At 33.2% G+C, this 60,948-nt stretch overlaps 5 protein-coding genes and 1 pseudogene across 6 annotated transcripts; 1 reads left to right on the top strand and 5 right to left on the bottom strand.

The window, feature by feature from the left end:
* Nucleotides 1-23,974: 23,974 nt before the first annotated feature.
* Nucleotides 23,975-28,543, top strand: LOC137823637 (VIN3-like protein 2). Its single transcript, XM_068628849.1, has 4 exons — nucleotides 23,975-24,318; nucleotides 25,633-26,278; nucleotides 26,540-26,859; nucleotides 27,459-28,543. The coding sequence occupies exons 1-4, from the start codon at nucleotides 24,261-24,263 to the stop codon at nucleotides 28,295-28,297; spliced, it is 1,863 nt and encodes a 620-aa protein (XP_068484950.1). The 5' UTR covers nucleotides 23,975-24,260; the 3' UTR covers nucleotides 28,298-28,543.
* Nucleotides 28,544-29,617: 1,074 nt separating this feature from the next.
* Nucleotides 29,618-36,844, bottom strand: SIC (hydroxyproline-rich glycoprotein family protein). Of its 2 annotated transcripts, XM_068628851.2 has the most exons (4): nucleotides 36,706-36,803; nucleotides 32,035-32,073; nucleotides 31,560-31,874; nucleotides 29,618-30,865 (listed from the first exon to the last, which is right to left on the bottom strand). In XM_068628851.2, exons 3-4 carry the CDS (start codon nucleotides 31,867-31,869, stop codon nucleotides 29,982-29,984), a joined length of 1,194 nt encoding a protein of 397 aa, XP_068484952.1. In that variant the 5' UTR covers nucleotides 31,870-31,874; nucleotides 32,035-32,073; nucleotides 36,706-36,803; the 3' UTR covers nucleotides 29,618-29,981. The 2 variants fall into 2 exon arrangements, with proteins under 2 accessions (XP_068484952.1, XP_068484951.1); XM_068628850.2 differs by lacking the exon at nucleotides 32,035-32,073 and having other exon boundaries at nucleotides 36,706-36,844.
* LOC137825326 (Restriction endonuclease, type II-like superfamily protein) lies at nucleotides 34,389-36,842 on the bottom strand. Its single transcript, XM_090294396.1, has 2 exons — nucleotides 36,706-36,842; nucleotides 34,389-35,397 (listed from the first exon to the last, which is right to left on the bottom strand). The coding sequence occupies exon 2, from the start codon at nucleotides 35,238-35,240 to the stop codon at nucleotides 34,446-34,448; it is 795 nt and encodes a 264-aa protein (XP_090150522.1). The 5' UTR covers nucleotides 35,241-35,397; nucleotides 36,706-36,842; the 3' UTR covers nucleotides 34,389-34,445.
* A 6,776-nt stretch (nucleotides 36,845-43,620) lies between the features above and the next one.
* On the bottom strand, nucleotides 43,621-44,667 carry LOC137825691 (uncharacterized). Its single transcript, XM_090294492.1, has one exon. The coding sequence runs from the start codon at nucleotides 44,596-44,598 to the stop codon at nucleotides 43,936-43,938; it is 663 nt and encodes a 220-aa protein (XP_090150618.1). The 5' UTR covers nucleotides 44,599-44,667; the 3' UTR covers nucleotides 43,621-43,935.
* Nucleotides 44,668-56,599: 11,932 nt separating this feature from the next.
* LOC137826166 (uncharacterized) lies at nucleotides 56,600-57,662 on the bottom strand (annotated as a pseudogene).
* Nucleotides 57,663-57,776: 114 nt separating this feature from the next.
* On the bottom strand, nucleotides 57,777-59,945 carry LOC150025641 (uncharacterized). Its single transcript, XM_090294326.1, has 2 exons — nucleotides 57,978-59,945; nucleotides 57,777-57,897 (listed from the first exon to the last, which is right to left on the bottom strand). The coding sequence occupies exon 1, from the start codon at nucleotides 59,943-59,945 to the stop codon at nucleotides 58,398-58,400; it is 1,548 nt and encodes a 515-aa protein (XP_090150452.1). The 3' UTR covers nucleotides 57,777-57,897; nucleotides 57,978-58,397.
* Between the last annotated feature and the right edge of the window lie 1,003 nt (nucleotides 59,946-60,948).

The raw sequence follows: 60,948 nt of genomic DNA on the forward strand, positions 1-60,948 counted from the left end.
GTTAATTTTGTGTCTCAATTTTCATCAATTAAAAATTAAATAATAAAATAAGAAAATTTTGCAATAAAAAAAGCAAATTATATTCACTAAATATTGTTGGGTCTATTAGTGTCTAAGTTCAAGAGTGGAGAGCTGAATTAAAGTTATAAAATTTTCGCAAACACAAACTGGTTTACAGTATACAAAAGAAAAAGAAAAGATTGATTTTAAAATGAACAGATTGATTCTTCAAAACACTTAAACACAATCATAACTAATTCAAATTAAGATTGAGAACAAACAAAGAAAACTTAATAAAACAAGATTGGTTGATATTCAAACAGCTTGAAGAACCCAATTTATACCAAGAGATCAACTAAGTTCTTACACCACAAATCTTCAAAGAAAATAAATCTTTAACCGAGATTTAATGAAGAAATTGTTTGTTCTTAAACCAATTAAAAACTCAGATTCAAAAGGCTTTGTTTATGATTAAAGAGATTTTCCAGATCGAGAAGAACAGTTTGAGTAAACCCAGAAATAACAGGTTCAATTTTAAATGAACAGATTTCTTTCTTGACAGATTATTCGAAATATCATAAATGAGTGCAGAGATGAAAAGAATAAGGCAAACACACTTTATATTGGTTAACTCATAATGAGCTACATCCAGTTTCACCTTACTCCAAGGTGGAATTCACTAAAACCCAGTTGCAATCAATTGCAACACACAACAGTTCTTGAACTCTACAAGAACATTACAACCAAAGCTGAAACACCATATTTCAGCACACCTTGCACTCCAAGAAACCCTATCAAGGAGTGACTAACACAACGACCCTTACAAACAAGAATTAAAGGAATGACAACACCTAAAAGAAGATGCAAGAACAAAAACCAGTTTTCCCAATTTCAGCAGAACAACACCAACACCTTCACCAAAATCAAGGTTCTCCTAGAACAAGCACACTTGAAGAACTCTTTGAAAAACCTTTCAAAAGCTCATTTCAATCCTTCTTCTCACACAGAAAACGTTTAATCTCTGTTAAAACCGTGATTGCTCAAAAACATTTCATGTGAGAAAAACCTTTCATTATATAGAAATCAGTTTCTAACAACTTTTTAAAACAGTTAAAAAGTTGTTATAAAAATAAGAAATTGGGTTTTAAAACTAACAGATTATTTTTCAGGAAAAACTGTCAGCTCAGCTTAACTGAAAAAACTGACTGAACTGCACTTTTGGTGCCCTAACAGAATTTCGAAAATCCTTTCAGCATAACAAAAATAAACCTATTATTTTTCAAACAAACAAATTTATTTTGGTGCAGTATCCTGATTCTTGAGAAAACTCTAAAAAGCTTTTTTGAAAAACATTTAATCACTTCAAGTGCTTGATCTTACTGTTGAACCAAGTGGTGTTCAAGCTTTGAAGAATCCAAATCCTTTGAAGGATGTTGAACCCTTGGTTGTGCTTGGTGTTGCTGTGCTGGTTTAGTATAGTTCTGGGGTAGTTTGAGTTTTGTAATCCACCCTTTGATTAAATCTAAAGCATAAGCATCTCAATCTTTGTGAAAGTAAAATGTTTTTAAACTAAGTTAAAACAACCGATTGTTTTGTCGAAACAACCGATTGTTTATACTTAGGTGTTTTGAGAAAAAGATTGAAAACTGTTTTTCAAATGGTTGAACTGTTAAGAACCAAAACAACCGGTTGATTCGAGGAAACAACCGATTGTTTGTTTTGGGACCATAACAGAAAAACTGTTTTATCTTTGATTGAGCTTTAAATGATTTAACTGCTTACGCTCCAGTCATTAAATGCTTTGACCAATCTTTTAATGCAATTTAAGAGTTTGTTAAGATTTGGTAACAAACTACATCTTTGAATAAATTCAGAATAACAGATTTGAGAATCAATCTTTGACAAGTTTTTACTAAGAGTTTTTGAGTTTTTCAAAGAGCTGAGATTGCTAAGAGTTTGTGATTGATCAAAGTTTTGTGGAATAGGATTCTGCTTGTATTGATTTCAGATTATCTTCTGTAACAAGTGTAATCCCTGTACTCTGTGAAACAAGTTTAGTTTCTGTGTTTGCTAAGATTGGTTGTGTGTTCTTGAGGGGATCAAGATCATCAATCTTGGAGTTGGTGTGTTGGCCAAGGAGAGTGTGTTTCTTGAGGTGTTCAAGGTCATTCTCTTGGTTGTTGTGTAAGTGATCAAGGTGTGATTGCTTAGTGGTTTTCCTCAGGGTTTCTGAGAAGACTGGATGTAGCTCTGGTTTGGAGTGAACCAGCATAAACATTTGTGTACAATCTCTCTATCCCTATCTCTATAAATTCAGTTTTGTTATTTGATAACTGGTATAAACAATCGATTGTTTCTGCGAAACAACCGATTGTTTTCCCAGTGCTGTGCTTTTGGCTTTGTGTTTTGAAAAACTGATTTCTAAATCAAGATATTTGTGAAGTATTTTCATTCAAAGCTCAATAGATTGCGAAAACTCTCTTTAAACAATTCACCCCCCTCTAGTTTAAAGCCATATATTCTAACAATTGGCATCAAGAGCTTGGTTCTTGAAAGTTATTCAAGTTGATCCAAAAATCTTTTTCTATGGCTGGAAAACTGTCTTTTGAGGAAGGTGCTCAATCTACAAACCTCCTTTATTCAGTGGATTGAATTACAAATATTGGGAAGCAAGAATGAAAATCTTTCTGGATTTTATTGATCAAGGAATTTGGAATTCAATTGAGAATGGTCCTTACATTCCAAAGTTTAAAAAGAATGGTTCTTTCATTACAAAACCTTGGTCTCAATGGACCAATGATGAATGTAAGTTGGCCAAGCTTGATTGTACTGCTCAAAACATAATAGCTTCTGCACTAGAAACTAATGAGTTTTTCAGGATATCACAATGCAAAACTGCTAAGGATATGTGGGACACACTCAAGGCTGCTCATGAACCAAAGGAAGCAATGACAAAGAATCAAGCAAGAAAGAAAAGAAGGCAAAATAAGAAAAGCCTCAATCTTTGCTTCATGGCCAGAAAGGAGGATGACTCAAGTAGTGTAAGTTCATCAAACTCCTCAAACTCTGAAAATTATGGTCAATTGCTTCAAGCCTTTCAAGAAACACATGAAGAAGCCAACTGATTGGCTCTTTTGAACAATCGGTTAAAAGAAAACTGGATTGCTTAGTGGTTTTCCTCAGGGTTTCTGAGAAGACTGGATGTAGCTCTGGGTTTGGAGTGAACCAGTATAAACATCTGTGTACAATCTCTCTATCCCTATCTCTTTAAATTCAGTTTTGTTATTTGATAACTGGTATAAACAACCGATTGTTTCTGCGAAACAACCGATTGTTTTCCCAGTGCTGTGCTTTTGGCTTTGTGTTTTGAAAAACTGATTTCTAAATCAAGGTATTTGTGAAGTATTTTCATTCAAGGCTCAATAGATTGCGAAAACTCTCTTTAAACAATTCGCTCCCCCTCTAGTTTAAAGCCATATATTCTAACACTTACCACCTTGATTAGGCATCTAGGATAGGTCATGTAGCAAAAGAAAACCTTAAACTCACACTAGCCTAAATACAAGTCATCTAAAAACACATTACAATATTCAAAGCAAACTAGCTAATTTCTACATCAAACACACATTAAGACTACGTAGAGAAGAAGCTTCATCCATCTTCAACAAATATAACATTTGAGTTTATCTTTTTTTTTATTAACAAAGAATGAATTAAATTAAAAGGGAGCACTTGATGGTGTTTCAACCCGTTTACAAACATTAAGGATCTTAACAAAACCTACAAACTAAACCTAGATTCCAAAAAGGATAAAACAGTTGTGGATAGTAAAATGAGTCCATTGATGACTACCAAGAACTTCTTCTAGTTGTTAACCAAAATAGAAATACACCAAAATTGAACCTATGTGACCGTGTATTGCCAAATAAGTACTGTAGAAATGTGTCTTGCACCTTTGCCCTCCATGGTTCTTGTTTGCTTAACTTGGCCCCCCTCATAAAATGTTCCCGCAAAAGGATGTGCTTTGATAGATAACCTCGACACATGTTACTACTTTCCACTGCCATTGATACACATAACCTCCAAACATACTCGGACTTGAAAACTGCAAGGTCATTTCTGTTGGTTACAACTTGCTTGCCTTCTTGCTCTTTGCACCAAATTCTGCACACACAAAAAAACATCACCCTTTCCCATCTTTGATCAAGTTATCAATGATATAAGAGTTTGAAAATTAAAACCAAGCACTAATTAAGAGAACATAGAACATTGTGGGGGTACCTTCCAAAAAAAGTAAAACATAAAACACCTGATATAAGGAACAATATGACAAGCTTAACAACCTAAAGAAAATTCCTAATTGATTAATCTAAGACACTATAATACATAGGGACCAATCTGAATAGGAAAAGGTAACATCTGCCACTTTGTTTTTCATCCAAAGTCATGCTTTCAATTGAACCAAGTTGAATAGTTCTTCCTCATCTACCCTTCCATCTCTAAACATAACATTATTTCACAGTAAATTCCACTACCTTCCAACATTTGACCAAAGACCTACTTCCCCCACTCTTTTCCTTTGATTCAAAGAAATGGAATACAACTTGGAAACCTAATTTTAATTGTCTTACCCAACCACTTATGTTAACTAAAATGGATGAATTTGATGTGATCAAAGTTCAACCTTGAAGTCTGCAAAGTGTTGGATGTGTGTGTGTCTAGGTAGATTTTGTTGTATTTCTTTCACTAAATATTATGATTCAAGACATCTTCAAGAAAACATTTTAAAAACTTGTTATGTTTTTAAATAAGTTGAAATGAAGCCTTGTTTCTTTAGTAAAGTATTTTAACAGGTTGATTTATCGTATACACTGACCGAAAATACTAAAGTCTTTTTTTAGTGTTGACCTTGAGACTTTAATATTAAATGTTTTTGTCTTTTCTATTTAATAAAATTAAACAATTATTTTGATAAATAAACTGAGTGTTTTAAGTTGATTTCTTTTGTTAAATGGAAATAGCCAGTTATTTCAGAGAATCAATTAAATATTTTTAACAAATTTCTGTTATGTTTTCCACACTATTTACTCAACTATTTTTATTAATTTGAAAAAATATTTTTGCAAACATTTGAAGCCCATGTAAAAGTGTTTATTTTAACTTTTAAAGGTAACAAATTTCTTAAAAGAAAACATATTGCAAAAGAGTATTTTAGTTCTTGGAGATTATTTTATCTTGGATCATTCTACTAAGTGAAGAACTTTTTCCTGAGTTTGTAATTTTCTTTTTTCATACTCTTAATAGACTCAAGTGCTTTCATATCATTTTTACTTGTATTATGTTCTTAGGTAGATCCATATGGAGTTTATGGTTTTTCTATTGTGTCTGTGAAAGTTTGTTTTCCTTGAAGAGTTCAAGGAACAAAGCTCTTGTGTGTAGTTGTTGTGTAATATTTGATTCTGTGTTTAATGAATTCTCAGTGATGTGCTAGGGACTAGATGTAGCTCTTGGTTAATAGTGAACCAGTATAAATTCTCTGTGTGATTCTCTCTATCTCTATCCTTTTATTGTACTGTTGTTTCTGGTTTCTGGATAGTAATTCAATCGGTTAAATAAATATAACAACTGGTTTATATTTTGTTTTTATGTTTGCTTCTCTTTTTTCAATCGATTGAACAGTGATTTCAGTTAGTTGATTTTTATAAAATTTTCAATTTGACTTAAACAATTTTGAAAATTGCGAAAATCTCTTGAAAACAATTCACCCCTCTCTTGTTTTTAAGCCACATATTCTAACAATTGATATTAGAGATAAGTACTTGTATTTTATTCAAGGTACGATCCTAAAAACTCTTTTTGAATACGGCTGAAAAACTACCTTTTGGGAAAGGTGCCTCCATAAACAAACCAACACTATTCTACGGAGTGAATTATCAATTTTGGAAAGTCATAATGGAATTTTTTGTTAAATCAATTGATAGAGGAATCTAGGATGCGGTTGTAAATGGACCTTTCATTCATAAATATGAAGTTGAAAAGTTAATTATTGAAAAACCTTAGGTTCAATGGACTCAATCAGAGGGGGAAAAAGGTCAATATGATTGCGTTTCTAAAATATTATAACCTCTGCTTTAAGTTCTAATGAGTTTTTCAGAGTATCTCAATGTTCTTCAACAAAGGAGATGTGGGACTTTTTAGAGGTGACTCATGAGGGAACATCCAAGAATATGAGTTGTTCAGGATGCTTAAATGTGATACCATTGCAAAAGTACAAAAAATATTTACTCACATAGTAAATCACCTTATTGGTCTTGGAAAAACCATTGATAAAGAGGAATTCATCATCAAGATTGGGAAATGCCTTTACAAAACATGGCAGCTAAAGTCATATGAGTTGAATTGACACAAGACAAGATACAACACAATAAGGAGGCTTAAGGACAGTTCAATGGAGGACATTACCTTCCAAATGAAGAGTCAAACTCATAAGAATCATGAGTGCCATATCCTTATACACAAATATACGGCGGAAATGGAAAGGAAAGCAAGATCAACACATGAACACAAGTAGAAACACAATTATAGCATAGAAATAGACTATACACACTTAAAACAAACATAATTGAACAAGGATTACAATCTACCAAATGTAATCACCAATGGAACAAATTGAACCAATTAGAATCGAAGAACAAAGCATAGGAAACAAAGCTACCGATTGAAAATTGCTAAAACATGGAAATGGAGATGAAAGGAAGAAGAAACTTAATTGGATGAAGATTTCAATGAGATGGAGTTGGAGAGGAACACGCCACTTGGTGGTAAAAGCTCCAAGATGAGTGTGTGATTGCCGCCACTTGTAGCCCTCCAAGGCACACAAGATAAGACTAGGAAGGAGATCAAATCTCACAAAGCTCTCTCTCAATTTGAGTAGAGTTTCTTTACTTAAAATTCAAATTTCAACTTATGTTTACAATGACCAAGCACCTCTATTTATAGCTTTAGAGGGCTGAAATGAAAATGAAAGAAATTTAGAATTCCCTCCCAAATGTAATTCAAATTTGGAGCCAATTTTGAGTCACATGGGAGGTGTGACCTTTTTCTACTTTGGTACCTCCTAAAAACTACACCTACACCTACTTTTTATGTCACATGGAAGGTGTGACATTGTTTTGTAAATTAGCACCCCTTATTTAATATCTACACCTTCCTTTTAAAGTTCTACTAAAAACTACACAAAAGGAAATTACAAATAGAGACATCCAATGATGCTCATTTATTTAATGCTTGGCCTTTCCCCTCATGGGATGGACTTGAACTTCTTGGGCTTGGCCTTCTTGGGTTTGGGCTTTGGGCTTGGGCCTCTATATTAATAATATTAATAAGAAGAACTTCAAGTATTTTGGTCCTTGACCATTTCTCCTATTAATAGCATCTTTTTTATTCTCATCATAAAGGTTACAACAATCTCTGAGTCAAAGGATCTAAACATTGCTTCATTGTTTGGCAAACTCAGAGAACATGAGATAGAAATGAATCGATTGAATAAACAAGAAATTGGAGAAAAATAAATCAAAGGGATAACTCTAAAGTCTTCAATTCAGAAAACTGAGTCAAGTGATTGCAGTGATACTAAGACACTGAATCTATTGACAAGGAAATTTTGTAGGTTCTTGAAAATGAAAGTCAAGGACAAGGCTCAATCATCAAAAAGGTATAACTCCAAGAAATCAACTAATTCTAATACTTCTAACTATACCTGTTTTGGATGTGGAAAGTAAGGACATATCAAGATTGAATGTCCCAATGCTACAAACAAAAAGTGCAAGGTTGTGATAGGAAATCTGATATTGGAGGAAAAGGAAGAAGAGACTATATAGCTTGACAAGATAATAATGTATCTTCCTCTAGCTCAACATCAAGAGTTGATGATGAAGAAAATTGTGTCTCCTGGCCAAGGACACTTCTGATGCAAGTAGTGAATCTTTGACAGCCAAGAAACATCTCTGGCATTTGGATAGTGGCTTCTCAAAGCATATGACAGGAGACAAAAACAAATTTGTAAAGTTTGATCTCAAGCATGAAGGTCATGTTACATATGGTGACAATAACAGAGGAAGAATTCTAGGGAAAAGCACTGTAGGTGATAAAACTACATTTCTAATTAATGAAGTGTTTTTTGTAGAAGGATTAAAGCACAACCTCCTAAGTATAAGTCAGTTGTGTGACAGGGGTTATCAAAACATCTTCAAACACAATACATATGAAATCAGCTTGCTTAACACACAAGGAGTATTGTTGATTAGTAAAAAAAATAAAAAATGCTTACTTGCTTGACATTTCTTTTTCTACATCTGATATAGATTGTCTCTTAACCAAACATGAAGAAATTATGATTATGGCATAGGAGGATAACTCACATACAAATGCATCATTTAAAAAAGTTAATTTCAAAGGAACTAGTTGATGGTCTGCCTAAACTCAAGTTTGAGAAAGACCATATATGTGAAGCATTTCAAAAGGAAAAACAAGTTAAAAATTCTTTTAAACAAAAAATATTGTTTCAACAACTAGACCCCTTGAGCTGCTTCACATGGATTTATTTGGTCCTTCAAAAACCATGAGTCTTGGTGAAAATTACTATGCTCTTGTAATTGTTGATGATTTCTCAATGTTTGCATGAACTTTATTTCTCGAATCCAAGAGTGATACATTCTCTACATTAAAAAAGTTTGCCAAGATGTTACAAAATAAAAGTTGCAGACATATGTTCCATCCACAATGACCATGGTGGAGAATTTCAAAATGAAAAGTTTAGTTGTTTTTGTGAAAAACTAGGTATTCTTCACAAACTCCTCAACAAAATGGGGTAGTTGAAAGGAAAAACATATCTCTTGAGGAACTTGCTAGAACTATTTTAAGTGAATCTTCATTACCAAAGTAGTTTTGGGCTGATGTTGTTAGCACAACTTGTTATGTAATGAATAGAGCCCTCATTAGACCTATTTTGAAGAAAACCCCTTATGAATTATACAATGGAAGAAAACCCAACATTGATCACTTAAGGGTGTTTGACTGCAAATGTTTTGTTTTAAATAATGGAAAGGAAAACCTTGGTAAGTTAGATGAAAAAGCTGGCAATGGTATCTTTCTTGATTATTCTTTAAGTAGTCATGCATATAGAGTCTATAATTAAAAGATCAATGACTGTTGAAGAATATGTTTATGTTTTATTTTATGAGATTAACCATACAGAACAGGATTCTTTAAAGAAATCTGCATAAGAAAATTATCAAAACATCATTATACAAAAACTAAATCTCAGTCCAAAAAAATAACTGGATGAATCTCTGGATCCACCAACTGAAGTTGAGAGCCAGTCTGAACTTCCACAGAATAGAGAACACCAAAAGGCCTCTCTCTGAACAACATCATTGGGCAAATAGACAAGGGAGTCTCTACTCGAAATTCTCTTAATATTTTCTGTAAACACATGGATTTTGTTTCTCAAATAGAACCTAAAACCATATATAAAGCTCTTAATGATGTAAACTGGTTTGTTGCCATGCATGATGAATTAAATCATTTTACTCGTAATGACGTGACATTTCTTGTACCTAAATCTAACAATATGAATGTGATTGGAACAAAATGGGTGTTTAAAAATAAATTATATGAATATGGTATGATTACTATAAACAAAGTTAAACTATTTGCTAAGGGCTATAATAAAAAAGAAGGCATAGATTATGATGAAACTTGTGCACTTATTTCTAGACTAGAAGTTGTAAGATTATTGTTTGTCTTTGCTTGTATGAGTGGCTTCAAACTCTTTCAGATGGATATGAAAATTGCATTTCTCAATGGATTTATAAATGAAGAAGTCTACGTTTCTCAACCTCCTGACTTTGAAGATCACAAATATCTTGAACATGTTTTCAAGTTGAAAAGACTCTATGGATTGAAGCAGGCTCATTGACAATGGTATGAAAGGCTTAGCAATTTTCTCTTATCTCATGACTATGAGATAGGAAAATTGATAAGATTCTTTTTATTAAAAAGTCTAAATCTAGTATCATTTTAGTTCAAATCTATGTTGATGATATTATATTTGGAGCTACTAATGACAGTCTTTGTGAAGATTTTGTAGCAACTATGCAGGGAAAAATTGAGATGTTTATGATGGGAGAATTATCCTTCTTCCTTGGAATGCAAGTTAAGCAATTAAAGAATGGTTTTTTTCTAATTCAAACTAAATACTGCAAGGAGATTCTAAAAAAGTTTGATATGGAGAACTGCAAAGAAGCTTCCATTCATATGTCAAAAAGTTGTTACATGGATGCTGACTTAGTTGGAAAATCAGTTAATTAAACCAAATTCATAGGGTTAATTGGATCTCTGCTTTACCTCACTGCAAGAAGACCTGATATCATGTTTATGCTTGTGTGCAAGATTTCAGTCCAATCCCAAAGAATCACATTTTACAGCTGCTAAGAGAAATTTGAAATATCTCAAAGGAACAACCTATGTTGGTCTATGGTATCCCTCTAACTCTCATATAAATATCATTGGATATTCTGATTCAGATTTTGTAGGATGCAAACTAGATAGGAAGAGTACAAGTGATACATATCATTTTCTCGGTTTCAACCTTATATCTTGGCATGGCAAGAAAGAGGCATGTATAGCTCTTTCCATTGTAGAGGCTAAGTATATTATTGTTGGCAGCTGTTGTGCTAAAATTTTATGGATTAAACAACAACTTGAAGACTTTGGATTAAAGCTAAGTAATATGCCTTTATTATGTGACAATACCAATGCAATTAATCTTACTAAGAATCAAATACAACTCTTAAGGAAAAAACACATTGATATCAGACATCATTTCATTCGGGATCATGTAACTAATGGTGATTGTGAAATTTAGTTTGTTGAAACAGAAAAAAATAATGGCTGATATTTTTACAAAAACTTTGTCCAGAGACAGATTTAATCTCTTACGAAATGAATTGGGTATACTTGATTATAGAAATTTATCTTAAAATTGAAAATTCACTCTATTTCTTACTACTGTCTTTTTTAATTTGTTAAAAATCTATTTCAATGAGTTGTTTTCACTAAAGTTTCAACTCTTGTGTAATTGTCATCTATGATTACGTGTCTAAATGATTATCTGCTTTGAATTGCTTTATCTGGTCAAACAGGAAATATCTGTGGCAATAAATATGTTGTTTTCCAATAAACACTTATTGATTTTTACAAAAATTGTGTTGAATACCTTTAATTGCAAAAAAAGGTCAGTCAAATCAGTTTTAAATTTTAAAACTGACATTTAAAAATTCCTAAAACTATTGCACGTTGGACTCTGATGAAATTGCTCACCTAACTCTCGTTATTGTCCCTGAATTGTGCATATATTGTGTTTGTTTCCAATAAATCAAACATAGTGATGATTATTTTACGGCAAGTGCACCGTGTCAGAAGTAATAAATATGTCTCTAAGGACGGATATCGAACCCACAAGGAACAGTTAAATTCTTAAGTATAATATTCACTAAATAGAAAACAATGTGTAAAAGTTTGTTAGAAAAGGTTGTTGTGATTCAATTAGAAAAATTGGGATTGGGGTTCATCCTTCTCACTCGTCTATATTTTTACAAAAGATTATAATAATGTATGGGATGATCATTTGTCTATAATTTAGCAGTTTAGAGAAGTTGTCCAACACACCCCTATCTACCCCTATAACCACTACAAGAAAATTTGGTATTACATATAGCACAAATTCGTATGTAAGACAATAAATTTGTATGTAAAACATAGTTACATACAAATTACATACAGACAAAAATTCATATGTAAAACTGTCGTAAGTAACTGTTACATACAGATTTGGGATTCGTAGGTACGGATATATCTGTATGTAACTGTGTGTAGGTTTACATACGGATATATTCGTATATAACTATAATTCTCTTTTTTATATTTAAAAGCACTGAAAGTTGGTCCTTCAAGTGATACATGTGCAGACAAATACTATATAAGCATGATAACACAAAAACCAATCCCTACCTATCAATATATGTCATATATATGAAATTTTATGTACTCAAGAAAAACAAAGGAAAAGGTAGTAGATATACAAAAATTCTATGTGACCAAAACATGAAAATACAGCAACATAAAAATCCATGCCAAAATGTGTCTTCCTTTTAAAAGGACAATGACAACACAAATGTCTCGGTTACATCATGAAATACAAACAAATCACCAAATATCGAATCACATATACTTGTCATTCTTGGTGACTCCATATATCTAATTATTACAAAAGTAGAAGTGGAACAAGCCAAACCCAAACCAGAGCCCAGTTTAATTCATTATCCACCATAACATGTGTTCAAAATATATAATAATCAAAATCTTATTGTGATAGCTCTTTAAAGAGAAATGATATTTTCCTTAACAACTTAAATTCGACTCAGTTAATAATATCTACAATATATATAGTATATTAAAAACATTTTAATTGATTCTCCTATCATATATTTATTATTAAAGATATCAAATTTATTGTATTGATTTCATATTCTCAATATAAAAAAAGAATTTGTGTTTTGCAAAAACAAAGTTTCATTTCAATAACTTTGTCTTCCCTATAGTTTAACCATGTCTATTTAAAAATTAGAAATAAAACATACAAAACAGAAAAATCAAGAAAGCATGTAATAGAAATTGTTACAAATATGAAAAGTTTTAGTTACTAAGAACCTGCGTTGAAAGAAATTTATAAAAACTAATTGATCCATGATTCTTAAAAAGATAAAATTCTTGAAACTTTCACTTGACCAGAACTCTTGGATCTTCCACAGCCTATAGGCTATAACCCATTTCAAATTCGTACTCACTATTCAGCCATCATTTCCAATGACATTCTAATTGAAGTAAGCAGGAAAAATCAGGAATACAAGTCCAGTCTAAATAAATAAATAAAAAACCTTTTAAGAATTCATTCGTACCCAAAAAGAGTATGTATAAATATAACCATTTTTCTGACTTTAATTTGTTGACTGATAAGTGCCCAATTTCAGCAATATTTCATATTAAAATATAGGCACTTATGAGTATTAATAGCTAAAATAAGTATAACATAAACCCTAATTATGAATTTATACCTTTTTACATATTTTATTATTTTAATTTGAATAGGAACAATTTATTCCCGAAATTGTGTTAATTTCAAGATTCTAAGGAAGAATGGAGATAATTGGGAAAATGAAAAATATATAAAGCTAAAAAGAGAAAGTTGGAATGCTTCAACACTCACCAAAGCTGCCCAAATTCACAAAAAGCCAAGATGCCACTAATGGATCTCGCTCAAACGAGTAGAATCTCGCCCAAGTGAGTAGAATCTCGCTTGAGCGAGATAACGCTAGTAACGTTGGGCCTTTTTACGTCTTACTCACCCAAGCAAGCCCATTAGCGTCCAAGTGAGAAGTCAATTAAGCCCAAGCAAAATAGGTTAAATAGGAGGCTTGAGACAGAACCCTAGTGTGCATGATTGAGGGGAAACCACCATTGCATGACTTATAACCCAGTTGGGGGAATAGGAGGTGTGAGAAACATTAGAGGATGAAGTCATCAAGGAGAAACATCTTGGATCTTCTTTTCACGCTTTCCTTGTGTGTAATAGTCATCATAAGTGGCTAATTCTACCCTTTGGGATTGAGAGTAATTTGTTCAAACTCTTATGTATTAAGGTGATATCTGAATATAATATTTTGTTCTTGATTATTATTGGTATTATTGTTTTGCTTCTAATTCTTGATCTAAAATCTTAAATTTGACTGGAAAGTAGTTTTAGGGTTCTTACCTAATCAATAATGCTTAACATATTTGAGTGTTAGGAATAGACTTGAAATGTTAATTGTCATCCACGTCTGATTTTAATAATAAGTTGTTTTTATAAATATGCAAGAAATCGATATTTATGAAGCATCTTAATAATTCCATACAAGTGGAAGCATTCATTGGTCTATTAACCATATAAGTACAACCATTAGAGAAAATGATGTCTTATTTCAATATGCTTGGTTCTTGAATGCATAATGGGATTTTTTGTCACGTTGATGGCACTAGTATTGTCACACAAAATAGGTATTTTATTTAACAAGATACCAAAATCATTTAGCTGTTACCTTAACCATAAAGTTTGAGCACAACAACTCACCGCTGCAATATATTCTGCTTCAGCAGTAGAGAGAGCAACACATGCTTGCTTTTTGCATTGACAAGGGATTAAGCTTGATCCAAGGAAGTGGCAAGTGTCGCTAGTACTTTTTCTATCAATCTTGCAGCCTGTAAAATCTGAATCAGAGTAACTAGTTAGACTTAGTGAAACATTACCTGGATACCATAAGCCAACATCTTTGGTTCCTTGTAGATATTTCAGAATTCTTTTGGTTGCATTGAAGTGTGATTCTTTTGGGGCAGATTGAAAGCGAGCATACATGCACATAGCAAACATTATGTCAGGTTTACTTGCATTAAGATACAATAAAGAACCAATTAGCCATTTGTACTTAGTCTCATCAACAGGATTTCCAGCAACATCATGATCAAGATGGCAGCTAGTTGAGAATGGTGTGCTGATAAATTTGCACTTGTCCATTCCAAATTTTCTTCGCAAGTCCTTGCGATACTTGGCCTGGTTTAAGAATATACCATCTTTGAGTTGTTTGACCTGCAGACCTAGAAAGTAATTCAGTTCACCCATCATAGACATTTCGAACTCACTCTTCATAATTTCCACAAATGTCTCACACAGTCTTCATTGGTTGATCCGAATATAATTTCATCCACATATACTTGAACCAGAATTATGTCTTCTTCTTTTATCTTGATGAACAATGTCTTGTCAGATGTGCTTCTGTCATATCCTTGTGAGGTCAAAAAAACACTCAACCTTTCATACCATTGTCTAGGGGCTTGCTTAAGTCCATAGAGTGCTTTCTTAAACTTGAATACATGTTCTGGATGTTGATGGTCTTCAAATCCTGGGGGTTGTGAAACAAACACTTCTGCATTGATATATCCATTTAAGAAGGCACTTTTCACATCCATTTGGAATAGTTTGAATCCTTTTATACATGAGAAAGCTAGGAGAAGTCTAACAGCCTCTAGTCTTGCCACCAGTGCATAAGTTTCATCATAATTTATTCCTTCTTCTTGGTTATATCCCTTAGCTACAAGTCTAGCTTTGTTCCTGGTGATCACTCCCTGCTCATCCATCTTATTTTTGTACACCCACTTTGTTCCAATTATGTTCATTTCAGGTGTTCTTGGAACAAGTGACCATACTTCATTCAGGGCAAACTGATTCAGCTCTTCCTGCATAGCCAATATCCAGTTGTTGTCTCGTAAAGCTTCTTCCAGATTTTTAGGCTCCACTTGTGAAACAAAAGCCATTGTCTCACATAAATTATTTAGAGACTTCCTAGTTGAAAGTCCTTTTTCAATATTTCCAATGACATTGTCAAGTGTGAGATCTCTTTGGAGTCTTCTGTTCTTTTGGTAAATCTGCAAAAACAACAGATTCTTTGACAGCGTGTGAATCATTTGCATCTATATCAATCAAATCATTTTTAAGCAGAACAGTTCTTAAATCATCACATTCCAATTCATTTGAAACTGGTTTTGGCATGTAATTATCAAATTCATCAAACACTACATGCATCGATTCTTCCACAGTTAGCAACCTTTTATCGAAAACCCAATAAGCATGTCCATTCAAAGCATAGCCAATATGAATTCCTTCATCAGATTTTGCATCAAACTTACCCAAATTATCTTTTCCATTATTCAAAATAAAACCCTTACATCCAAACACTCTAAGATGACTTACATGAGGTTTTCTTCCCTTATACAACTCATATGGTGTTTTCTTAAGGATAGGCCTAATTAATGTTCTATTTAGCACATACGCAGCAGTATAAACTGCATCTGTCCAGAAGTATTTAGGTAACTTAGATTCATTCAACATAGTCCTAGCAAGTTCTTCTAGTGATCTATTTTTCCTCTTAACTACACCATTTTGTTGGGGAGTCCTAGGGGCTGAAAAACTAAGTGATATCCCATGTTTTTCACAAAACCTATCAAACTTGGCATTTTGAAACTCTCCCCCATGATCACTATGAATAGATTTTACACTACATCCATTTTCATTTTGCAGAACTTTTGCCAATTTCTTAAAAGTCTTAAAAGCATCATTTTTGTAAGCAAGAAAGAGAGTCCATGTATATCTAGAATAATCATCAACAATAACCAATGCATAGAAATTTCCTACCAGACTAGCAATTCTATAAGGTCCAAACAGATCCATATGCAGCACATCCAAGTGTTTCTTAATAGAAATCATGTCCTTTGATTTAAAAGATGTTCTTGTTTGTTTACCTTTTACACATGCATCACATAGTCTATTATCCTGAATTATATTAGCCAAATTGGAAACAAGATCCTTGGATTTCAATTTATTCAAATGATTTGTATGAATGTGAGCTAACCTTCTATGCCACCACCAAGACTCATCACTTTTTGACAAAAGGCATTCATTTTCATAATCATTTTCCAAGATATCCAAGAGATATATATTGTTTACTCGTTTACCTGTAAACAATACCTTACCAAAAGAGTCATGTGATATTGTGCACCCATTTGCTTTGAAATTTACCTTGTACCCTTTCTCACATAATTGGCTGATACTTAGGAGGTTGTGTCTTAGTCCTTCCACATATAAAACATTTTCAATTGTGGTTGAACTTCCAATTCCAACATTTCCTCTCCCTAGGATTCTTCCACGGTTATTATCTCCATAAGTGACATGCCCCTCTGCCTTGAGTTTTAAACTAGTAAACTGAGTTAGGTCTCCATTCATATGCTTTGAGCATCCACTGTCCAAATACCACAGGTTTTTCTTGCTGTTTTTCTACAAAACAAAAAAAATAATACACATGGTACCCTTCTTAGTCTAGGGTCCAGCAGCGATTAATACCTTTCCTTTGGAAGCCATTTAGCCATGCTTTTATGAACAAGGTATTTTCTAGCAATGCATGTTCTAGAATTATGTCTAGATTTCATACAATAAAAACAAGAAACGGGATGTACCTTCTTAACACTGTTGAAAGAGAAAAGAACTTGTTTTTTTATGGAACAAAGAAAACTGGACAGCTTTTTAACATTGTTTTTCTTTCCATGATTATAACCAATTTCATTTTTGTTAAAAACAACATTTTGTGACCCTAAAAGAGTCTCAAGATTATCCTTCCCTTAGTGAAATTAGATAGAGTTTTCAACAAATACTCAACTTGTTTTTTCAGCTTTTTACAGTTTTCACAAGTCTTTATAGAAGCATGCAAACATGTCAATTCAAGACTTACAAGATCAGTTTTAATTTTATGCAATTCTTCCTCAAGATTTTACCTTAGGTGCAAGAATATTATTTACATTTTTACAGTTTACTACATATAACAACAAGCCTGTTTGCCTCATCATGTGTTTCTTTGAAAGCAATTAACAATTGATCATAATTGTCAGACTCCATAGACAAATCACTAACCGAATCAGATATTGATCCTTCATCTTTCATCATGAAACACAAGTTTGTTTCTTCATTTTCTGTTGAGGAGCTTCTTGTTGAAGAAACTTTATTCTCTTCCCAAGAGATATAGGCTCTTTTACGCTTACTCCTTCCAACCTTCTTGCTGGTTGGTTTTTCTTTTGTTTGATTGTTTGGACAATCAATCTTTATGTGACCTATTCTACCACAACCAAAACAAGTGTAGTTAGAGGAATTAGATTCATTTGGTTTAGGATACCTCTTCTTTTGTTGAGTCCTATCTCTGCCTTTCTTCTTCAGAAATTTGCTGAACTTTCTTGTGAGTAGACTCAATGTTTCATCATGTTCAGCATTATTTGCTTCCTCATTATTATCATTATGTACACTTGTTTTCAAGGCAAGTCCTTTAGTTTTCCTTTCCATTGTCTCTTGCTCTTTCCGTCTTTTGAGCTCTAGCTCATGCTGCATTAATTTTTCAAACAGTGCAGCAGTTGACAACTTAGATAGATCTCTGCTTTCTAAAATTGCAGTAACTTTGGGTTGCCAACTCCTATCAAGGCACTTCAGCACTTTTATAGAGTTCTTATTTGTCAAAAACCTTTCCAAGTCTAATAAGATGGTTTACAATGTGGGTAAACCGCTTATGTACATCAACAATATTTTCTTCAGGTTGCATTATGAAAAGCTCATATTCTTGGATGAGTGAATATTTCCTTGCTCTCTTCACATCATTCGTGCCTTCGCGTGTTACTTCCAAAACTTCCCACATTTCCTTAGCTGATTGCACTGAGATATTCTGAAGACTTCATCCATTGTCAATGCAGAAGTTATGATGTTCTTAGCTGCTGAGTCATATTTAGCCTTTATTCTTTCACTTTCACTCCATTCAGACCATGGTTTCCTCATTGTTTCTTCTTTGACAACCTGCATAAGCACAAAAGGTTCATGGACCACAACATCCCAAATACCAAAGTCAATAGATTCCATGAAAATTTTCATTCTTATTTTCCAGAATGCATAATTTATTCCACTAAACATAGGGGGTCTATTAATAAACGAACCCTCAGCAAAAAGCACTTTAAACTCAGACATATTGCACACAAACTTGAGTAAAATACAAGTCCTAGCTCTGATACCAATTGTTGGGTTTATTAGTGTCTAAGTTCAAGAGGGGGTGAATTGAGCTTATAAAATTTTCAAACAGATTCGGGTTTTTAACAATACAAAGCAAAAGAATCGATTTATTTGGGAAAGAACAGATTTATTTTTCTGCTTAGTTTATCAAGACAGTGTTTCAGTTATATGCCTTCCAGATATTAAGAGAATTAAGCAGCAAGCAATGTATCACATTAATATCCAAAGATGAAAACTAAGAGTTGAATAAAGAAACAATCTTTGAATATTAAACCACATACTTGAATAGAATGTGGCACTTGATTGACTTTGTTTTAACAGAGATATTTACTTCTAATACAACCAAATCAGACACTCAATTAACTACAAGTTATTTAGATGAGTTTTTCAGAATATAAAGAATAGTATGAGCAGACCCAGAAAGAACAAATTTAATTTTAATTGAACAGGTTTATTTTCTGGCAAATCAACACAAGAAACCGTAAATGAGTGCAAAGATTAAGAGAGATTGAACACCACCGTTTATACTGGTTCACTCAAATGAGCTACATCTAGTCTCACCTTACCCAAGGTGAAATCCACTAAAAAAAAGTACAAATCGATTACACAACCTTAAGTTCTTGAACCCTATAAGAACAAGGCATACCTAGCTGAAAAATACTATTTCAGCACTACCAACACTTCAAGAAACACTATCAAGAAGTGTCTTACAATCACTATTACAAATCCAAGAATGATGAAATTCAATACACCTGGAAAGAGAATGCATAATTCTGAAAAGACCAGTAGAACAGATTGCAATACTCATGTGACAGCACCTCCTACCAAGCTTAGGACACACAAGAACAAGCATAGCTTTATTTCTTTTGAAAACTCTTTCAAGAACACGTGCAAATCCTTTTCAACTCACTGAAAACTTTTAATATTTGTTTAAAACTTGATTTCTCTACAAATTTTCAAGTGAGATATGTCTCTCTTTATATAAGAAATGATTTATTATAGACTTTCAAAAAATAGTTTAAAAAGTTGTTATAAAATGAACAGATTTATTTTCACAAAAGGCAAAGAGAGATTTCCAACTGTTGTAGCTCAGTATTTTTATAGCATAAGAGATTGAGTTAAGCTTCTTGGTGCAAAAACAAAGTTATTAAAAAAACTATAAAAACAAGGCACCAGTTTAAAAAAAAAATCTATTCTTTTAAGGAAAACCAGATTCATTTTTTGTGCAGTAAAGCACATTTTGAGAAAAAACATGAGAAAAACATTAAGAAAACATTGTGTTTGATCTTATCACCTTGATTAAGGTTATGAGGTGGGTCACGATGTAAAAAGCTACCTAAACACACTCTAACCTATATACCAGACCATCCAAATACAATTTTACAAGCTTCAAAGCAAGGCACACACTTTGCCACATCAAACACATATATTGTCTTCAAGGAGCATCATCCATCTTCAACAAGAGGTACTCCAACATGCCTCCTAATAGACTCAGCCGCAACACTTAAAGCAGAAAAATACACCATATATGGTAGCTAAAAACCCAACAGAAAACCAGTAACAACATTATAAACAGAGAAAATGAGATCGGGACTACACCTTCACATGACCAATTTTGCATCCGTAGTCAAAAAACCTATACCCTTTATGTTGTCAATTGCATTCTCCTCACCGTGTTGTCTCAAATATAACCACATTTTTATATAAAACCAGAATTCATTTGGGACAAAATAAGTACAAAAAATGAGAACATAACTAAATACATCCTTTAACAAAAGTCAATCATATAAAAGGGAATAGTACAAAGACCTTGTCCCAATATAAATCATAGACAGTACCAACCAAGTCCCAAGCAAAATAAAACACCCACATGAATTAAAAGAAAGAATGCAGGTGCAGAACAAAACCTACAACAAAAATTAGGTGCAGTTATGTGATTATACCTTGTCTCCCCTTCACTACCTCATGCCACGACCAAGCCCTTGCAAGATTCCAAACTCTGTGCACAACAAGAAATTGGTGAAAGGAGAAATTTACCGTAAATGCTAGAAGGAAACAAGAAATACAACAACAAACCAACCATAGAAGAAGAACTTGAACCCACGAGAAAAAGAAGGAAAAACAACCTACGAATTTGAAAGCATATGAAGACACCAACATAAAAGAAGAGCTACCGAATTTAAAGAAAGGGAAATGGAAATGAAGCAAAATCTTACCGAACTCAAACTGCAACACGCCTCATCTTAAGCAACCTAGGTTTTCAAAAGAATGAAGGGAATGCACTAAGAATTATGAGCGCACATACAAAACCACACATCAGATTTTAAAAATAAATTATGTTTTTTAATACTTTACAAACTAAAACAAATTGTGCCTAGCGCTCCACTCTTACATACGAATTTTTTATATGATTTTTTTACAAAAATTATATATTGTTATATAAAAAAAAAATCCTATGTAACAGAAATTTACATATAAATATAATTCTATGTAAAGTATTTATTGTATTACATATATATTTATATCTAGATTTATATTCGTATGTAATTATTGAACAAATTTATTGTAATAAACACCTATCATTAATTTATGAAAGTTGACTCTTATCCTTATACTACCTCAAACCATCTAAAAATACCTTTCAAAGTAAAAACACTAGCTTCACATACAAATAACGTACCAAACTATAGAATATTTACTATCTAAACTAACCCATCCTCCAATAGAATATTAATTCTATAAGAACAATGTTGTAAAGGGTTTAGAATAATTTTATTTATTTTAATGTAACGTGGAATAATTAATATACTATCATAAAAACTTTACGAATATTTGTCCACCTTATATTAAAATACCATTACAAAAGTTTAATATATAATTTGGAAAGAAAAAACAGATAGAAATATGTTAATTAAAGAAAAAAAAATGGTGCGAAAATAAACACAAAATTGATAATGGAGATATCGAAGAAGATTTTGCAAAGCCTAAACCCTAAAAAGAAATGAGTTGCAGAAGACTTCCTTTTGAGGGAAACAAGAAGAATGAATCTGTGAGAAAGAAGCATGGAAATGAGTTTTTGTGTGTAAGTTGTCTCATGCGTTAGGTGTGGAAACTACTCACAATAAATAAAGAATGTCACATTTTCCATTAATATGCCAAACTCTACTTGCATGTTAAACCTAATCACACTTCTTTTGTTATTCTTCTTCTTTGATGACCTTCACCATGCTAGCAACTTATTAGTCACACTTCAAATATTACATTAAGTTCAACTTTTTAAAAACTTTCAATCAATTAAATACCACTTAGATTTTAGAATATACTTTTAAAATATCTATAGATATCAACAATATTATCTTATATAAGAATTTTTAACTTAGGCAATAATATTAATGAATTTTTTTAAGTCACAGCATTTTTTTGTTGAAGGATAAAATTATAAATGTTAAAAGGAGGAGTTAACATATATGTTAATCTTTATTTTACTTTGCCTAAAAAATTATTAGGGTAATTTATTTGAATTTGTTTTGATAAAGATATGATAACACATAAAATAAAATTAGATTAATCCAAGTTTTTCTTTAGGTAGGAAAATGTAAAAAAAAAGTAGAAATTAATTATACGTATATAATGTTGCAAAAAATAAAAATAAAATGTTTTTTCATTATCATAATTTATATACGTGATTGTTAATCAATTCATAATCCATACGTAATTATGAGTGACTGTAATTTTTTTTTTTTTTGTATTATTGTTACCTAATAAATCTTTTTTCTTATTTTTTAATAAAAAATAATACTTTTTATTTCTTTTTATCTTTTCCTTTCTTCTTCTAGTTGCTATTTACTAAAGTATTTAACATAAATATATATCCAAAACTAATACTCAATATATTTAATTAAGTCAAAAAAAATTAAGAAATTATGATTACAATTTTAATAAATATATTTATTATATAATATCAATGTAAATTTAATAATTTTACAGATTTGGATGATATGATAGAAAGTAAAGAAGTGAAAATAAAAAATATATCTAATGAAAAAGATTGTTTGAATTGAGAAAAATAAATAGAGTTAAATAATTTTATTTATTATAATAAAAAATTGGGAAAAAAAACATCCAATAGTAGGTGTATATAACATTTCAAAACAACTTTCTTTTAATAATACAATCAATTTATATATATATATACACTAAGAGGAACACAAATTTACAAATACTAATAGAACACACAAGCGTATGAGTCCACCTTTTTTAAATATTTCTAAAATTTTGTTTACTATTTTTTTGAATATTTTAAAAATTTGTTGTATTCTCATTATTATAAATATTAAGTTATAAATTTATAATAATTATATATAACATAAATTTACAAATATCACTATAAATTTTATTATATATAAAATAGAGTCTCATATTTGAAAAAAAAATATTATTAGAATAATTATTGAAATAAAGATATTATTAAATTATAACAATATTTTTATTAAAAATAATTATTTTTTTATTTTGTAGTATGTAATTTTTTTATTGTGTATTTTATTGGGAAAAATTATTTATATTTAAAAAATTAATTATTTAAAGAGTAAAATAGTAGGAAATGAGGTTTTTTTTCAAAATTTAAACTTTCTAAATTTTTAATTTAAAATAAATAATTATTATATTTATTATATTTTAGTATTATAAAGGATAAAATTGGAAACGAGAGAAAGCCTAAAGAAAAATGAAAGAAGAAAATCCCTTATATATGGTTATAGATATATAAGTCTTCCTTTTTTTACAATCTCTCATTGTCATAAATTAAGAGGTTTTCTTCTTTTTTTTCTTTTCATTATATCATTTATATTTATTCCCTCCTTTTCGTCTTAAAAAACAATTCTATATTGTGGAAAGTAAATAAAGGTTTAGAATAAAAATTGATTAACACTAACCTAAGTGTGAAATATGAAAAACATAACTTAGACCCATTATTAATATATTATATCATTTTTTAATTTTAATTCAATTTTATCACTAAGTTAGAAAATGAAAATGACCTATGATATGACAAATTTACGAATAACGTACGTTACATGAGATTTAATGTACAGGTTTAAACGGTAAATCATTCAATCTAAAAATTTGCTGAATTTATTAAGAAAATGTGAATATCAAATGAGATTTTAGTGATATGATATAGACAATGAAAGCTTGGTATAAAAATCATGTGTTAATTAATTAGTTGTAAGAACCCTAATCCACGAAAAACCCTTTTATTATTTCAATTTTTGGCACTTGTGTTTCCGAGTTTCCCTTTTCGGGAATTACGTTATACCAAATCACTCGTCACAGCATAAATTTTGTATCCTAGCATTGAATGCACAATTACATGCCACTCCTTCTATCTTTTTCTCTCACTCTCTTTCTCTCTCACTCTCACTCTCTTTCTCTCTCACACCAATACCAATAGATCACCAATGCCGCTACACAGTCTCAGATAAAACTGCAAATTCTTGTGTGAGTGAGAATCATGAGCGGAGAAGAGAGCAAGGGTTCTGCTTTTCTGGGAACCAACACCCCTTATTCAGGTTACTTTTCGCTCATCACTTTCTCTCTCCTGGTGTTTCACTATCTGGGGTTTTACGTTTTTTAGTATGTAAAAAAAAACCATGAACTTTAACGTTTTTTTACTTTGTTTTCTGTTGTATTTCCATTAAATAAATCGTGGGTGTTCTTCAGTTCACAATGTAGGTTATAAAAGTTTCATTTTTGGTCATTTGCATTATTGCTTTGGTGGTTTGTGTAGCTGGGTGCTTTTACAAACCTGTTTTCATCAAACAACTGTTGGAAAAATGGGAAATTTGTAAAGCTAAATGGTTTTTCTTTGAAGCCACACTTGGCTAGTTATATAAAAATTAAATTTTTTTTCTACTTTCCTCATTTTTTTTCTACTTTCCTCATTTTTTTTAATGTTTTCCCTAAAAGCAGTTCTGGGCTATGTGGATAAATCCCTTAAATCCCGTAGGTGGTTGTACAAGTGTATCATACAGATTTTCTCCCTAGGTTGAGACATCTCTTTTCATTATGTATATATGCATGTCCCAGGTTGTGCCTCTAGTGAATCTCTCTGATCACGGATTACCAATTTCTCCACTGAATAGTTCGGTTGCTAGCTCCAAGTTTTACTGATATTATCTGACGATTTTGTAACTTTAATTTCAATCGTTGAATTGTTAATGCAGTTGATAGTTGTCCTGAGTCGTTTCAATCTTTTATCTTCGACAAGCTTTTCTTTTTATCAAAGGTAGACCATAGAAATATGGTTAATTGATTTGTGACTGTTGTTATTCCGAAGGCAAAATGTTGTTCGTTTTTATGCCTGCCACTTGTGTTGGCGCCCCGCTCATTACATTGACAAATTAGGAATGGGAAATGGAAGTGTGTTTAGCTGGGTGTGCTGTCCAATTCATAATAATGATAATAATAATAATGCAGCTGGAATTGAAGTGTACGAACTGTATTAGAGGTTAATGCAGATGAGAATTCAGTTTTTTAATATTCAGGATGCATGTTGATGGATCAATTACTACCAGGTTGTTGTTATTGTTGCATTATTTTGAGTTAATGTTTGGTTTGTAAAACTATATGTTAAACACACTATAATGGTTTATTTCTCTTCTGGCTTGCACCTTCTGCATATATTATTGTAGTCTTTTCTTTTTGTAAACGTATTAGATATTTTTGGCAGGTGATAAATATAGTGTTTAATTCACAAGAGGACAGTCATGCATATTGCAAATTTGTTAAATATATTTCCATACAAATCGTGTTGAACTTCATTTATCGGCAGAACTTTAGACACATAATGAAGTTCAAGCTAACAATGTTGTATTTCTCCACAGGTTTTCTTCTTGACCCTGCAAAATGGGGTGTGCTGAGTTTGCCTGAAAAACAAAGACTAGTCCATGAGATTGCTCGACAGTCAAAAGATGCCTCTAATTTGCTTCAGACATTTACACGCAGGGAACTTCTAGAAATAATCTGTGCTGAATTAGGCAAAGAGAGGAAGTACACAGGCTATACCAAGAGTCAAATGATAGAACATCTTCTGAAGATAATTTCTAAGAACTCTAACTTGCATGTCATCGGAAATATGCCTGCTCCTACCAGAAGTTGCATTGGATCTAAAAGGAAAAAGAAACCTGCATCTGAGGATTTACAACAAGCTCCTCTAGAGAACATTAAAGAGGAAATAGTAAAAACCTTTTTGTGTCAAAATGTTGCATGCAAAGCTACATTGAATCCAGAAGATTCTTTTTGCAAGAGATGTTCTTGTTGCATATGTCATTGCTATGATGATAACAAGGATCCTAGTTTGTGGTTGACCTGCAGCTCCGATCTTCCCAATGAAGAGTCATGTGGAATGTCCTGTCATTTGCAATGTGCTTTGAGTAATCAAATGTCTGGCATTTTGAAGGGTAGTTGTGGTATTAAGTTAGATGGAGCCTTCTGTTGTGTTTCTTGTGGAAAAAGTAATGAACTGATGAAGTAAGTTGGTTATATACATTTGTTATTCCCGCATTCAAAAGTACAATATGCATTAGATAATTATATGCATTCATTATTCGAATTTTTATCACTCACTCATAAACCCTATTAATAACTTGTCATCTGTTCACGTTATTGGGAAAACTGATTAACAAAAGAAATGTTATCACAAAGTTTCATATTAGTTGTCTGCTGCAGTGTAAGGTGGCTCTTGTAAGATACAGTTTTGATTTTTTTTTAATGGATGTTTGGATTTTACAGGACATGGAGAAAGCAATTATTGGTTGCCAGAGAAGCGAGAAGAATGGATATACTGTCTTTGCGAATATCCCTGGCTCACAGAATTCTTGTAGGAACAGAAATGTACAAGGAACTGCAAAAGATTGTAGAATCTGCTCTCAAATTACTGGAGAATGAAGTGGGATCACTTGATCATGTATATGCGAGGATGACACGGGGAATTGTAAGCAGGCTTTCGTGTGGTGCTGAGGTTCAGAGATTGTGCTCTACTGCAATTGAATGTTTTGATTCAAATTTTTCTGACCTTCTCTCTGTTTGTGTGGAAAAGAAAGATGCACCAAGTAAGCTTTTTATTGTATTTTTAATGGTCATTTTATTGAAAATGCCAGGCAGAACCAGAATCTTGATTTTCATGATAAAATACAGTAATCTTGAAATTTTGGTTCCAGAATAATATGACGACTCTCTCAATATGGAGGAATAAAGGGAAGAACTAAATAATTTTACATTTTCAGTTTCTCTTCAATATGGAGATTTCAGTGCTTTACACATTGGCAAGTCTCATTCCATGGTAGACAATGATTGAGATGAATGAGAATATGAAGTTGCATTTCTTCCATATGATCATATGTATATGACAGCATGAGAGATGATAAAATAAATCAATTGAACCATTAAACAATGTTGTTTTGGCTGATGCTTATTTCCGTTTCACCTTATTTTTCTGTAGAAAAAAAGAGGATACAATGAAAAGAATACTCTCCGGAGTGATTATTATATAGTCCTGTTTTTCATATGGCCCATAAACATTCCTCTGCATGCATTTTATAGGCGGGAGTATCATTACCTGAAAGCAGCACTGGCTTTTTTTCCTGCATTACTAAATTTTGCTTTAAGTTACCCACGCTGAATTGACTTTTCTTGTGACTTTATTGGGCAGCATGTTCAATTCGTTTTGAAGAGTGTCTTCCTACTTCAGTGGTTATCGTGCTCGAGTACAATGACAAACTTTTAAAGAACTTTCTAGGCTGCAGGCTTTGGCACCGAGTATCAACAACAGACTACCCTGAACAACCCACCTTCATTTTCTTGAGGCCAGAGAAAAGATTCAAGCTAGAAAACCTCCATCCTTCAACTGAGTACTTTTGCAAGGCTTCTCTGTTCAGCAGCACAGGGATTTTGGGTGCTGCAGAAGCTAAATGGGTGACCCAGTGTGAGCCCACCAATTCTGCAAAAGCTATAGCTTGTGGCGGAAATCGATTTCGATGGTCACCGCAGAGATCCTCAGGTACAGGAGTGGAAATGTGTGCACAGGACCATATAACCACAGAGTCTGCCAATTCTGACATGAAGTTATCATCTCGACAACATCCTGGGAAACCCATCATTTTGAATATCAGGGGCAGGTTTGAAGAGTTCCTCTCCAAGCCTCAGTCGCTAGAGCCTTTTTCATATAAAAATCTTGCTGCAGTTTCACCTTCCACACCTTCTAAATCTTATGAAATGAGGCAAATTCCTGGTTTGAATTCTAGAAAGCGGTCGAAGGAAAATGACTACGAGTATTCTGTGAGGGTGGTGAAATGGTTGGAGCATCTAGGCCACATAGATGAAATCTTCAGAGTAAGATTTCTGACTTGGTTCAGCCTTAAGGCTACTCAACAGGAGAGAAGGGTGGTTAGTGCTTTTGTTGATGCATTGATTGACGACCCAGCAAGCTTAGCAGACCAGCTCATACACACTTTCAGTGATGAAATATGTTGCGAGCAAAAACCCTTGTGAGGATGTGTTCTACACTAAATACTTCTGAGCACTGAAAGATTGGAAAGAAAGTTTGTTATGCTTTGTGGGAGTTATAGGGACAGTCCATGGATGAGGTTTTTTCAAGTCTTCATTTCTTCTTCCTGCAGGAAGTAGTTTAAGGTCTTTATACCATTTAGTTTCCATTACGTACTACTGCTCACTGGACTCATTGTTGGATTATATCACATATCCCCACAAAAGCGCTCTACCTTAAATTTCTCCTCACATTCTATTACTTATCTAACAATGGATATGACTTAGGGTGTGCTTGTTTTTCATTTTAGTCACATTCTAACTTACTTTCCAACACAAACCGTAAAAGGAACATAGACGATGGATTGGTGTTTAGTTGGAAGCAACTACAGAAGAAATACTCTAAAAAGAAAGTAGTAAGATCGTCAATAGTGAAATTGAGTGCGGTTTTAAATTATTATAACAAAATTTATACTAAATATAAAAATACTGGGAAAACAACGAAAAATCCAAAATTAAAGCAACTCGTAAATGTCAAGGTTTACCTACGCAATCCCTATTAATCTAAAGAAAAAAGACTTGTTAATGTAATAATAAGTAAAAAATTACGAAAATATGAGTAAAGGGAACATAAATTTGATAAGAAATTGGAGAGGTAAACCACTAAATCCAACAGAGTGGAACATTAAATTTTGACCAATACTGCATCCGTTAATAACGCTCCGCTATTTGGAAACCTTACTGCCCAAGCCATCTCGCCATGGCACACCTATTAACCTGTATGATTGTGTTTGATTAAAATTAAAATTCATTTACGATAACATGAACTTGGAACTACAGTGTTTTTATTTTTGTTTGCTATTCTCCGAATTCGTTCACTCACAGTTAAGTCATTACAAATGATTTTGCCTTATTTTTTTTCCGATATTGAAGGGTGGAAAAAATTGTATTCCCAAAAAAGATAACGTAAGAAATATTTTTTTCAACCACTTAAATTCTACTTTAACTCTTATTTTTCATTCTAATTATTTTAAATTTTATAAACATTCTTTAAAATGATAAAATATATGCTAACAATTTTTAAGAATACTCCCGAAAATAATATTCCTAATAATGATATCATTAAAAATGTAATTTATAAGGATTTCATCTTCTCTAAATATCAATACCTTGTAGTAGTAATACAAACAAGATTAACATGGGTAAAAAATTGTGAAAGACGCAAATGTGATGTTTGTGATGGTGAAAGTCTAATTTGAAAAACATTTCCATAATACCCTTAGCGGCCCATTAGATGCTCACTGCATCACAATATAGACAGGAATATAGCACTTGAGTAAAAGCATTTGATTGTAATTTCAACACGTATCAGCGCTCCACATGTGATTATAATTTTGCAGTTTCTACTTTCTAGCCAAATGATGCATGGATTTTTTTTATCTGCACCAGTACATTTTTAGATAGTACAAAATCAATTGGACGTCAACTGATCAAACCGTGCCATGTACCAAATACATCCCTAAAACTTTCTCACGTTTGTGTATTAGTTAGTACAAACAGTACCGCCAAATAGCTGACCTCCTTGACATTAATCTATGAAGTGACTTCAGATGATTTATTTAGTTTTTTCACTGGCTGGAAATTCATTTCTCTGTAACATCATGATGGGCCCTTCATGAATCAGCTGTCATCATACATTTTCTGCATCATTGGCAGCTTCATTGAATGCAGCAGCCAAGTACTCAGCAAGGCTTGGTTCAGAACTGGACTTGACAGAAGCAGCAGATGATCCCTCTCCTATTGTACTCTTTGATTTTGAAATCCAGGGTTTTACTTTCTCAGGTATATGTGAAGTATGTAAAGAACCAGTAATTGCCTCCCATATTTTAGGCTCTAAACGGTTCCACGGATCTTCAACCATGGAGCTCTTGTAAAATCGATTGGGACCAGGACCTGCGTTTTCATTGGACCAACGACCATGAAAATTTGGTCCTCGTCCACTACCCTGTTCTGAAACAGAGCTGCGAGGGTTGTGCCATATACCCCTGCCTCGCGCTTGACCAGGGCTAGGACTGTAACAAGGTCTAGGACTGCTCCTGTATCCAGGAGAAGGATTGGAACTGTAACTGGGCCTAGGACTGTTCCTGTATCCTGGAGAAGGATTGGGACCGTAACTGGGCCTAGGACTGTTCCTGTATCCTGGAGAAGGATTGGGACTGTAACTGGGCCTAGGACTGTCCCAATCTCCTGCGGAAGGATTCGGACTGTAACTGGGCCTAGGACTGTTCCAGTCTCCCGGAGAAGGATTCGGACTGTAACTGGGCCTAGGACTGTTCCTGTATCCTGGAGAAGGATTAATACTGTAACTGGGCTGGTGAGCTATACCCTGCAGTGCAGAGTTATATAATGGACCACCTGATGGTTCGAATCTAGGATTTGGATATCTACCACCACTTGGTGGATGGAATAGGAAGTTATCGTGAGCAGGACCTCTAGGTCCACTCAAATCCAGGTTTCTATATGCTGCTGCTGATACTTGAAAGGGAGGCAGAGTCATCTGTGGATTTGTTGATTCTGTTATATCAATCAATGAATAACAATTGTCATTGAGGAAAAGACAAGGTAAATCTAGATAGTAGAGTACACGAGAAATTCGAGGTAGTTAAAACTAAAGAACATATAAAACTAACTAAAAAGCAATGCTGCATACCTTCAGTCAACCATTATTAAATAAAAATGGACCAGAGAAACTTCTCATAGGTTAAAGAGTAGCATGAAGTTTTGGTCCTTGAAAGATTGGGACTGCGTCATTTGAATCATCCAAAAATATTTAAATTACCATATAAATTGGTACCTTTAAAAAATCCAAATTGGACTCCACCAAATCCTTTAGGCTACATTGATATTACATAATCTTCGGAAGACTAGATTTCCTACTTGATTGAGTCAAATTTCAAAACGGTGTAGATTGTTGTCAATTGATGCAAATAATCTTCTGAAAACTTTTTCAATGTAAAAAATCAACATTTGAAGGGTAAACAACATATCAGGCTACTTGCTAAATAGGTGTCAAAGGGGAAGGGTGTTGAGGGATTGTAAAGTCCTCATTTCATTATGCATGGACGTAGTATAAGTAATATTCACCATAAATCAGGCTTATTATCTTAGTGCTACATGAATCTACAAGACTGAGTGGATAGCTACTTATACAAATCAAATTAAAGGATACCAACGTCAGTTAAACAGTAACTGATAAACATATCAGTACCTGGATGTGGTGATGAATATTGTGCCATAAGAGAACCACCAACATTTGGAGGGAAACTATCTGGTGCAGCCTGGATACTGGTATTGTTCCTTTTGTTAGAAGAGAAGGCACTCATCGGATCTGTATAAAAGTCAAACCTTGGAGCAGCATATGATTTATCCCCTGATGGCATAGATAAAGGAGTTTCAATCAGGGGATTTGAGAGAGAACCGGGCATCGCAAAACCTTCCACACCACCAGAAACTTCAGCATGATCAGCTTGTGTGCGCATTTCTCTCAGCCTTTTCTTCCTCTGCTCTGAATCCTCCATGTAACCTGAGAATCCAAAGGGTAATTACAGCCACAATATGAATAGGCAATAATAGCCGCCATAAAATTTGTCACAAACACAAACTAAAATCACTGCTCGAAACAGCAAAATCAATAAGCAAAACAAACAACTCAAAAAACTGTTAATTTTGTAGGTAAATAGTACCTTGTCATATCCCAAATTTTTATTTAAAGCACCCTTTACCTATTTCAGAAAATGCATCAGACAGCACTGGTCAAAATTTGAACCATTTCACTCCAAACACTGGATAGTAAATCACAACATAGATTAACAAACACATGCAAGACTACCTTCAAGAACTACAAATATTTCTGCACAGTGGGAAATATCTTGTAAAGGAGAACAATCATTAAGCCAGTTAACTGCAAACTAATGAGTATGAAATTGCCAAAAGTCAAACTTTAACGAGCTAACAAACGTTGAGTCAAAACTCAAACTCAAACCAAATTCTGATAAGCCTGTTCACGGATCAGGTCCAGCATAAAAACTGAACCAAACTGCTTATTCTTGAAGAATAAAATCAAACTGAGTTCTTGATTCAGTAAATCATTTTTAATTCATAAAGTGGATCTTGTTCTATAAACCTGTTTAAAACCACTGAACCGGTTTTAGCATTGTGAACTGGTTCTGACTAGTTCCCAAACCACTTCAAAAATATATTTCTCCCAGTGTAAAAACAGTTCAAGAATCCTTTTTTTTTATGAACAGTTCAAGAATTGCTCTTTTGCCTATATCCACAGTTCAAAAGAACCTTTACCCAACATACAGAAGAATATTGTAAAAATAGTGTAATAATAATCAAACGGCCAAGGACAAGACTGCTGAACATGATGGTAAACTTTATTCTGCCTTCATTATTAATAACAAAGGTAACATGCGCACCATTCACATTATAAAACATTTATGCCAGGAAAAGATACCATAGTTATCAATCCTCAAAAGTGAAGTAGAATGTTAGGCCCAAATCACTTTAGTGGGATGACCACTATTTTGAGGATGATAGATACAAGATAAGTAATTTATTGTATACATTATAAACGGAAAAATTAAAAAAGAGAACTTGTAAATGTAAGGGGTTGAAACCTATAAACATAGGAATGTTGTATAGTTAAAAGAAGCAATCAAGACTGAAGAAGTGAGTAACAGAGCAACTAAAAAGAGAGTATGAAGAGTTAATCTAACAGGAAACGAAGTTCCTAACTTTTACAAACAGAACATTTTAAAGAAGTTGAATTTAGACTGTGTGCAAAATAAAAATATACTCAGTTGCAATATATTTATTCTCGATTATAAAAACAACTTATGAATCTTACTTTTGCAAATAACCAATGTTATCAAGACCATATTAAGCATAACTGGAGGTCTACCCGTCTCACACCATGCCATGAATCAACTCTTCCCAAAAGTTTGAGCATTTGGGCAAAGGAAAATGAATGGTTATACATAAGCACGGCAAAAGAGGGAAAATATTTACTAGTTCACTTTCGGTCTATGAGGCTCGGACATACCTCTTAAATGGCGTATCCGTGTCGGACACTCGTAAAACACTTGTAGGACACATATCCATGAAGTGTATAATTCAAAAAATATTTGTTAGATTTCTAACAATTCTAGAACGGTTATAACGCAATTTTAAAAAGGAGAAATAAAAATCTTTTTGAATCAGACATAAGAAACAACTTTCTACTACAAAAGAATACTGAACATAGTTCTGCACAAATCTTTATTATCAATTTATATAATTCATAATTATAATATATATATATATAAGTGTGTCCCTATATCCTACATTTTATTGATTATACGTATCTCCGTGTTCATGTCCATGTCGTATCAATGTCCGTGTCAGTGTTTGTGCTACATAGCTTTCAATATAAAAGAGACTATGTACCTTTCAAAAGATTAATAGATAACATCCTGTAAAAATTGCAATAAGAACAACTAAATTAACAATCAATTGATCAAAATTACAATTGAAACTTCAATTCAAGTTCATTAGAACTAAAAATCACCTTGCTGGAACCTACAGAACTAGGTCACGCTGACTATGAGAAGAAGAGTCTTAATATCAGGTAAAATCAAATAGAGGGTAAAAGTAACAATAACTGCAACCTCAAACTGAATTTTATAGCAAGTAACTCCTTATATCCTATAGCAAGCATTTAACTCAAAATAGCATGTGATTTTTTGTTATTAGAAAAGTGATCCAACAGATCTAATACACCGATGAATATAGGAAGACAAGGTGCAAGAGCAAACACATAAAACATTTGAAGAGAAATGTAGCCAATCTTGCAGTCAAGCTCAAGCCTTACTCTATCACATTTCTCAATTTTGTATAGTTCTATAACCTTATATGTCTGTCTCTACCCACTCTCCAACTTCAAATAATCCCATCTAACAATCAATAGGACAAATTCATAATGTCATTCTTATTCGATAACATCAATTTATTCATTAACTATATTGATTCACACTCACCACTTAAATATTGTGTAGTCTATAATAAAGAATTTGCTATTACTCTGATGATTCTCCTCTACCAACTGGAGGCATCAATTTATCAATTTCCCATGTATCTCCCGCATCAACAACTTAGAATTAGCAACAATGTGTTTGCTTTTATAAACAATATCTCTACATAATTCATGTCTAGGAGTTGGCCTCACTGTTCTTAATTGAAAAAGGGGATTTCTTACAACATTACTACTATACAACTCTCTGGCTGGATGGACATGCTTCCACCAGAAATCATACAGTGCTATTTTCATTACATCCCAATACTCTGCATCACGATGTAACCTGAATAGACTACTACCATTAGGAGTCCAAACATAAAAATCCATCCAATCCCTTCCTAGAATCTCCATTAAACCCTGAGCTTGAGGGATATAATGAATTGGAATTCGAGACCAAGGGAAAGCTTTACTTATGTCCCCATCGAAATATGGACACTTTATCTCCAGTATTCCACGAGAAGGCAATCCATGCACTAGACTGTCAATTACACCATCTGGTGAAGCAGCAAGCCAGCTGTCTTCTGGGTGTGAATCATAGACTTGAAATTCAGGAAACAACACTGTATTTCCAGTTATCAGTTTGTATCTTTCAAGTGCTTCCTCCTCTTTGATATTGCTCCAACAGGTGGCAAGATTTCCAGAGAAAGGTTCAATAGCACCAATCTTCTCTAACCACAGCTGGACCCTTTGCCGACGCCAAAACCCAATAGCAGCAGCAAAAGTGCTAGCTGTCAATTTGTTTCTCCTAAGTGCTTGCCAGTTTTTAAACCAATGTTGAAGGCAGCTAGCTTGAAGGACTGAATAAGTTTCAACAGATGTGTATTTTAACATGCTACCAAGTGAGTGCAATTTTCTAAAAGGTTTTTTGAAGCTCAGGTATTGGTATTAGTTTCTCTAATAACCAACCAGCACAGAAGCGTTACTACTAAAGTTTCTCTTATTACTTAGACATGCAACAAGTGCATCCACATAACAGCAACTTTGGTGCCTGAAACATTGCAGCCAAACATGAGAGAATGAAGAAGCAATTTTACCATCGTTAAAGAAGAGATAAACTGTCACTTGAACTTTAGATGTAAGCTAGGCAACAATGGAATAGGTAAATGGTATTTAAGAGAACAACAATGTATATGGCAATGGTAAGTTTTCTACAAACATTTAACACATATATGGTTTCATTCCCAGCTAGCAAAGAACCAGTAGTAGAAAGCTCAACCATTGAAACTTAAAATCAAAACAGCTTCCCACATTAAAGTTCAGAGGAATTCTAAAGTATGTGATGATTGTGGCATTTCATTAAACATAATGACACAGGGATTCACAAACCCACAGAAACAGAACAGACCTAAACCATAAAGAACATTGAAGAGGAGTTGATGTGAGAAAGAAGGAGGTGCAACATAGGTTTTACCAAAAGTGATGAAGTTGACAGTGGATGTGATGTCTTGGATGAATTATGATGGTGATGGACACGGAGAAAGAGAGAACTGGGGAAACGTCCTAGTGTTAAATAACAGTCAGATAGATGACGTACAAATTAATTATTTGTTTTACTGTTGAGAGGTTTTTTTTTTAATATTTTGAGGTAGGAATAAATTTATTTGATTTCAAAACTAAATGGACTGCATTCTCACCTTAAGAAAAATTGAGCCAATATTCAGCTACATACAACTAACAGAGATCAGAGTGGGAGTCTCTAAAAAAAAACTAAATATTCCACTGTTACAGTTAGTCTGTATGAGAAAAATGGACCAACAGAAACAACGTAAACCGAATAGGTTTTCAAAAAGGCCATTAACTGGAGTTCAAGCCGGTAACAATTAGTGTGTTTGAACAACACACAAGAATTGATTCTACCTTACGAAATCATTGTGAAACCATGAAAAAGTAGAAGCAACTATTTGTTGCTTCACCTTGACCATGAAGAATCTATTCCAAAACAACACAAAATCGAGTGCAACCCAGTTTTAGTAAATAATATCCCCAACTAACTTCAATTACTCAGAGGAAATCATTGAACTCCAATCTCTTAGACACAATCTCTTCAAACTAAAATGCTTGAAGTTTTAACATATTTTAAGTACGTGCAGAGGTAAACACTCAGCGAAAGAGCTGACAAAGAGTCAAATCAAACATCACACAATCAGCACAACAACGATGGAAAATTTCCAAAGAGAACAAACATCCCCTTCATGGGTATTTTTCTTCCTAACCTAAAATCACACAATTCAGAAAAACCATAAATGCGCGACAAAGATTTTGATGTAACAAAAAAACGTTTAAAAGCAAAACTCACAGTGATTCGGTCTTCGATCCTCAAATCCTTCAGCTGAAAGCTTGGGAGAAAGCCGAGAATAGAGTTATGAGAAAAGCGGGAAAAAGATTGAGATTAGGTTATGGCAAAATAAAAGAGTGTGAGAAAGAGAAACGTAGAATTACAATAGTAACCCTCTGAATCGCGTTAGAGACGAATTGAAACGCGATTCACTGACACGGTAGCGTCGATGAAGTTGAGGCCCACGTTATCATTTCCCATTAAAAATAACTAGTATTTAGACACTATAAATGTATATTTATATAATTAAAAATAATATTTCGAAGTATATAAATTATACTGTTACAATTAATTTTAATTGAAACTATTTTTTTAGACCACTTGTTCAATAAATTAAATTTAAAAGAAAATTAAGTAAACAATTTAATATATGAACTATGACGCAAAAGTATATCTTTTTGACAAAAATAATCACTTAGACAACTCACTTTTTAAGAATAAAATGGTCACTAAAAAAATAAACTTTTGTATTTATAAAAAAATAAAAATATAAGACAAGTGCAAAAAATTTATTAGGTCTCAAAATATTTTGGTTCAAAAAAGATTTTAGAAAAAATCATATAATGAAATTATCAAGAAATCAAATTAAGTAAATTGCTGTAAACTTTATTATATGTTTTCAATTTCTAAAAAAAATTAAGAAACTCTTTATTTATATAAACAGTGGTGAAAAGTAATGATAGAAAAACTATAATGAAAAGTTACATAAGAGATTTAATATTAAGAGTTAATATTAAGAGTTAATATTAAGAGTTAATATTAAGAGTTACACTAGATTTAGTTTTAAGTAAAGTCTTATATTTAAAATTTGTTAATAAAAAATAATACAAAATTGATATTTCAATAAGATAAAAAAAAATAGTCATTTTTGTTAAAATATTTTATAGTAAAAATTTGATAAAATATTATGATACATTTACATACATATTAGATAGAAAATAGGTGTAAAATAAAATTTTAATTATTTTTAATCTAACCTTCTAACAATTTTCGTACTTGAATTCTTTTATATTTTTATCTTAATTGAAATAGGGATGAAATTTTAATTTTTCAACAACAAAAATAGATTTTTTTATAATTAATGAAATTTTAATTTAAAAAATATTACACATACTACCTCTTATGCAGAACAAACCAGTAAAATAAGCTTGCATTCCTTATGTGGAACAAACCTAAATAGGACGAACCTATGCAAGATGGATCAATCTACATTGTCTCCCCTGTTAGCTTCGGCTTCATGTAGACGCATTGTCTCCCCTGTTAGCTTCAACTTCATGTAGGATTGTCTCCCCCATTAGCTTCAACTTCATGTAGGTTCATTCGAAAGCTCTAATGCCAAAGATCATCCATTAAAATTGTGTTTGATTAAAACAAAATCATTTTAGTATTTTGGGTATGTTCTTGATAAGGAGATGGGACCTAGAGAACTGTTGACTGTCTTCGTTTCCCTCCTTCTTGTCGGGCAGTCAACTCGAACTTTAGCTTGCTCCTTTTCACCTTAGCGCTACTCCTTCAGGTCTCGGCCGCTCTATTCCATGTGAATGCCGAATGGGGGGATACTTGCAGAAGGCACTCCAAGGCTCAAGTCAGCAAAGAGTGCCGAGATACTGTGCTACCTCTTTGTTGTTTGCTCTGAGATCCGAGCATTCTCTCGCCCTCCTGTTGTATTCTCAGTTTTCGGCTTTTCTTTAAGGTTAGTGATGTCTTCCTTGTCTCGGCCAAATTCTTCTTCTTCTGCTCCCTTTTCTCCCCCTTCTTGTGTGTTCTTCTTCCTTTTCTTCGTCCTTTGGGTCCTTTACAACCAACTCCTTGTAAGGGGGATGATCCGGCTATAGTCATTGACTGGTCGGACTTCCCCCAGCAAGCTATTTCTCGGGGCAGGTTTTAGTTGAGTTAATCCTAAGGTTATGGAATCTCATATACCTTTTCGATCGAGGCTTCTCGATTTTAAAGGAGGGCGGGCATTCCAGTTTCTTTAGTGTTGAGCCTTGCCTACCGACCGAGAGTGTCTGTATTGGGAGACCAGGTACCAGTCCTCCCTTTTTCTACATGTACTCCTGCCTTTTTTCGGACTTGCATGTCTCTCTCCCCTTTGACAGCTTCACAATGGGCGTCCTTCAGACGCTTAATGTGGCGCCTACCCAGCTTCACCCAAACACCTGGGCGTCCATTCAGGCCTTTCGCCTGTTATGTGACGTCTTGCGTTTTCACCCCTCTCCTTCTTCTTTTGTAAGTTATTACACGTCTCATCCGACCAATCATGTTTTGTAGCCTTCATTAATCGGTCGGTCGGGGTGTGCTCTCTTTAACTCCTTTGCCACCTCTTACAAAAAGTTTAAAAAAAGGTTTGTCAAAGTCTGTGTTCGGCCAAAGGCGACGACCTATTTCTTCGATGAGACCGATCGGTCGAGGTTTCCCCTCTACTGAACCAACCAGCCCCGCAATTTTAAGGAGTGGCTCGACCAGGTGGGGGTGACGAGTGTTAGAATATATGACCTTAAACAAGAGGGGGATGAATTGTTTATGAAAGATTTTCGCAAACTTTGAAGGTATAATGAAGTTCAAAGCAGAATCACAGATATAGAAATTCATAAAGCAATCAATTAAAACTATTTAAGTTGATTAACAAAAAATCAACTGATTGTTTTTGCAATTCAACCAGTTGTTTATAACAACAAAATTGAAAACAACTTAAAAACATAAATTAAATGAGTTAAAGGTAAGAGAAAAACACACAAGCAATTTATATTAGGTCACTCTTATCCCAAGAGCTACATCCAGTCCCCAGAAACCACTTGGTATCTACTATGCAATCAAAATCCAAATTACAAACATACCACCAAAGAAATGACCTTGAACACCTCAAGACACACTTCCTTTGGCACACAAACACCACAGAAATCAGAACAACCTCTGATTCTGCACTTACACACCAGTATTTAGAAAATACAATAAATTCATAAAGGATTACACCTAATGAAGATCAAATCAAAAGATTACAACAATCCTATTTCACTTCTTTGAGAAAACCCAAAAATTTGAATGCAAATCTTGAAAACTCAAATTTGTTTTCACACTTTCACAAAATGTCTCAAACTATTATCAAACTTGAGAGTATATCAACCTCTTTAAATACTCTAAAAGGTATTAAAAACATTTAAAGCAGGGGCATATTCAGTTAGAAAACATTTAAAGCTGATTTGCAAACATAACAAAAATTTTGTTATGGGTTTTCAACAATCAATCGGTTGAATCCTCAAAACAACCTATTGAATTGGTTTGACAACAAAGTCAACCAAGTCAAACAACTTCAAACCCTTTTCAAAAACCTCTAAATGATAAACAACTAATTGAAACGACAAAACAACATGTTGTTTTTCCATTTCTTCATAAAACAATCTTTTTCAAAAAGGTTTTGATTCCAAACTATTTTAGATTCAAACAAAGAGTGGATTACACATCATTCTATCCAAAACTCACCCACACACACATCAACATCAACCTTCTATCAAACACTATGGATTTGGAGACATCAAAGTTTCACCTACATACTGATAAAATATTAAATATTGTTTTATTTTCTGTTGGGCCTATATGTAATATGTTTTTATTCATAGATCCAGTTAGTCTTTTCTTTTTCTGCACCCCATGTATATAAGGCAACTTTACTCTTTTATTTTAATAATATAACATAGTTTAGCTTTCTTTTCAACGTTTCCTCTCCTTTCTTCTCTGTTCTTATCTATTCTTCTCCGTTCTTATCTGTTCTTCTCTACTCCATTGCTTCCTGCAGAATCACCCAAGCTTCTTTTTATCTTTTCTGTAATTGCCATTGATATATCCTGTAATACATACACCTATGACATAACTTAGTCTTTCCAATTTTTGAAAAAATAAATAAATCATTGTTCACTTATAATATAAATTAGGTAATCTTATATTGCAATGCCTACATACCTCCTTGCATCTTTCAAATCCAACATATTTGGTTTGACTTGTCTTCACGTTTCAAGACTTCTAATTAATCATTCACATTTTCATAATCGGTTTTCAACCAAATTTGCACCCCTTCATCATGCATTACTCACTGTTTGCCTACAAGATAACAAAAGCGTGACTTCATATTAACCTTCAAGATATTCAAAAGTCTTTTAAGAGATTACATTTTCAATGCAGGTCACTCCAAAATCAAACACTCCTATGGAGTCTTTCTCGTACCTTTCTTTTAGGCTTCCTTTACACTCTGTTTGCTTCTAGGTGTGACAACGGAGGAGGAAGGGGCGAGCGGGAAGAACTTTTGTTTGGATCAGGGTATGTGAGGGCGTAGGTGCGGATGAGCGAGCAGGTTCAGTAACTTTTTCACTTCTCGCAAAATTGAGAAGATTTGCACTGATTGTAGAGACACAAATAGACATTTACGTTGTTACCCTTCCATCAATTCTAATATTAAACAATGTGGGCATCAATGAGTTTTAGGGTTCTTTATTACAGTGCCTAGTGCAACACTTTCCTTCTTCTTCCCGAATTTTGGAAGTGCAAAATTGATTTTCATCTCTTTGTAAATTGGTGCAGAATCGATTTTCGATTTTTCCAAATGGTGCAAAATCGATTTTCCCATCCTTGTAAATTGGTGCAAAATCGATTTTCGATTTTTCGAAATGGTGCAGAATCGATTTTTCGATTTTTCCAAAATGACGCAGAATCGATTTTCGATTATTCCAAATAGTGCAGAATCGATTTTGTGGCTTTTAAAGGTAGGAGAGAATCGATTCTGTGGCTTTTAAAGGTAGGAGAGAATCGATTTTGTGATTTTTAACTGTAGGAGGAGAATCGATTTTGTGGTTTTTAAAAAAACGAGAATCAATTATATGCCTTTTAAAGGTAGAAGGAGAATCAATTCTCTCTGTGTGAGAAAAATGTTGGAATAGATTCTAATTTTTTTTTCAGATTGCATCTTGTAATTGTGGTTCTTTGGTTGGTTTTGTTCATCACAAACTTTATTCTTTTTGTTCTCAGTTTATCCAGTTTGTTCTTATTCTTCTTCTCCCGTGTCTTCATCCTTCACGTAAATTTTTAATATTTTTTTATTTAGAATTTTTTTTATTAAGTGCGGTTACTATTTTTTTATTATGTTTACTGTTTTTTATTTCTAATAAATGTAATTATATTATTTTATTATTTTATATATGTTTATTGTTTACAGTTTTTATTTTTCTAAATGTATTTATTATTTTAAATTTTATTAATACTATTTTAAATTTTTATAAATACATTTACATTTGTTGATGTGTTTATTGTTATTATTTTTATAAATTTATTTATATTTTCTTATTATATTTTTTTACTGTTTTATATTTTTTATTATTTTGTATTTGTTGTTTAGTTTTTCATTCTATGTTTTATTGTTTTTAATTTATATATATATATATATATATATATATTATATTATGTTTTTATATCTTTTTCATTTAGAAGATATTGTTTAATTTTTTTTATATGTTTAATTTTTTAATCTTAATAATTGTATTTGCATTTGTTTTGTTATATTTGTACTCTGTTGTTTTTTTTATGTATTTATTGTTTTTAATTTTTATAAATATATTTATACTTTTATTATATTTATATTTATACTTTAAATATTTATAAATTTATTTAAATTTAATATAAAATTATTATTTTTTACAAAATAAGAGTAATTATAAATATTATATATTGGAAAAAATAATTAACTCAAACTTACAAAAAATATATCATAACTCATTATTAAAATATTTTTTATTGACAAGGATAAATTTGTAAATTTACATTTTATATTTTTAAAATAATTTCTAAATTATCTTCTAACTATCACATCACTCACAAATTTCAATAAATAATTCTTACAAATCCACTCTACCATCCCTCAATCCAAACAACCTCACACATCCTTTCTAATCCACTTCCTTCCCTCCCCACAAATCCCCACCCCAATCCAAACAGGACCTTAAAATCTATTTTGGTAGCTTTTCTTTTCAAGAGTTTCCTATCATCTTCTTGAAGGAAAAACCATAAGAAGAAAAATGATAAAAAAAACACAAGTTAATATCGAGGCAACAAAAAATATTTGTATATTGCACGTTTACAATATACATTCTTTTTGATAATTTTTGTCGGATATACATTAGACCTCAAATTTTGTAAAATTTAAGGACTTTTTTTAACAATACGCTGCTGTTCCAGTTCAGTTTGCTTCAACAATTTCCCATGCTATTTCTTTAACAATTTCTTACAATCATCAATGAGAAACTTCCCCTTTCACTTTTGTCTGTTATCCCGATCTTGGCCCAACTTTAGTTTCCCTTCTCTTCCTACCCCAATCATCATTGATCTTTCAAAACAACACCAATATCCTAGTAGTACTATTCTAAGAGCTATTATTTGAGCAAATTTTTTTCCTAAGCATTTCTACAAAAAAAATTAAATATTTTTTTCATGAACTAGAGTTATTTTATACAGATTCTCTCATATTAAATCTGCATTATTTAGATAAAAATACTTACATTCGAAACTCATCTACATAAAAACACATTTCAAAATTAATGAAAAATATTGCTACATCTCCAATGGCACCCACAAAACTGGAAAGATTGGACTTTGGTGGTGGAGATTCAGGAAGCAATCAGGTTTGTGACAAAGCAAGCTTGAAATATGAATCAATGGTCGGTGACGCAAGTTCATCATTTTGGGTTTAATTTTCATTTTGGTTGCAAGCTGTAATGACTTTCATTTTGCCCATTTGAAGCCACTGCTAAATTTTGTTTGTTTTCTGATCCAACAAGCACCTTTCTCTTCAAAGTCTTCATTTTTGCGTATTGCATCACCTTCTTCTAATACTAATTTTATCCAACGTGGTTCATTACTACTGATTTCAATGGTTCCCAACAAAAAAATCAAACAATTCAGACTGGGCCACTTCTTCAAAGGTGAAAGTGAAGCACAAACTTAAACCTAATTGCGCTCTTCCAATTCAAAGACAACAATTGATCAGAAACACATAGAGCGAACTAAAGATTTTCATCTCAAAGTAAATATACAGCATGGGATTAGCATGTGTGGATTGTAATTGGTAAAACACAATTGGATCTAAACGTGTTGTTGCCCAGAGATGAAACTGTAACTCAAACACGATAACAGGAAAACCGGTTCAAGATCTCAATTGGTTTGGGGCGAAGAATCCAACCTGCGTAGGGCTTGTTGAGCGACCTGCGATTGGGGTTCCAATTCGAGAGCCTGCTGATAGGCCTCAACGGCGGCGTCGTTCATCTTCTTCCGCTCGAAGCACTCTCCCAGGGCGAAGAAGGCCTTGGAGTTGTTGGGGCTGAGTTTGACGGACTCGGAAAGATCCGCTAAGGCCGAGTCGACTCGGGCGCGCTGAGTGGAGGCGAGTCTGAGCTCGGCGCGCTTGAGGAGGGCGTCGGCGCGCTCGGAGTTGGAGAGGGAGGTGGCGGCGAGGGGGGAGAGGGCGTCGTCGAGGGAATCGAGGGCGGCGGAGCGGAATCCAAGGAAGTCGAGGGCGAGGGCTTTGAGGAGGTGGGGGGCGGCGTCGCGGGGGTCGAGGGCGATGGCGCGTTGGGCCTGGGCCTGGGCTTCTTTGGCAAGGGCCTTGGACTTGGAGGCACGGGCTCGGGCCAGGAGCTGGGCCCCCTGGACGAAGTGGCGCTTGGCTTGGATGTCGGCGCGGTTGCGGAGACGGAGCTCTGACCACAGCTTCTTGGGGACGTTGTGCATGAAGAGGTAGAAGAGGAGCATGAGCACGACCATCCCCACCTGCAAAACGATGTCGTTCGACGCCCAGTTCTCTTTCGTTTTATCCATTTTCAGAGTTCCAGTTTCCAATCGTTGGTGCCACCCCCTCCTCTTACTTCTCTACCTCCCCTCCTCGCTCTCATTTATACTTCAATAATATATTTCTCCAATGTAAATTTTTTAATTTAACATTTTGTTGCATGAATGAATTGAATGCTGATATCATAGTATACCTATAATTTTTAACCACTATACTAAATTGTAATTTCTTTTGTTTCTTATCAATTCTAACTCTTGCTTAAAAGGATCTATAGATTCTAAAATTTAGTACTTTAATACTTATCAATCGAGTAACATAAAAAATAATACAAACAAATTTTTGTTGTTGTTAATTTTTATTTATAAAATTTGAAATTATAATTTTTTTTTTATAACCAGGTTATATATCTACCTTGGAATTTGAATATATTTTTCTCAAAAGTAGACTTCTCTTATGGGTTTAACTAAAAAAAAATAACTCATTCAACAACAACCTCAAATTGACTTCATTAAATGTTACATGATAACAAAATGAATTCCAAATTTTATGTACTCGAAATTAGTCTGGTATGAAGGACGAAGACAATAATTATTATTGGTAGAACAATTGATTTCTTCCATTCGGTCATGTTTTCCTTCCTCTTTCTTTTCTAATGTCTGGGCTTCGATTTTCAATCGGAACTACATTTGCAAAAAAAAATTCGACGCTCAAGTGAGTATTCAATATTTGGGTGCAACTAATGTTGTAATAATGACATACCTTTGTCTTGATTGTTGCGCCTATTTAGAATCTGAAGACCCCTGTGCGTCACAATTAGTGTTCATATTACATAATTTTGTCCGGTTTAATTACTACTAATACACATTTTAACCAATATGTTCAAACCCATGCTGTTTGGTCGATACTGAGTACTGACATGCTCTAGGATCATTCAACCCTTGGTGGCACACTTTGTGCAAACTATCAATGAAAGGTCTCGACCACAGGGTTGTTACCATATGATGCATTGTCACCTCCGCACTCAGATTTCAGATGTTTAACGATACCTTGCTAAACTTCTGCATGAACAACCAAAGTGGCTCTCCCTTCTCCAGTCGTACGTTCACGAGTGCAATGGAGGTTAGGTGACGTGGTCGACTGGTTGCGAACTATGTCCCAAACTTATATGTTAGAATTTCAAAATAGTCGATGGAATTTGGAGGAAGCCTTGTGAACCAACTGAGGAAGTAGTGTAGACATCCATATGCTCGTCCGGATCTGTGGTCTCATTATACCGATCTACATTCAGTCCCTTCCAATCAGGGGGTAGTTGGGCCTCCATGATATCATTAGTGAAAGGGTGTCTTCTAGATCCACCCACAATGTCAAACGTGGGGGCGGATTGATTGAGTCGCAACTCTTTGTTTTGGCTCTTATTCCTTGATGGGCGAGTCGTGGTCAAGGGATCTACCGAGTTCTTCCTTTATTGGGTACCCTTCGGCTGTTGCTTCTTAGTCGAGCTTCCTCCGGCCAACTGTCGTTTCATCTCTTCTTGTCATGTTTCTTGTTGATACAATCTTCTTCTTTGTGACTTCCTTTACTCTCTCGGATCTCACGGTGGGCGTCAATTGTTCTTGTATGAGGAACTAAGACAGTAACTGCTACCGGCTGAACAATTGATTTATTCCCTTCGGTTGTGCTTTCCTTCCTCTTTCTCTCATAACATTCGGGCTTCGGCTCTCGATCGGGAGTGCACCTGCAAAAGGTTTTCCAACGCTCAAGTGAATATTTGGTATTCGGGTGCAATTAATGTTGTAATAATAATGTACCTTTTTCTTGGTTGTTGTGTCTATTTATAGTATTTAATGGCCCCTATGTATTGTTAGACTTAGATTAAGGTGTGTGTCACAATTAGCGTTCGTATTACCTAATTTTTGTATGAAGTAATTATTGTTAATACACGTTTTAACTAATACGTTTAAAACCATGTTGTTTGGTTAATATCAGGTACTGACATGCTCTGAGACCATTCAGTCCCTGAAGATACATAAACCATGGTTCTTGATGCTCCGAACATGTCGTCTAATCATGGTTTCAAAAAGATGCCCACTTCAAGAAACAAACTATCAAACATGCCCAAAACCAAAAAAAATCTCTTAGAAAAAGAGAAAGAATATATCCAACCATGAGAAGCTTCCATTTCTCATGCAATGGAAGCTTAGAATAACTTAAATAAAATATTGATCAATAGAATCTTTTCCTTCCGGAGATTATGGTTGTCAACCCTATCTTTGAGTAGAAGTAATTAAACATTGAAAGACATGAATAAACGTGTGACTCATATATAAACACTTAAAGGTCTACCATTCAATGCATATTTTTTCATGCACACTAAAATATGGTATAAGTATCATAAAACTCAATAGATTCATTTGAGACTCTTTTTACAAAAGTTCAAAAACAATTTATATTAGCTCACAATGGTTGCTAACTCTATGGCACTAGAAAATATCCAACTAGGAATATGAACTAGTTTTTATCAGTGTCACCTACAATACTTGACCTTCATCCAATCATCACCATACACCAATATATACTATATATAGCAAGACCTTTTTTGAACACTTTGTTCACAAAAACATAAAAAAGACATGGATGAACTTCAAAAATATGTTGTAAATAGAGAAGACAAATAAACTCATATTTGTAGGTATTTTTTGAACACATCCCATCTTTGATAAGAAATATCCACATTGACCGGACACGAGTATGAGTATGAGTAATATTCCATTTTTAAATTAGGTAAATGATATGTATGTACATATCCACTTTGTTCCCTTCCCATCCCATCCCTACATATGTCTTTATTTTAAATTACTAAAACACTTTTGATTTATTATGTAAGTTAACAAAGTTATTTTGATTGTTCTCTTCTGGTTCTTGGTTTCCTTTCATTTGAAGAACTCTTCTTTCATTAAAAGAACTTTTCATTCACTCTCTCAATTGTCCCGACTTATTCCACATACACCAAATTCACTTAAGTTCCCAAAGTACTTTCTCTTTCATCACTACTTTAATTAACATTTTTTTTTCTTTGTATGATTTTCTTCACACTGCATTGCATTTAAGGAAACACAAACCTCAATTTTATCGAATTAAATGGTTTATAAGACACATATTTAATCATTTTACTTCTTTATAATACTTTTTTTATTTATTAATTTTATTGTCACATGAAAATGTTTGTTTCTCAATTTCAAATATTTAATTGGATAAACCCTTAGTTTATTAGATAATTAAAAAAACTCATGTTATCTTTTTCTTTTTCTATTAGTTTCATTTTATTTGAATAAATTTTCTTTCATTATACAATGTTTCATTTTATCTCAATAATTCAATTTATTTGATATGCACCAATTTCACTTTTATTATATGGTACCTTTACTTTCAACATTTACAAAAATAATATATGAAATTTCAATTACGTATAATTTTTACTGATTATTATAATTATTTTATATTTATGGAGTTGTTATTTAATACTTTTACTTTAAGATTTTTTACAATTTTTTTGACTTTGAATATAAAAGTTGTTGATTTTGGCTTAATCCCAAGTCCCACATCGGTGGGTTCATTGTTTGGGAAGGAGGTTTGAGGGTTATAAATTAAACTCTCCCCCTTCACTGTTAAATATCCCAATTTGTAATATCTTCTCTCATAGTAATAAAAGGGAGCTGTTTTTGCTGTGCTCGGAGATTAGGCTAAACAGGCCGAACTCCGTTAACAATTTTCGGGTGTGTTTTTTCCTCTTTATCTCTTTTATTATTCCGCTTTATTTATTCAATATTATTTGTCGGGTAGCTCTGTTAGGGTTTTGTTTTAGTGGGAAAATTACCCGTTTTTCCCAACAAGTGGTATCAAGAGCCGAAGGTTCGCCTTGGGTTGTTTGAAATTATTTGTAATATTGAATATTATATTGTGAGTCTGTAATGGCAAATTCGGATCAAGAAGGGAAGGCTCTGCAAGATGCAAATGTTGCAGAAAGCAAAAGTGATGTGTTGATTGTCTCGCTTTCAGCATCATTGCATCCAGATGAGTGGATATTGGATTCAGGTTGTACCTATCATATGTGTCCCATTCGGGAATGGTTCTTTGATTTTCAAGAACTCGATGGCGGGGTTGTTTACATGGGTAATGATAATCCATGTAAGACAGTCGGGATAGGTTCAATCAAGTTGCGGAATCACGATGGATCCACCAGAATTTTGCGGGATGTACGGTACGTGCCAAAGTTGAAGAAGAATCTCATCTCATTGGGGGCTTTAGAATCTAAAGGCCTAGTTGTGACGATGCGAGATGTAATTCTTAAAGCAACTTCAGGAGCACTGGTGATGTTGAAAGGCGTGAGGAAGAACAATTTGTATTACTACCAAGGTAGTACAGTGGTGGGGACAATAGCGGCAACAACTTCTAGCACTAAGAAGGATGCTGAGGCAACGAAGTTGTGGCATATGAGGTTGGGACATGCTGGAGAGAAATCCTTGCAAATTCTTACCAAGCAAGGATTGTTGAAAGGTACGAAGGCTTGCAAACTTGAATTTTGTGAGCATTGTGTTCTGGGAAAACAACGAAGAGTGAAGTTTGGCACTGCAATTCACAATACCAAGGGTATTCTGGATTATGTGCATTCAGATGTGTGGGGACCTGCCAAGACTCCGTCAATCGGAGGTAGGCATTATTTTGTCACTTTTGTTGATGATTTTTCCAGAAGAGTTTGGGTGTTTACTATGAAGAACAAAAATGATGTGCTTGGAATTTTCCTTAAGTGGAAAGCTCAAGTTGAAAACCAGACAGGAAGGAAGATTAAGGTTCTCCGAACAGATAATGGAGGAGAATACAAGAGTGATCCGTTCCTGAAGGTATGCCAAGATTGTGGCATAGTTCGGCACTTCACTGTTAGAAAAACACCACAACAGAATGGGGTTTCGGAGCGTATGAACAAGACACTTGTGGAGAAAGTTCGTTGTATGTTGTCTAATGCTGAGTTAGGCAGAGAGTTTTGGGCTGAGGCTGTGACATACGTTCAACATCTCGTCAATCGTTTGCCATCATCTGCTATAGATGGCAAAACCCCGTTAGAGGTATGGTCTGGAAAACCTGCAACTGATTATGATTCTTTGCATGTTTTTGGTTCTATTGCATATTATCATGTGATTGAATCAAAGTTGGATCCACGGGCAAAGAAAGCTCTTTTCATGGGCTTTAGTCCTGGAGTGAAGGGATACCGTTTGTGGTGTCTAGAGGCAAAGAAGACGATTATCAGCAGGGATGTTACCTTTGATGAATCTGCCATGTTAAAGAAGGTAAATCCAGAAGGAGCTGATAGTACTCCGCAACAGGTGGAGTGTGCCCGGAAGCAGGTGGAGTTTGAGCCGACAGTGGTGATCCCAACACGAAATACCACAAGTGACTCTCCTATGGTAGAAGAAGAGTCAGATGAGGAAGAGGTTCCTACCCAAGAATCTCAACAGCAATCAGCGCCAATTGCAGTTAGAAGACAGAGACGAGATATTCAGAAGCCTGCTCGTTTCATGGATATGGTTGCCTATGCACTTCCAGTTGTTGATGACATTCCATCCACTTACCCAGGAGCCATTCTGAGTTCAGAGAGTGGTAATTGGGCAGGTGCGATGGAAGAGGAGATGCAGTCTTTGAAGAAGAACAAGACGTGGAAGCTGGCACAATTACCGAAAGGTAAGAAGGCAATTGGGTGCAAATGGGTATTTGCAAAGAAAGAAGGATTTCCTAATAAAGAAGATGTTCGCTACAAGGCAAGGTTGGTTGCTAAAGGCTTTGCTCAGAGGGAGGGAATTGATTATAATGAGGTATTTTCTCCAGTTGTTAAACATTCCTCCATTCGAATTTTGTTGGCCTTGGTAGCACAGTTGAATTTGGAGCTTGCTCAACTTGATGTAAAGACCGCGTTCCTACACGGTGATTTGGAGGAGGAAATCTATATGACTCAACCAGAAGGATACAAGGTTGATGGTAAAGAAGATTGGGTTTGTAAACTTAGCAAATCGTTGTACGGACTGAAACAATCTCCGAGACAGTGGTACAAACGATTTGATAAGTTCATGAAGGATCAGAAGTACAAGAGAAGCAAATATGATCACTGTGTGTATTTGCGCAGACTTGAAGATGGTTCCTACATTTACTTACTCTTATATGTTGATGATATGCTGATTGCAGCAAAGAGCCAAGTTGAGATTGACAGGTTAAAGGCTCAGTTGAGTAAAGAGTTCGAGATGAAGGATTTGGGGAAAGCCAAGAAGATTCTCGGCATGGAGATAAACAGGGACAGAGAGAGGGGAAAACTTTGGCTGTCACAGAAGCAGTATTTGCAGAAGGTACTACAACGTTTTGGTATACACGAAGATACAAAACCTGTAAGTACCCCACTTGCTCCTCATTTGAAATTGAGTAGCCGTTTATCTCCGACGACTGATGAAGAACGAGAATACATGGCGGAAGTCCCATATGCAAATGCAGTTGGAAGCTTGATGTATGCAATGGTGTGTACAAGACCAGATATTTCACAGGCTGTGAGTGTTGTTAGCAGGTACATGCATGATCCGGGCAAGGGTCATTGGCAAGCTGTGAGATGGATTCTACGGTACCTCCAAAATACCTTAGATGTTGGATTGACATTTGAGCAAGATGAATCACTTGGTCAATGCATAGTTGGATATTGTGATTCTGATTATGCAGGTGATTTGGATAAGCGACGGTCTACTACTGGTTATTTGTTCACTTTAGCAAAAGCGCCAGTTAGTTGGAAGTCTACCTTGCAGTCTACGGTGGCTTTGTCTACGACAGAGGCAGAGTATATGGCGATTACAGAGGCTGTGAAGGAAGCAATTTGGCTTCATGGGTTGCTTAAAGACTTGGGAGTTGGTCAGAAACAACTTGAGTTATATTCTGACAGTCAGAGTGCTATTCATTTAGCAAAGAATCAAGTCTTTCATGCACGGACGAAGCACATTGATGTTCGCTATCACTTTGTGCGTGAGATTCTCGAAGAAGAGGAGATTGTTCTCCAGAAGATTCACACTACGGAGAATCCTGCAGATATGCTCACCAAGGTGGTTACAAGGACCAAGTTTGAACACTGTTTAGACTTGGTTAATATCTTGCACATTTGAAGTTGGCGTCCGGAGGCGCAAATTTGAAGCACTGTAAAGTTTGTTTTTGTTATGTTTTGAGAAGATTTGTTTTAGGTGAGACTTGAAATTAAGCCAAGGTGGAGATTTGTTGATTTTGGCTTAATCCCAAGTCCCACATCGGTGGGTTCATTGTTTGGGAAGGAGGTTTGAGGGTTATAAATTAAACTCTCCCCCTTCACTGTTAAATATCCCAATTTGTAATATCTTCTCTCATAGTAATAAAAGGAAGCTGTTTTTGCTGTGCTCGGAGATTAGGCTAAACAGGCCGAACTCCGTTAACAATTTTCGGGTGTGTTTTTTCCTCTTTATCTCTTTTATTATTCCGCTTTATTTATTCAATATTATTTGTCGGGTAGCTCTGTTAGGGTTTTGTTTTAATGGGAAAATTACCCGTTTTTCCCAACAAAAGTATCATTTTTTTATATTAAATAATTGATTATATCACTTTTCCTTTTCTATGATTTTTATCTTTTATGAAAAACTATTTAATTAGTATTTGAGATATTACAATACAAGTAAGTACATGCAAAAACGGAGCTTTGTTAAGTGAGGGGCCTGACCTCTTAAATTTGTTTAACATATATATAAACAAAAATAATTCGTTTTAATTTTATTATATTTTATATATTTAACATCCCAATAATTTTTATACAGATATTTTTTAACACCTTTAAAATATTTTCTAAAATGTAAGTATAAATAAAAGAAAAAACGTGAAAGCATAAGGAGATACAAACATATACCTCATCAACGCCAACAAGTAATTTTCTAAAATAAACTAAATCCATAAAAAAATTATTTATGTCTCATTTTGTATTCTTATTATCCCTAATAGATCCAATTTCGAGAAGGAAAAAAAAAATACTCAAATACAATTACACATCAATAATTAAAAGATAATTTATGAAAGTTAACATTTGATCTAAACGAAACAACGAACTAAATTAGTGAATCTCTTTTTAGATAACTCACATGCCACCACATAGCCTTCAGCATAATTAATTAATAATCTTAATTATAAACTCTTCTGTTTGAAAAATTATAATTAATTACATAAAAAAATATTCATATAATTCAAACACCAGAATACCTCTAATTCATTCTAAAGTTAATGAAAAATAATCATTACAAATCATTTTTAAGGGTGATAAAGTTGCCTCTTTTAATTCTTTTAGTCATGAGTATTACCACAACCTCTGCGATTAAAAAATAACCATAAACTCTAGAATAATTATTTTTATATGAAGTTAATTTCTTCTTAACTTGGACATCCTAAACCTTTTTATAAAAGTATTATTTTTTTAATTACAATTCAATTTAAACTTCTCCTCTTGATTATAATTTTTAATTCATATAATAGCACACTCTCTTTGTATTCAACCGTACAAACCTCATTCTATACGTGATTTTAGTTTATTTTTACTATTAACTAAATATATTTTCATATAGAAATAATTCTATAATCATAATTCTTCCATAAAAATATAACAAAATTAAATATCTTTATTTTAAGTTGCTGAAAATCTTATCTTACAATAGAAACCTACATAGTATTAAAATTCACAATTAATTTTAGAAATATTATTTTTCAAAAATTATACCTGTTATGCTTTCATAAAACATCATATTTTATAGAAAAAACCTAGCTTTCATCTAACATTCCCAAATAGGACAACAAACTTTTATTATTAATATTAATCACAATCTGAAAATTTGAATCAAGATAGAATATACCAATAAGTAAATAATTAAAAACTAAATCTAATTTTTAACGATTCTACTTATAATTTACTCCTTTTACAATATATTTTAATGGAAAGCTACCTTTTTCAAACTTAATACTAACATAAAGACACTAAAAAAATTTAAGCTCACAAACATTAAAATTTGAAAAATAAACATTAAACAACAACCACTAAATTTTAAAAATTATTTTTCACTATTTCTAGTTGCTATATTCTGATAACAATGAAATTTCAAGTAAAATATAATTGCTCACAAAAAAAATACAAACTTAAACCCTAAGAGATAGAAATTAGTCTCAACTTAAGTCCATTATATTTTAAGTTTCTTTATACTGTTTTTTTAGTTCTTAATGTTTGTTAAGGTCTTTCTAAACCCATGAGTCCTCCAATATATGGTTAAAGTCATGAATTTTCATAAGAAATCCTTCCAATATCTTTATTCTAAGTCCCATGTGAATTTAAAGTTAATATAGCACTCAACAAGGGACCCAAAATCAAGTGAGGCTTATAGAATAAAATTGGACAACCCCTTAAAGTGGAGTTTCCAAAAACACCAATAAAAGGTTAATACCAATCACAAACAATTTTCTTTTATCAAACATAATCTACTACAATAAAATCATTAAATATAAATTAAAATTTCATTATAAAAAAATTATTAAATAAAAGCTAACTTTAAAAATAAAAAATAATTAATCAATATATTTATTAAATTAAATATTATTTTATAAACTAAAAAATTATACAGTAGTCTTTATTATTAATAAAAAAATTATAAATTAATTTCTAAATTAATATCTAATTAGCTATCAATATTTTAACTATCAACTACTTTATATTCTAAAATTGATAACTAAATAAATATCAATTAACTAATTAGATACTAATTTAAAAATTAATTTAATTTTTTTTATTAATAATAAAAATACTTTAAATATTAATAATTTTTTAATTTATAAAATAATATATAATCTAGTCCATAAGTGAGATTTAATTCAACTCTACTTTGACCTTAATTAATCAAGATTGTGATTTGATATGTACTATATCATCAAAACTTTAAGGAAAAGACATCTACTTAACTTTACTCTGATCTGACCTTTAGTAATTAATATTAGTCTCTTGATTAAGTGTCAGTGTTTAATTAATTATTATTAACTCTAACTCTTAGAAAGTTTTTTAGATTTCAATTAGTTAGTCAATTTAATCATAAGTCTTACTTAATTCTAGTCAATAATCGAACAAACCAAAAGTCATCTTTCTAAATATTTTAGATGAATTTTTCTATGATATTATAATGTACATATACTTTATTTTACTTATTAAGGTTTCTTACAAATGTATGAATGAATGTTAACACTCTTAATAATTTTTTCTTTCAAAGAGTTTATTAAAATCAATTTTGTTGACTTTGCACAGAAAAGTCATCTAATTGCCATTTCAAATTAATTTTTCCTTAATAAAGAACTTATCCTTACAATATAAATGTTAATGTTTACTTAATTTAAAGTCTTAAAAACTAATATTTTATAATTTAAATAAAATAAATATATTAAAAATATTATAATGTGGTAATTACTTTTTTTATTATAAAACTTCATGCATCATAATAAAATCTAACATATCCCCTACCGCTAAGCTGATACTCCAAAATTCAACATTCACCTCTTACTCTTATAATATGAAAAGTTATTATTAAAGAAGAAAAAAGAAAGAGAAAAAAAAAAAACAGTACAATTAAGTATGGGGCTAAATTATTCATGAAATCAATTGTTAAGTGTATGGGTTTCTTTAAAACTATTGCTCTCATATACATAATATCTTTATAAAAATCTTTTTGCCAACTTTTTTTTGTAAATTGAGTAGTTTTAAGACAAATATGATCACAAAATATCATTTACAATATATTTTACTCATCTATACTTATAAAGAGATTATATAAAGAGATTATGGCATTATAACTGTTTTTTACACAAATTTGTTTCTATTTTATCTTTATTAATATTTTATTTTATTATTTTATTTTGGATATTTCAATCATTTTTTTATTTTTAAATATTTATTAAATAACTAATTATTTTTATAATTAATTGAGAACTATTTTTTTAAAAAACTAATATATTGTAACAGTTATCAATTTTTAAATTTATGGAGTAGTTTGCCAGACGTGGAACAATTTTTGAAGTTTTTTTTTCTTCATATTTCCATCTCTCTTATAAATTATAGTTTTTATCTCTTCTTATAATTTGATCTAGTTGTTATCCCTTCTTATCATTAAATCTCAGATGTCGTCTTCTCTATCTTATCAATATCTTCAATGGTTTGATCTTCCATGAACTTCACATCACAACTTCTAATGCCTTCTTCTCAACAGGATCAAAAAACTTATAGCCAAATTCATCCTGAACATAACCAATAAAGATGAACTGTCTTGTCTTCGCATCCAACTTGGATCTCTCATCCTTTGGAACATGCACATATGCTTTATAATCGAAGACTCGCAAATGATCATAGCTGACATTCTTGCTAAACCAAATCTTGTATGGAACCTCACCATTCAAAGCAACTGCAGGACTCAAATTAATAACATGCACCGTAGTGTATAATGCCTCACCCAAAAAATGTTTAGGCAACTTTGCTTCAGAAAGCATACACCTAACTCTTTCTATCACAATCTTGTTCATCCTTTCTGCTAAACCATTCAGCTGAGGATCACTACAAGAAAAACTCAAATTACATAAGTCAAAATCCGTATATAACACACAAAATCCGTATGTAAAACATCGTTACATACAGGCAAAAATCCGTATGTAAAACTGTCGTAGGTAATTTTTACATACGGATTTTAGATCCGTATGTAATTACATACGGATAAATCCGTATGTAAAATCCGTATAAATCTGTATGTAATATCCGTATGTAATTACATACGGATAAATCCGTATGTAACATTCTACACAGCAACATCAGTTTTTGTACACCCTATATTTTTTGTATTTAGAAGCACCCCATATTCTACACCTGCATATATTCATCAACATTTCAGTACATTCCAGTGTTCAGAAGACAAATATTCATCACATTCAATGTTGTTCATACATACAATACTTACTATTTCCAAATATCTAAAATGTATTTCATTAAAGCAAAGTTCTAGAGAAGCTAATAATTATTATAATCTTCACCGGGTGAATTTTGTTGTTCATCATGATTACTATGATGTTGCACTTCATTTGACTGCTGATTTGGTTGAGTTGGTGGTGGGGTATTTGGCTGCTGAAAAAACTGTTGTGCTGTAGCTGCTGCCTCAGGTGGTAGATATTGCATCATAAAGTTTTGAAAGTTTTGCAAGTTTTGAAACTTTGCATCCATGCGTTCAATATGCTGCTTAAGTTCAACAATTTCTTCTGAATCAGCCTTTTTATTACTAGAAGATGGTTGTGTTTCTTGTAGGTAACGACTAACATAGTCGTCCTGACAATCAACACGTCCAACCCCATATACTCGTCCCTTGTACCTTCCACCTACACTTTCTAACCAACAACGACTTCTCAATTTTTCCTACTCAACGAGATCTAATGGAGTAGATATTGAGGTAGATTGTGACTCAGATAATGCTTGAGACAATCTACTTTCAAAATCTTCCTATTAAAATGAAAAATATTTGTTATCATACTAATTAATGTATATGAAAAAAAAGTTTAAAATAACTAACATGAGTCCGCCTTGATCTATCATCAACAAAATCTCCAGTGCTCTTTTGTATATGTGTTTGTTGAAACACTTCATCAACATGGACTGAACGGCCAAGCTCCTCTGTCTATAAAGAAAACATTTCATAAATTAAGAAGATAATAATTAATCATAAATTAATATAAAAAAATTATATGGAAATCATACCATACGAATAGCGTGTTCATGAACACTAATAGATCCTCCAGTGTGCAGACATCCACCTTTTCCAGACAAACGATTCTTTTTAGCTGTATCACATTTGGATCGATACACAGGCATGTTCCACTGTTCAAGGTGGTTGTTCCAAACATTATTGCCAATCCATTATGGCCGTTTACCTTCTTGGCTAGCATCTTTAAACATTTGTGAAAGGGTGTGAGAAGCTTTTGTATGGAAATTTTTCTTAACTTTTTCTTCGTCCTCAACCCTCCATGTGACCTTCCTCTACAAAACAACAAGAATCATCAATCCAAATTGTAAAATATAAAATTTTTAAAGGGAATAAAAAACAAGTACCTTAAAACGTTGAAAAAATATATCCCGTTCACCCTTTGGGATTGCCCCCCATGTTGGCCATGGCTCACCAAATTGTTGCTTGATGCTGGCAGTGATGGCCTTTGATGCTATTTTTGATGGATAAAACCTAAATACCAAAACAAAGTTAGTCAAAATTATAAGACAATAATAATAAATTATATAAATTGAATTTTGTTATATTCTTACCCTCCCCCAATAGGCTGAATCAGAGGGCGATCACCAGCTGAGAGGACCTCGTCCTCTAAGTTATTCGCTGCAGAAGCTGAATGTGTCCCTCCAAGATTTGTATATGGGGATGGTGTAATATCTGGTGGGGTTGATGCATTAGAACCAACACGTGGAGATGGTGTTGATGCAATAACATCTTGTACTGGTGGGGTGGATTGGGTAACATCTGCTACTGGTGGGATAGATACATGAACTGAAGAAGAAATAGGTGTATTGGGTTGACTGGATGATGGATTTTGGTTGTTAAATCGTGATAACAATTTTATCACATAATTTTTTTTCCCTTTTTTTGGTTGTTACTCGGTGATGGTTGATTAGAACCTCCTGATGACATCTATATATATTGCATGAAATGATAATGAAGGTTATATAAGTTTATCAATGAAGAAGAATATGCTCAACTTCCCCCTTCTTGAACGCATTCTTGTTCCTCCTAAATGCATGATCATTTGGTAAAAATCTACGATGCGAATCAAACCAAGAATTTTTCCCCCCATGATGTAATCTAAATGCCTTTGAATGCTCCATGCAATGTGGGCATGCCAATTTACCATGAGTTCCCCAACCAGACAACATACCATATGCAGGAAAATCATTAATCGTCCACATTAACATTGCCCTCATCAAGAAGTTCTCTTTCCTTGAAATATCGTATGTTGGGACACCACTCCACAATTTCTTCAAGTCGTCTATCAAGGGCTCTAAAAATACATCAATACCCGCCTTTGGATTGAATGGGCCTGGTATGAGACAACTCAAGAACATATAAGGTTTAGACATGCACATTTCAGGAGGAAGATTATACGGGGTCACAATTATTGGCCAACATGAATATGGTGCATTTGATGCTTGCACATATGGATTAAAACCATCAGAGCATAAACCTAGTCGCACATTGCGTGCCTCCACAGAAAAATTGGGATAAACAGTATCAAAGTGCTTCCAAGCCTCGCCATCACATGGATGACGCAAAACACCATTACTGCTTTTGTTATCATAGTGCCATGTCATTTGTCCCGCAGTCTGTGTTGAAGCATACATTCTTTGCAACCTTGAAATTATTGGCAAATAGAACATTGCCTTTACAGCAACTGGTTTTTTGTTACTTGCTCTGGTGTTGTGGTGACGATACCTTGACTTGTGACAAAATTTGCATTCAAGCAACGCTCCATCATTTTTACCGTATTCGTTATCATAAAAGAGCATGCAATTATCCACACAACAATCAATCCTCTTAGCCTGTAATCCCAACTTCGACACTAGCCCTTTTGCATCATAATAACTTTTAGGCAAACCTATTTTGGTTGGTGTTGCATCCAAAAGCATTTTTGAAATAAACTCTAAGCATTGGTCAGGAATATTCCAATTGGCTTTGCAAGCTAATAGCCTGACACACATTGATAATTTGGACTCTGATGTCCCTGCATACAATGGCGTATTTGCATCCAACAAAAGCTTATAAAACCTTTCAGTTTCTTCATTTGGAGGCTCTTCCATGTTATCTACATTTGGTACTCGTAATGACTCTTGTGGCCTAAGAGCATCAAACACCATGTCTTCCATCAACCTAACTTGGTAATCTTGTGACTGATTGTGTGCACCTCCAGTTATTCCCAAAGCCATGCAATTATCGTTATTATACAAGTCACCTTCTACCATGTCTTCACCATGACCAGTCCAAATCCAATAATTAGATTTGAAACCATGTTTGTAGAGGTGAACCTTCACAAGTCTTTCCTCCAAAATTCTTGTACAATCACACTTACTACATGGGCATCGTATTCCCCCATCATTCTGATAACATTCTCTTTGGCAAGCTTTGGTTATAAACTCTTCAACTCCCAATATAAAAGACTCTTTCAAAGCACCTATTCCTCTATAACACATATCATACATCCATGCACGATTTGATGGAAACTGATTCATGTTCTGTTCATAAAGCAATTGACAAAAAGTGAACAATTTTTTAAGAGATCATGTTATAAATGAACATGTAAGAGTTCGTGTTACAAACAAACATGTAAGAGTTCGTGTTACAAACGAACATGTAAAAGTTCATGTTACAAACGAACATGTAAGAGTTCGTGTTACAAACTCTGCCTAATTCAACCATATATGGATTTGCATAAGTCATCCAGATTTGGATAATGTTTTTGTTTCACACAAATTGGCTATTACAACATTTCATTATAATAACTATAATCAATTAACAAGCAACTACATCAATTAATAAGTATAATAAAAGAAAATTGGCCAAAACAACTTGGAGTTATTGGATATCAAATAATGCAATTTTTTTAAAGTTCATATCTTATGCAATTTCTTCAAATTATTACAACATTATCAACCCTTAAATCTAACCTTTCAATCCGTACAAAAAGAAACTTTGAGTTTCACGTAACAATCCTCCTACAACCTCTTTAAAGCAGTTGAATCTATACAAAAATAACCATGAAAATGGAACACAAACTCAATCTCCAAGTCAACACAAGCAAGAACCAACTTAAGCAGAACGAAATGTGAAAAACAAAATCACTAAAGAACAAATAATGAACTACATAGGCACATAACCAATACCACCTCTTTAATATGCAATACTGTAAATCTCCTTTCTTCCATTCCTTGACCACATAGGCACATAACCAATACCATCTCAACAAAAAGTAAGCAAAAAGATTCCATAGTCAGTGGTGAAACACAAAAGCAAACACAAATCAAAGCCCAACAAATTTCCAGCTTAATAACAAAAAACAAACCATCAACCTGAATGATTGTGGCGGTGGTGGCGACTGACCAGAGAAGGTCACGCGGTGGTGACCATTGACGACGGCGGAGATGACTGCGTTCATGCTTCTTCTCCAAACCAGGACAACGGTGGTCGCGGTTGCTACAGTGATGGTGGTTGCTGCGGTGCTGAAGGTTGTTGTGG

This window comes from Phaseolus vulgaris, chromosome 8 (assembly GCF_051622355.1).
Source record: "Phaseolus vulgaris cultivar YP4 chromosome 8, ASM5162235v1, whole genome shotgun sequence".
Lineage (NCBI taxonomy): Eukaryota > Viridiplantae > Streptophyta > Magnoliopsida > Fabales > Fabaceae > Phaseolus > Phaseolus vulgaris.

Bases quoted from the DNA above. Each gene is read 5' to 3' on its own strand.
- LOC137825326 (XM_090294396.1), bottom strand. From the start codon at position 35,240: ATGTTAAAATACACATCTGTTGAAACTTATTCAGTCCTTCAAGCTAGC.
- SIC (XM_068628850.2), bottom strand. From the start codon at position 31,869: ATGGAGGATTCAGAGCAGAGGAAGAAAAGGCTGAGAGAAATGCGCACA. The intron at 30,866-31,559 runs GTACTGATATGT...TTGATATAACAG, and splicing joins ATATTCATCACCACATCCAG to AATCAACAAATCCACAGATG.
- LOC150025641 (XM_090294326.1), bottom strand. From the start codon at position 59,945: ATGAATCAGTTTCCATCAAATCGTGCATGGATGTATGATATGTGTTAT.
- LOC137825691 (XM_090294492.1), bottom strand. From the start codon at position 44,598: ATGGATAAAACGAAAGAGAACTGGGCGTCGAACGACATCGTTTTGCAG.
- LOC137823637 (XM_068628849.1), top strand. From the start codon at position 24,261: ATGAGCGGAGAAGAGAGCAAGGGTTCTGCTTTTCTGGGAACCAACACC. The intron at 26,279-26,539 runs GTAAGTTGGTTA...TGGATTTTACAG, and splicing joins AAAAGTAATGAACTGATGAA to GACATGGAGAAAGCAATTAT. The intron at 26,860-27,458 runs GTAAGCTTTTTA...TTTATTGGGCAG, and splicing joins GGAAAAGAAAGATGCACCAA to CATGTTCAATTCGTTTTGAA.